The sequence below is a fragment of the Astyanax mexicanus genome, chromosome 6, assembly GCF_023375975.1.
Source record: "Astyanax mexicanus isolate ESR-SI-001 chromosome 6, AstMex3_surface, whole genome shotgun sequence".
NCBI classification, from domain to species: Eukaryota; Metazoa; Chordata; class Actinopteri; order Characiformes; family Acestrorhamphidae; genus Astyanax; species Astyanax mexicanus.
Genome location: NC_064413.1, coordinates 7,665,327 through 7,726,274, shown reverse-complemented (window position 1 = coordinate 7,726,274; position 60,948 = coordinate 7,665,327). Strand labels below are relative to the sequence as shown.

The 60,948-nt window shown below is 40.2% G+C and overlaps 1 protein-coding gene across 4 annotated transcripts; it reads left to right on the top strand.

Annotated features, from left to right (window-relative positions):
* Positions 1 to 5,745: 5,745 nt before the first annotated feature.
* On the top strand, positions 5,746 to 40,898 carry si:dkeyp-69b9.3 (myocardin). Of its 4 annotated transcripts, none has more exons than XM_049480399.1 (15): positions 5,746 to 6,070; positions 9,628 to 9,786; positions 23,301 to 23,357; positions 24,591 to 24,646; positions 25,784 to 25,850; positions 27,808 to 27,933; positions 28,393 to 28,586; positions 30,420 to 30,566; positions 30,821 to 31,125; positions 31,805 to 31,946; positions 34,117 to 34,557; positions 35,334 to 35,429; positions 35,734 to 35,877; positions 35,995 to 36,049; positions 36,756 to 40,898. In XM_049480399.1, exons 2-15 carry the CDS (start codon positions 9,732 to 9,734, stop codon positions 37,169 to 37,171), a joined length of 2,301 nt encoding a protein of 766 aa, XP_049336356.1. In that variant the 5' UTR covers positions 5,746 to 6,070; positions 9,628 to 9,731; the 3' UTR covers positions 37,172 to 40,898. The 4 variants fall into 4 exon arrangements, with proteins under 4 accessions (XP_049336356.1, XP_007256527.3, XP_049336355.1 ...); XM_007256465.3 differs by having other exon boundaries at positions 31,802 to 31,946; XM_049480398.1 differs by having other exon boundaries at positions 5,747 to 6,070; positions 30,423 to 30,566; positions 31,802 to 31,946.
* The last annotated feature ends 20,050 nt before the right edge of the window (positions 40,899 to 60,948 follow it).

Genomic DNA, 60,948 nt, shown 5'->3' with positions numbered 1-60,948 from the left:
GGTCCAGATTTTTTTTATTGGTGCAGCTCAGTGCGTAGAGCATAGCAATGCATTATGGATTACTTTAACTGCGAATAACGTGTTCTGCTCGGGTTCTGCTCGTGAGATTGATGCATTTCTCTCTGTGAAATGAAGCGTGTGATCATGTGACTGTGGTGTGTACATATTTACAGTGTTCTACAGTATTCTGCGGCACGCTACGGTATTCTGCGGTAGCTGCTGTAGGCCTGCGTGTGATGTAGAGGCTTTGTAGGCCTGCGTGCACGTGTTCTGACCTTGCTGTTCTTAACTCTCCTAGTCAGAACATATTAAATGAGTGGTTGTGTTTGATTAGTGACTCCCTGTCGATCAATAAAGGAACCTTAGAGTAGAAGAACAGGACCCGGTCCAGCTGCTCTGCCGTAATCTGCACGGCTGAATGCTGTGTGCTGAAATCTGTATGGCTGAATGCTGTGTGCCGAATGCTGTATGGCCGAATGCCGCAGCCTGCCTGAAGCGAGTGAGGGGAGGAGAGAGGGGGGTGTGAGAGTGAGGGAGTGAGGGAGGAGGGGGGGTGCAGGAGAAGGAGTGTAACAGGTGTTAATCAGAAAGGGATTCCCAAAAGGGAGGCATGCATGGGGGCGCTTGACGAGAGAGTGAGAGATTACATCATTTTTCCTTTCAATAGTGCTCGCCGCTGTCACGCTGGTGTGTGTTTGTGTGACTCAGTGCGAAGAATAGTGCTTACACACCTTACAGACCGCCCCCTAACCCCCCAACACACACACACACACACTCACACTCACACATGCATGCATTCATACACACACCTTAGGTACATATGGGCTGTCAATCTCCCCATGATCACACCCCCCGCCCCCGCCGAGCTCCTGTATCTGTATGAATATGAATAGTTAGTGCAGTAATCCAGAGCCATACATTGGGATGATAGTGAAATGAATACACTAAATACTATAGGGAATACTATAGCTCTTTTCTCATTAATTTAAAATGTTCTGCATTGTAGATTAATACTAAACTCATCCAAACAATGAAAAGAACAGAGTACATTTTTACCTGGATGACCCTTTATAACAACCTTAAGACCATCACGTATCAGCTACCAGCAAAAGCAAGTCATAAACTGCTCAAAATTACCTTAAATACACTTTTATTTCCTAGTGGAAAAAAATAGATTAAAGTATACTAAGCAATATTATGCTATAATGCACTAAACTTTTTTGTTGTACTTATTATACTTTAATTGTACATAAATAAAATAGTACAAAAGTCTTACTTAAATTGTGTTAAGTGTACTTAACTGTACTAAAAAGGAACTATTTTAAATATACAGTATTTAAGTAACATTTATAAATTTTACCACTTCATGTATGTAACCCCATATATATTAAATATGCTTACAGTAAAATTATAATACATTTAATGAGTATTACATCTGTATTACTATTATACATTGAGTATATTAGAAATGTACTAAGACTTGATGTTAAATATATTTACATTAGCGTACAAATATGCTTCTTGTTACTGTTTTTTTGTAAGTAGCACTACTTCTTATATACTTTGTTGGGTTTAAAATTAATTAAATTAAAATTAAAGTGTTACAAATGTACTTAATTTTTTTAAAAATTAGTAGTAGTAATTTAATTTACTTTCTAAAAAGTTACATGATGCATTGTATTTTAAGGGAACAACTGTAACAGTTGTTTTTAACACACTTTGCTAAAAATGTACAAAAGTATATCGAATTACATTAAACTAAAAGTTTACTTTATAGTTCACTATTTTTTTAAATACACTATATTGTACATATTTAAAAAAGTATGATCAAAGTTTACTTTCAAATATTTGATAAAAGCATAATATGTACTTTTAATATATTTTTAGTAAGTACTTAAATCTATATTTAAAGCATACTTAGACATTTCTCAATATGTTTTAACTACAATTAAGTATATATTTTTTTCACCAGGGTTTTCATTCTAGTTCAAAAACAACTGTAAATCTTAGCTTGTTAGCTAGCTTGTGCTTCCCCTATATTGTATTGTTTATGTTTTTTTTAAGCAACTTCAGAGAAAATCCTAGCAAATATCCCTAAAAAAAAAGAGTTTAGAACCCCAAAAGATCTCCACTCTGTGATAAAAGCGTGAGGAGAAACGTAAGTTAATAACACAGCTAAGAAGACTGTGCTAACAGCTGGTTAGCAGCAGAACAAACGCTAGAACAAACAGCTGCTTAAACAGCTGCCATGCTGACACTAGCTAGCTTATTAGCTAGTTAGCTAGCTAGTTAAACTATCAGCCTAGCAAATTTGAGTTTTATTGTTTTATTGTTGTTCATTTTTATAATTTTTGATTTATTTAAGATTTTGTTTATAAAGTTGAGCTGCTAAAGAGTGTCAGACAGCACACACAACTTTTAGATTTACAAACACTGAGGATTCACCAGTTTGTGCTAATTTTTTAACTAAAAAAGTGAGATTTCAACTAAAATGCTGTGATTATTGAAGCTATATACAGGAGCACATTTAGCCTGCTTATACAGGTCCTGGCATATATCCAAAAAATTGCAAAATATTAAAAAATATATATGTATAAAATTATAGTAGTATTTTGGGTACATGGTTAAAAATAGTGGCAAATCTAAAAAATAAGTTAAAATACATGTCTGAGAAATCTGCTCCATAAGAACTACAGGACAAAATCAAATTTTGTCAGTAATCCAATCAACACATTTACTTGCATTTGCTAAAATAAATTAAACCCAACCTATAATGACTTAGAACAACATTTGCGGAATTACATTTAATCCCAAAAAAACATTTTTTTTTTGTACTTCTGATGATTATTAGTTAAATCCAACCAAAGGTGATTTTACAACCTAAACATGTTACTCCATGTTACTTACCTGTACTGTTGTTAGAAAACAATATGTGTGAAATGTCTAAATGATTTACATATATGACAAAAAACTGATCAGTTATCACCTAATATTTAAAATAATATAACAGATTTGATTATTATTATTATTATTACTATTATTACTATTATTATTGTTGTTAATATTATGTATTGTATTCCACTGGATGGTGTCCTTTTATTAAAAGAATGTAACTTTATGTTTCATAGAGATTTTTGGCAGCAGTTAATATAAACATTAGATAACCCAAACCCTCCCAGTCTATTAGCAGAACAAGACATTACCTAAAATGTTTATATTGCAGTATATTGTCATTGTTGTGATTCATTACTCTCATCACTGACCTTGTGAAATCAGCACCCCCGCCAGGAAAAGCACCCCCTCTCTTGATAAAAGCGGAGATAATTGCTTTAGCTAACTTTAATAAGATACGAGCTCCCGAGAGGGGGTGCTTTTCATTGCGGGGGTGCAGATTTTGGCACACTTTCAAAATAGAAGTAAAATTTTTTTTTTTACATTTTAAAACAATTTCTGCTTTTTCCGTGGTATATTTTTTGGGGGTGACAAATCCACCTATTTGTGATATTCCCTCGGATCCTACGCCAATGACCTCGACCATCAAATCCAAACAAATCTAACCATTTTGACCGATTTGAGCTGGCCAGACCAGGGTTTTTCAGCATGAATGTGGACGTTTCTCCACGAAAGACGAGTCTGATGTTCCAAACTCAGCTGAAAGGCCACCTTCACATGTGCCAAGGCAGGGCCGAGCCCAGTTCTGCTCAGTGCGGTTCTGAATTCTGCAGACGCTCTGCTGAGGCTCCGACATCTGCTCCTCTCAGTCGAGAGCACTATATATACAATCTGCATAAAATAATTAGGTTTGAACTTCCTGTACCCACCCACCCCCTCTTAGCTATCCTCTCACTCACTCGCTCACTCTGTGTGTGTGTCTCTCTCTCTTTCACACACACACACACACTGACCTGCTGATACAGCAGCACACACCAATGTGTCTGTCAAAGTAGTTGAACAGGTGGTGCTGTAATGACCACCATCCACCCAACCCCCTTCTCACACTCTCACACACACACACACACTAGATTGATCTCTGTGTGCTGTAAATGCGAGCGAAATCAATTAGAAGCTCGTTTCATTTCTCTAGCACAGTATATGAAGGCTATTTAATGAACGCGCGGCGCATGCTAACGCTCTTCATCTCCGAAACAGAGCAACACACCGCGTCTTTGAAACCGAACACAGGCCCTGCTGGACCTCCGTGCTCTGCTTCATTCTGGAAGCATTGAGGTTGTGTATTGAGTGTACTGTAACTCCATATGCATGAGGCAAGCTGGTGCTACGGCGCACATGCTAACAAATTTGACGCTGCATAGCTAAAAACAGTACCAGCATCCTTTTTCATAGCTAACAGAGAATCGCACACTGCCACAAACCACAAAAGCATTTGTGTCATTTACTGAAGATTCACCACCCGATAAGTGTTTAAGCAGTGTGTGTGTGTGTGTGTGTGTGTGTGAGGATTCATAGATTTTGGGCCATCATACCCTGAAGGCTAATATTACTCGGCTATTATGCTATAATTAGCTGCTTAGCTCCAGTGCTAAAGAAACTAAAGAAGCAAACTTCACTACACATGTCTAAGTTTCTTGTTTCAATCAAATATAAAGGGAGGAAATGTGTGAATTTGATAGGGCTCATTCAAATGTGCAACACTATGGGCCCTATCTCATTTTACATCTTGTCCTAAATGCATCAGGATGCTCATTGCTATCTTATACTCTGCCAACAGTGTATTTTTATGCTTTGACCTACGCCTTTTAAATAGCAACATTGTTTGTGATTATATTTACAATGCACGTATTAGCGTGCACCACTGCCTGAAATGAACATACACATAGTGCACCCCATGTGCATATCATGTGAAACTCATATCTTATATAGATGTATTACCCACAGAGTGATCTATTTAAATTGCTTATTTATTTTATTGTTGATTATTATGGCTTACAGCCAATGAAAATCCAAAAAACAGTGTCTCAGAAAATTAGAATAACATAACATAAGACCGATTGGTACTTTTGGCACTGTGGGCAGTGTGCCAAGTCCTGCTGAAAAATGAAATTTGCATCTCCATAAAAGTTATCAGCAGAGGGAAGCATGAAGTGCTGTAATATTTTCCGTGAAAACAAAACTGCACTGACTTTAGACTTGATAATAAAACACAGTGGATCAACACCAGCAGATGACATGTCTCTCCAAACCATCCCTGATTGGTGGAAACTTCACACTAGAGCTGAAGCAGCTTGAACTGTGTGTCTCTCCACTCTTCCTCCAGACTCTGATCCCTTGATGTTTAAAGAAAAAGTAAAATTTACTGATGATCAGTGATGATTTGGAGAGACATGCCATCTGCTGGTGTTGGTCCACTGTGTTATATTTTTTTGCACAGCTTTTAAAGGGTGTGTGACACGCATACGTCACCATGGGTTTTTTGGGTTAACCCTTTTATCTGCACTGTATACTTCATACTTTAAAACTAGTATTAGTACAAGTATTAGCGATTAGTAATTAATACGCAATTGGGACGCACCCACCCATAGACACTATTCTTTGAACCTGATCTCAGCGGTGGAGTCAGCCAGAGTGATGGAAGCCTGTGAGACGTCAAGCCTTAGCATCAATCAGTCAACAGACATGTGTGTGTGTGTATGTGTGTGTGTGTGTGTGTGTGTGTGTGTGTGTGTGTCCTTCCTAAGGTTTCTCTGAAGGGGGCAGGGGGTGGGGGGTGGGTGGTTCGTCTGACAGCCCCACACAGTTGGCACAGCCTCCCTGAGAGTGGGGGGTAGAGAGAGAGGGAGAGAGGGAGGACAGGGCAGGACAGAGTTGGGAGAGAAGGAAGAGAGAAACTCTCAACTTCTCCTCTCCAAACACCCACGATCAGGAAAACTGTGAACAGACTGGAACAGAGAGGAACCTGAAGAGAGCCGGCCTGGCATGGGAGCCCCTAAACACAGCTGAATTCCTGCCCGGCTTCTCCTCGTCCTTCAGTTTCTCTCTCTCTCTCTCTCTCTCTCTGGCACTGCCTGACCACCCTCAGCTCCACCGGCCTGAGGGCACCCTGCCTGTTCCTGTGAGTACCCCTCCAAACCCTGTCATTCATATAAAATCACTGCAGTTCTTATACACATTTATAACTCAAACTAAACTTTTAACATGCTAAAACTTTGGTTTGTTTAGCATGTTTGGTTTCGTTTGAATTAAATAATGGAAAATTTATTTAGATGTGATAATTATCTAGGTATTAGTTTTAGTTGTAGACTGTATTTTCTTTTTAATAGAAAAATCTCCATTCAAAATGACGTGTAGTCCGAGACTAGAAGCGGCCCCTATATCTGTAACAGGCATTCTGGATAGAACTTCATACTGGATATTAATGTTATTAGAGCTTGATACTGGATACTTACGTTATTTGAAGTACATTCTAGATACTCTATGTTTTATATGTTTTAGAGCTTCATTCACACTGGATATTATTGTTATTAAAACTTCATACTGGATATTAATGTTATAAAAGCTTTATACTGGATATTAATGTTATAAAAGCTTTATACTGGATATTAATGTTATTAGAGCTTCATTCTGGATATTAATGTTATTAGAGTTTCATTCTGGATATTAATGTTATTAGAGCTTCATTCTGGATATTAATGTTATTAGAGTTTCATTCTGGATATTAATGTTATTAGAGCTTCATTCTGGATATTAATGTTATTAGAGCTTTATTCATACTGGATATTGATGTTATTAGAGCTTCATACTGGATATTAATGTTATTAGAGCTCCATTCTGGATATTAATGTTATTAGAGTTTCATTCTGGATATTAATGTTATTAAAACTTCATACTGGATATTAATGTTATAAAAGCTTTATACTGGATATTAATGTTATTAGAGCTTCATTCTGGATATTAATATGATTAGCGCTTCATTCTGGATATTAATGTTATTAGAGCTTCATACATTCTGGATATTAATGTTATTAGAGTTTCATTACAGATATTAATGTTATTAGAGCTTCATACTGGATATTAATGGTATTAGAGCTTCATTACAGATATTAATTTTATTAGAGCTTCATACTGGATACTAATGTTATTAGAGCTTAATTCATACTGGATATTAATGGTATTAGAGCTTAATTCATTCTGGATATTAATGTTATTATTAGAGATTCATTCTGGATATTAATGTTATTATTAGAGATTCATTCTGGATATTAAATGTTATTATTAGAGATTCATTCTGGATATTAATGTTATTATTAGAGATTCATTCTGGATATTAATGTTATTAGAGCTTCAGTCTGGATATTAATGTTAATAGAGCTTTATTCTGGATATAAATGTTATTAGAGCTTCATTTTGGATATTTATGATATAAGAGCTTCATACTGGATATTAATGTTATTAGACCTTTATTCCCACTGGATGTTAATGTTATGAAAACTTCATACTAGATATTAATGTTATTAGAGCTTCATTCTGGATATTAATGTTATTAAAACTTTATTGTAATGTTTTAGAGGATATTTGTGTGTGTATTTGTGTGAATAGAGGTGTGTGTTTATTCAGTTTGTAAGTATATATGTGAGTGTAAGGTGGGGGTAAAGGCAGGCTGGTGGTCTCTGAGGAGGGTGTTTTTTGTGATCTTCATTTAATGCAGTTTTGGAGTAGGTGTCTCCTGAGTGGAGCTGTTTTAATCAATATTGCAGGCAGACGTACAGTGAGGTAATTGAAAGCTGGGTCTTGGCTGAGGTTTGTAAATAAAGTTAATCATGCTGTCTTTCTCTGCGGCGCCGCTAGTAACTCCACAGGCCTCCGTCTCAACGCTTTCTCTCATCTACGGGTGAAATCTGCCCGTTTCATCCGCAGCCGCTCGGCCTGAAATCCCTCCATTAGGGTGCTGTAGAGGAGGGAATCTGTCCTGTTTAATGAAGCGCCTCTTTTTTAATGTGTCACTCTGCGTCTGTGTTAGCCGTGGCGGTTAGCATCAGCCTCTTTTTAAGGCTACTCTTCCTCTCGGTTTCTGTCAGCGGCGTAGTGATGAAACAATGGTTCGGCCCAAAAGTCTTATACTCAGTTTTACCCTTTTTAGTGTAAATGTAGTCGATCAGGGCTGGAACTATAAAAGTAGTGTAGCTTATAAAAGCCACAGAGGACAGAATCAGAAATTGGCCATCTAACAGCTAACTTGCTAGTTAACACTAGCATTACCTTTGTAGCGTGGTGTAAAATTTCAGTTTCAAGCTAATTTCAAGCAGATTTCAAGCAGATTTCAATCTCACTTGTTTTAATAAAAGCAGATATGCTATTAGTAAAATTAGCTTAGCTAGCTAACCCATATAATAATCAATTTCCTATTTGTAGGTATTATGGGTAATTTTTCTACTGCTCTACTGGAAGATGGATACATTTAGCCATCTTTTACTGTTTCCAAAAATTGGGTCACATGACTGAAACACTAGAAAATGCTAACTACATGCATATGCAGTGTTGCTTTTACCTCAGAAATCAGATATTGGAGTTGACACCGTTCCACATTCAAACATTAAACATTCAGATTATTTGAGATTACACAGAATCCAACCAAAATATGTCCCACTTTTAACCTTCCAGGTTATCATCGTTTGCATTGTCTCAAGTTAGTATTATTAGCAATAGCAGTTGATAATAACCGTGAAAATGTGTCCACAGATAGAAGTGGGACAGTACTGTGTGTCAGCTGACTTAATGAGAAACAAATAAATAGAAGTTATAATACTGTCTAGGCTTAATCCCTGTCTGGAAAATGGCTTCTTAAAGTTGTATGAATTGTGTGATAGTCTTAATTATATGGTTTCTGAAACCTCTGGAATGTAATCCAGAAGAATATAGATGGTCACAAGCCATCAAATAAAGTAATAAAGTTGAACTGCTTGAATTTCTGTGCTAGAAGTGACATAAGGTCACTCAAAAGCAATGTGTAAAACTGGTGGAGGAGAACATATCAAGACACATGAAAGCTGTGATTAGAAAGCAGGGTTTATTCCTCCAAATATTGATTTCTGAACTCTTAAAACATTAGTATTGTGGTTGTTTCTAAATGTATATAAACTTTGCATTATTTAAGGTCGTTATTTTGACCATTTCTCATTTTCTGCAAATAAGTGCAGAAAACATGACAATATTTTTATTTGGAATCTGGGAGAAATGATGTCTGTAGTTTATAGAATCAAACAACAATGTTCATTGTACTCAAAGATATACCTATCAATAGTAAAAGCAGAGAAACTGATCATTTAATTTTTTAGAAGCTGGTTTATACTGCTGTATTTAGTCATTTTTGAGTTATTAGGCTGAGAAGTTTTGATGTTTGTGTCATATGCAGCATAGGCTTACAGTACGAGTACTTAATAAATGGAGTATAGTACCGTTTTTAATGGCGTCTTGAGGTTTTTAATGACATTTCTTGTATTGATATACTGTATTGTAGGCTACTTGTCAAATATGGCACTCCTGCATCGTCCAATGTGTATTCGTTAAGAGGGTTTGCACTGTGTAAATCTGTGATATTTGTGTCTCTGTGTGTTAGAAGCAGGATTGCTGCAGCCCTGGTTTGACTCATGCCCATGCTTTTCTTTTCTCCAGGGCCATAAAGAAGCAGCAGAAGGAACCAGCAGCCCTCTTACCTGCTCTACAGCAGGACCAACCACCATCCTTCTCCTGGGCCCACTGTCGTCCGTCTGTCCGTCATGACCCTGCTGGCCTCCGAGAGGTCGCTGCTCATCCGCAGCAAATTTCGCTCAGGTAGGAGCAAAGGTCACTGTTCAGAGAATGCGTGTCTAGATCATAAACTATGGATTGGGTTATTTAGGACTAGTAGATGTGTCAACAAATACATGAAAACATCATTTAAATGTTGAAAGACACAGATCCCTCCTTCAAACAAAGTCTACTGGCTAATCCTGCAGTGTACAGTCAGAAATGACTGAAATGGCAGATCTTAAACTGATCAAGTGAGTGGGGCTCTGGTGGGGGTTGACAGATGAGTGGTGGTGCCAGGGTGGTTCTATGCAGGTTTTCTTATTGTGACGTTAATATGAGGAAGCATTTAAATGTCTCAAATAAGCATTAAGTGTTTGGTTGATTGCTTGTAATGAGAGCATGTTGATATTCATGTGCTTAGATTTGGACTCAGATCAGGTCTCTGGTTGGTGATGATACATTGTAAAAAATACTGGATTGCACCATAAGCTATAGCAAGCTAATTACCTCAACTAACATTGTTAAGTTTCTTAGGTTGTTCTCACTAAATAATCTGTGTTGACAAAATGTACAAATTGTAGTCGAACCCTAGTTGAGATCAACTAGCTAACTACTTTGCACATGCTCAGTTTGGCTCTTTAGTTGAACAGGGTCTTCTGAGCAATTCTGCAGGGGTTTCACCTGATGCTGGTCATGCATCCTTTCGTTTTGGGAAAATGTTCACCTTTCTCATTGGCTCCTGGCAACATCTATTTGCATACTGGCCTGGAAGGGTCCTCTCACCTCATACTTAACCATCAGATATGACAGATATGTAATAGTCATAAACGTTTTGGTTCCTGCTGCTAAATTAACTGGAAAAATAGTGTTGTACCCACTACTAGTCAGCAGAACTAACGATACAAATTTAATTTAACTTAAATTACACCAACAAACAAGTGAATTTTATAGTTTTTATTTTATTTTATTTTCCCAATGTTTTATTCATTTTTACATTGTAGATCCACACAGAAGTCCATCAGTTTAAATATAAATTCTCCTGTTTTGAGTACACTTGTTATGAAGCGATAGACAGGATGAGATGTTCAGATTTTATACATGTTAATATCCAGAATCACATTCACTTCCTCTCCAACTGGGACTGTGCCTCTCCACACTGTAGGCCAGGAAGAGTTTTGACACAGTCATTATTAACTTATTTTTAGCCCTTATTGTGTATTTGAGGGGATAAAGAAGATACAAACTCAGTGCAGATTAGGAAACTCATTAAATGCTGGAGAAGCATCACAACTGGTGCATCAGCAGATGGTCCAGACTTTATTTATCTTACATTTTGGCACTGGGATTTTCCCAAAATGGTTAGAAATCATTAAAATCATGTTATGTAGAGTTCTCCAGATTTCTGCACATTTATGCAAAGTGCCTTCAACTCTTCGGAGGTGGTGGCAATGTAAGCATAATGTTATGCTTGATTGGTGTATATATGTATGTATAGATACATTTATTGAGACAACTGCATATTCACTGTTTCTTCTAAAATCAAAGATATTAAAGAGAGTAATCCTGCATTTGTTGGAGCAACTGTCTCTACTGACTAGAGAAAGATATAGGCCCAATCCCATTTCACCTATTTGCTCTATCATATAGTTACGCTGATTCTTGTTAGGCTAGAGGGGTAGGTTAGGGGACGTTTTGGGGCTACATGACCCTTCAAACTGAGATTTTTCAGAGGCACACTCAAAACAGAGGGCTTTGAGAATTACTGGTATGATGGTGAAACTAGGGTGACCAAATGTCCGTATCTCCCGGGACATGTCCGTGTGACATAATCCCTGAGTTGCGTTAGCGAGAGCAGCCCTCTTCTTAAGGGGGGGTATGCAGCCTAGAGGGGGCGCCAAATCAAAGCGTCCGCTGTACTGTAGGTACTGTAGGTGTCTCAAAACTTTTTTTCATATAGTATATAGACCGATTAAGCATAACATTGTGACCATCTGCTTGTTGTCACACCCACTATCCATTTTTTAGCTTCACACTGATCATCAGTGTGTCTTATAATCTGCTGCACCTTATGTATGAATTTTACCAGTCAGGTTATAAGGAGTAAAGTATTAGCATTAGCCGCTACCACACTAGCTCTTTCACCATTCAGAAGTGAGTATTATCAGCCTGTAGCCTGCTGCTAATGCTGGTTAGCAATGCTGGAGCAGCATTAGCATTACCCACTAACCACACTAAGAGGTGAGTTTTTGCCATGTAGCCTGCATGTTTACCATGTTACCACGAACCGCTAGCTAATGTCGCCCTGTCAGGTGGCATTAGCCACTAATCGTGGCTCCTGTAAATAAACGGAAGTACCTTAAACGAAAAAAAAAAACAGTTTTCAGAAGAGAAATATGTGTAGATTAACATCCAAAGCTTGTTTTAAAAGAAAATGTTTTTTTAACAAATGGTTAAAAAGAGTGGATCATAAACAGCAGTGCTGCTGGAGTTTTTAAACACTGTGTTCACTCTATTAGACTCTATTAGACCTAACTGACCCACCCAGGTCCGTTTAAAGGCATTCGGGGCCCTCAAACAATCAAGCATAAAGCTAATTCCAACTACAGGTATATCAGGTTTGGTTTTATCAGGCTGAGGCTGCAGAAGTTCTGTTGTGTTTGGGGGGATTTGTGTAGATGTGCTGTGGGGTATTAGCATAACAATGAAAAAAAAAGTACCATTAGCCATTCTAGTGCTTAAGACAGTGAACAGCTGGTGTGCATGGATACTGCTGAACATGTTCCAGTCTGGTTATATGCTACTGTCAGCAACCAGGGGAAGGGCCTCCTTGAGGGGATTCTTATAACAGTGTAATTGTAGTTTCCTTCATTGACCGTCACAGACTTGAAGGGGGATTCACACAGGTTGTTGTTGTCTGGGTCAATTAATTGGTTTGTCTGCCATATTGCAGGGTTGTAGATAAAGTAAAATCAGAGACAGAAGCTCTAAATCTTTTGCTGCAAAGTTTGCGTTGGTCATCCTCTAGTCCAGCAGCAACACTGCAGTGTTTAAAAACTCCAGCAGCACTGCTGTATCTGATTTATTCACTGTAACAGCTCAACACACACTAACACCTTATACACCACCACCATGCTAATCGGTGCTAATCACTGCAGTGCTGAGAATAATAATGACCCGCCACCCAAATAATAATAATAACAGCTGCTCTGTGGTGGTCTCTCCTGTGGGATCCTGACAGGGTAAAAGGAGGATAATGATAAGGTATACAGAGAAACAGATACAGGACTACAGTCTGTAATTATTATAGAACTACAAAGCAAAGTGTCTTATATAGTCAGTGGAACTGAAAAGACGGAGAACGTGTGTAGAATCAAGGGGGTGATCAAAACATTATACTGGATTTGTGTAAAAAGGGAGGTTGTGGTGTTTCCTCAGTGAAGGACGAGTGGACAGGGGGTAGAGTGTTTGTTGATCTCCCCTGGAACTCCTTCAAAACCAGTGCCCTCTCTCTCTCTCTCTCTCTCTCTTTCTCTCTGTCTCTCTCTCTTTTCTCCCAGTTTTCTCCTAAACACCACACTGCCATCCTCCTCAAACAAACCTCCGACTGTGCAGCCGATGGCACCCCCGTCCATCATTTACTTATTAAACACAACGTCCCTGTGTTTGTGTGTGTGTGTGTCGCCTCTCAGAAACACACACACTGACCTCCGCATGTTCGGTCAGAGCCGATGCCGGAAGGCGCTGGTTTTGGAGAGAATTACAGAGGAATATTTGAGAGGCAGAATATTGAAATGCTTTTTTTTCCTCTTTTTTTTCCTTTTCATTTCATTTTTCTTTGCATGGTTAGAACAGTGCCATGCTTTAGAAGCCCCTCTGTTGAGGACCACTGTGGTGTTATATTATCTTAGTGACATTTTTTAAGGCAACATTTGAAGCTTTTATTTGAAGCTGTAGAATATGGAGTGAATTTTGTGCCCAAATTGTTACGCAAAAAAATAAAATCTGCAATCCAAATTTTAAGAAGCAAAGGACAAATTGTAATAATTTATTATTCTTTGCAGTTATGTAAAATTATTTCTGTTTGAATTATTTTTTTCTCTCTTATTTTTGTGTTTTTGTGAATTTTTTTTTTTTTTTCTGCTAAAGACTTTTGCTGCTGGAGTCTCTCGTTTGCTTCTGCTTCAATTTTTGGCTTCTGAATTTTGGCACAGTTTTCAAGGGTGGGCGGGGCTTAAATTAAGACGTTCCTCTTGAATCTCCATTGGTCAGCTAGTTCTGGTCTGACTGCTGGTGCCCTGAACCCTGGTCTGAGACTGACCACGCCCACCCCGCCAGGTTCCAGCGCACAACAGCAGCAGATACTTTTATGTGTAATGTTATATTTATTCTCTAAGCACATGTTTCACTCCATTAAAAAGCTCACGTGGGTTCAGGGAACCAGCAGTCAGTCCAGAACCAGCTGACCAATGAAGATTCGAGAGATCGCCTTCTTCTAAGCCCCGCCCACTCGTGAAAATTGTGCCAAAACTCAGAAGCAAAAAACTGAAGCAGAAGCAAATGAGAGATTCCAGAAGCAAAAGTCTTTGGCAGAAAAATGCAAAAAAAAAAAATCCCCAGGGAATTTACAAAAACACAAAAATTTAAACTGCAAAGAATAATAAAGTAACCAAGTATATTTAAAAATATGTATTTGTATGCTATATATTTTTCAGGTTGGTTTGGATTGCCTTTTTTTCGCTTAATAAATAAAATAATAATATAAAAAACTTCCTTTTTATATTTTCTCAGGTTATCTCCATCTGATATAAAAAAAAAAAATCTGCAAGGGGACAAATATATTTTACGCCACAGTATGTGAAACTAAATTTATGTTAAAATGAGTGATATATATGAGCCCCTGTAACGTTTTTTTTAGTACTTACTTTTTGCTGTGTAATAAAAGAGATGTTTACAAACAACGTTGTAAAAAAAAGCAGAGTCAGAGGTAGTCACTCAAACATGCATTTATGGGCCGTTTTTATTTGCCACAACATTTGCTCAAAGTCGCAGCGGCTACGGCTAAAGCGATTTTACTGCCTGAGACACTTAGCTATGACTAATGGGAGGATTTATTACACATAATAACAGTCCATTAAGCGGGAAGCGGGGCTTTGAAATATAACATGCTCCTCTGCTCCTCTGTCATTGTTGGTGCTGTGCTGTGTCGTTTGCCCCCTGACCCTGCAATGACCTTGGGTTCAATAAATCTTGAGCGCTCTAATGACACATCTCCCAGAGTCGATAGTGAGAGTGGCTCCTGGTTCAGTGCGTTCGGCATATAACGTACTGTGCACATGGCAAATTTTAAAGTTGCTGATAGTGAAAACATGGTCTTTTTGAGCATATTTTAACATCCGTACATTTGGGGCTCTATCTAGGATTTTTGTCAATTTTCTGCCTGATATTACACCAATAAAACTTGAGGATTTCTACATATGTAGACGTTACATAAAAGCTTTCATGTTTAATAAGGAACATTACTAAAATTGTAATAGAAAATATAAAAAAATATTTAAATAAATCTGCTAATGTTAAAATACAATGAATATAATCATACAATTTTCTCTTTCCTGAACTTCGTTTTTCAATACAAATCAAACAGTTTCTTCATGTTTGTCTAGTATTTCCGTCCGTTCGTGTTGATTCCTGATACTGATCTGGAATTATTAAGTGTACAGAGTAGAGAGAAAACAGGCAGCTTCTCCAAGTGTCCTGTAGGATACTTCAAAGCTCTCAAATTTTCAGAGTGTAAGTTTATTTCACTGCCAAAAAAAATTGTGTATTGCTATCTTGGCAATGGAAAACACAGGTGCATCACTGACTGAATACAGCCTAGACAGACATAAGCAGTCAGACGTTCTTTGCTATCTTGGCAGTGAATTGTCAACACAGACGCATCCCCAACATGTGTACACCCCAGCTTATTACACACACATGGACACACAGCAGTGCACAAACCCATAGCATGTGCCTTTTTGCAGCTATGCAAAGTTTACACCAACTATAAACAGAATTAACAAGTGTGAATGACCAGGCCAGTGTCCTCTGCTAAGAAGCGTCGGACATGTCCAAGTAGCTGCATCTCTGAAATATCAGTCCGCCAAAGTCAGAGCTTACCTAGCTTTTAGAGGACATGGGAAGTGACGCTCTGATTGATTTATTGCACTTTAGAGAATTAGCACTTTAGAGTACATGCCTTTTGTGCATTTCGAGACGCACAAGGTGTACTTTTCCTGTTGTTATGATAGCAAAGACTGAAGCACTGACACACCCTAAATCAAGCTGCACAGTGCAGTGTGAATGGTTTGTCTATATATCGTTCAATTAGGGCCCTTGATCACCATTTGAATTATCAATACTAAGAAATATTGAGAGTAATATATTAAAAAACCCATACAGCTAAAGAAATGTTATTAAATGTAATTTATTAAATATAATTAATGGACATACTTGTGTAAAATGAGAACATCAGCTACAGATGATTAGAACATGGTTAGAAAAGGATTTTGGAGGAGCCTGTCTTGTTTAAACCTACAGTGTGCAGCAAGTGCAGTGTGTGGTAACGACTGTTGTGACTGTTGTGTCTGGGTACTGGTTCCATGGTTGGTTCCATGGTTGGTTCCATGACACAATACTGTCCCATGACTTTTGGCATGTTAGTGTATTGTCTTCATTGTATCTTAATATTGTTAAAATGAAGATAAACCAGCGTTCCAACAGGTGTTTTATCCTTTTTATACCCATTTAAAGCATAGCTAGCTGTCAGACTCAACAAAAACTTACAGTACCAGTCAAAAGTTTGGACACCCCTTTCATATTTACAGTTTAATTTTTTTTTCCTACATTGTAAGTTAGTTCTGAAGTCATTCAGATTATAAAGGAACACATAAGGAACCATGTAGTAACTTAAAAGTGTTAAACAAACTAAAATACTCTGTGAAGCATTTAGGTGCTCTTATCTGGGAAGCTGTTAACTTGTGGTTTCTAAAGCTGGTAACTTTGATGAACGTATCCTGTACAACAGAGGAAACTCTTGCTCTTCTTTACTGGAGCAGTTCTAAAGTTTTTTTTAAATGTTTCAGTTTGACTGACCTTCATTTCTTAAAGTATTTTTATTCTTAACTTATTTAAGTAGTTCTTGCCATAATATGGATTAGAACATAACTCTGATGGACTTATCTTGTACAACCGAGTTAACTCTTACTCTTCCTTTCCTGGGGTGGTCCTGATGAGAGCCAGTTCTATCATAAAATTTTTGATGCTCATTTTTTTATGGCCTTTTTCGACTGCACTTAAAGTCATTTTTTACTTAGTTGAGTAGTTCCTGTCATAATATGGATTAGAACATTACTCAAATAGAGCTATTCACTGTATACCTGTAACTCTGCCTCTTCACTACTTTACAACTGATGCTCTCAAACACTTTATTAAGAGACAAGAATTTCAAGTAATTAACTCTTGATGAGTTCAGCACAGCTGTTAACTGAAAGCCTGAATTCCAGGTGACTCTATCTCATAAAGCTGACTAAGAAACTGTATATCCACTATCTTCCAAGAAGATGAGCTGTGTCTGTGGTTGAGGTTGAGCTAAATTTAAAACATCACCCAAACGTCTATAAGCCATAAGCCTGTTCTGACTGTTTTGGGGAGGGAAAATTTTTAAAATAAGGATTAAATGTTCGAAAATTAAAAAAAAAGTGTTCTAAATCTTTTCACCCAGCTGTAGAAAACAAGAGTAAACTTTTATGAGCTCCAGATTTAGCTCCAGCTTTAGACTAAGGGCACGCTGTCCCGCAGGCTGGGACACAACTCACAGCATGCAGACAGTCAGTATGGGACGCTATTTGTTCTGTCCAGTAGATGAAGCATAAGGAAATTGACCCAAGCTGAGAAAGAATATCCCTCTTGTGAAAAATCGCTTATACTTATATTAGGCTAGGAGCAGGAATGAGAAAAACACTTACATGAGGTTGTAGGGTGTGCATTTAATTAAAAGATGTAGCTTTTATGATGTTGAGTGTGCTAATAAACTGAAAATGATGCATGAAGAAAAAATTATTTTACTGTATAAAAGATTGGAACATGGTTGGAAAAGATTTTGGAGGAGCCTGTCTTGTTTAAACTTGTTTAAATAATAGAAAGCAAGCGCAGTGTTTGGTAATGATCGTAACCATTACATCCATATTCAATATAGGACAAACCACACATACACACACATTCCACAGGACAGTGAACAGTGAAGCTTCAGTGGAAAATGGCAAAAGTCATGTGACGCAATACTAGTTCCTGTTCCCTGTGACTTTTGGCATGGTAGTTCTTTTGCCTCTCTGCTGGTGTTGTACCAAATTCTGACTCTCAACCAGAATTTGGCCATTTCTAAAGTGATGTTCTGTTGATTGTTGGGATTGAAATCTTAATATAATAGTAAAAATGTATCTCAAAAGATTGGATTTGACAAATTTCCATCACTTCTAATATCTGTAGTAAAGTACTGCCAATAGAGTAGGACTTCTTATAGATGATAAACACAATTATATTGGCACCATGCCTAAAGCCCCCAGCACTGAGCTGTAGAGCAATGGAATTGAATTCTCTGGAATGATGGAGCGCCATCCAATACGTTTGGATGGGATGAGTTGTGGGGGCAGTTGGGGATGAGGTAGGTTGGTGATCTCATGCTCCCTGAACCCTGCAATCTTTTACAATCTGAGCCTCATGAATCCTGGCTTTCTCATCTTGGAGATGGAATTCAAGCTTTCAGTTAACAGCTGTGCTGAACTCATCAAGAGTTAATTATTTGAATTTCTTGCCTCTTAATGTGTTTGAGAGCATCAGTTGTAAAGTTGTGAAGAGGAAATAGAAATATATGATTAATGTTCTAATCCATATTATGGCAGGAACTACTCAACTAAGTAAAAATGACTTTAAGTGCAGTCGAAAATGCCATACAAATTATGATATAATTATAATTATGATAGAACTGGCTCTCATCAGGACCACCCCATGAAAGGAAGAGTAAGAGTTAGCTCTGTTGTACAGGATAAGTTCATCAGAGTTACCAGCCCTAGAAAATGCAAGTATTTTGGCTTGTTTAATATTTTTAAGTTACTTGATTTAAGTTAGTTGATTTCCTATATGTTATTACATAGTCTGGATGACCTTAGTGTTCATTTACAGTGTAAAAAAAATGAAAAATATAAATACATTGACTAGGAAGGTGTGTCCAAACTTTTGACTGTATTTATATATTTAGGAGAGTGACCTAAATATCTATTATTATCCAGTAGAAATATCAGTAGCATGAACATATGTGATTTGTAATGTGTGGATAAGAATACACCTTTAAAAATTGACTGCAGCTGCTGTTAAATCAATGTTTATTTTGGACAAACTCCTATAAAAAAAACGTTTTAACTGGTGAATATGAGTGTGTGGTGGCGTTTATGTACATTTAGCAAATATGATATTTCTGACATGACTTAAAGGCAGTGTAATCAGATGTGAATTAGCGTTTTTAGCAACTAGTGGAATTATTAGCTGAAAAAAAAATTAGTTGAAAAACTTTGTTGTTTTTATGCGTTTTCTTGTAGATATAGAACAGTATATGCAGTTATTGAAAGTTTCTGAATATTTTATGAGAGTTCTTGTTTGCCTTTTCCTGCTTGCTAGCTTTTTTTCTCTGAGTGCTAGCAGCAGGTGTTAGCTTAGCTTTTTGCTTTTCTTGCTTATTTCTTGCATTTTTATAATATAAAGGACCCAAGTCCTTTAAAGCTGGAAACAGCAGAGCCGGACTGTCTCACGCGGCGCTGTCGTGGGATTTACGCTTTGTGGTGAGTTTTTTCTCTCTTTCATGCTAATGCTAGCGGACTGGGCTAACGTTAACCCAGTTAAAGCTGCCCGTTTTTAGATTAAACGCAGAAGAAATGGGCAGGAAAAGCCTGTGGATCTCCACAGTGTGTTTATTCTCTCAGGTAAAGTGAAAAGAGGAAGAAATGACTTAGCAGTGGTGACAGGGAGACAGAACGAGAGAGCTAGAAGGAGAGAGAGAGAGAGAGAGAGAGAGAGAGAGAGAGGACAGCTGACGGGGGGATGGGAGATGACAGAAATAGACATAGTGAAAGATAAATAGTTACCCCCTCCCTTTCCTCACCTGCTGATCCAAGTAACTGTGTGTGTGTGTGTGTGTGTTTGTGTGTGTGCGTGTGTGTGTGTGTTTGTGTGTGTGCGTAATGTAAGAGAAAGAAGGACAAATAGAAGGTTGTCGGCTTTGTGTATTAAAGGAAATAAGCCTGTGAAGGCTACTCACCCAGGGCCTTTATGACACACACCCACAAACACTGAATTATAATAACAATGCAATATTTTGTAGAGTAAATGACATTGTGTTGACATGACGACTCTTAAAAGGAAGATTTTGGCAAGAAATCAAATAAATCTGACTGACGTCTGACCCTGAATCCAGTTGAACCGCCGAGACGTTTTGTATCTGGAATTATTTACTTATTTTCTTACTATTTATTTCAAATTTGATCAAATTCAGAAAGGCCAACTACCCAACCCACTTATTAGGGCTCCCCCTATCCCCCTAGTGATGCCTTCAACACTGTATTCAACATCCGATACATTCAAAGTCAGAGTCCACCTCTGTTTGAACTCTGTTTGAAAGCGCAGCAACTCAGCTTCAATACATCAGCTAACAGATGCCTGTGCTGACCAACATCACACTCATAGGAGTGATAAGGGGAGAGAGTGCCATCTACTGTGCCTACCCAAAAAGAGCATGACCAATTGTGCTCTCAGACTCCAGCTTTTCTTTATTAAGAAAAAGTGATGAGTAGAAGTTGTAGAAGTATTTTTTAAGCTCCACACGTCAGTGGAAGCACTAAAAAATTCAACTTTTGTTAAATGTATTTTAAAATGTAGTACATAGGTACTACAAATAAAAGCACAGTACTGTGTTATTAGTGTTAAAGCTCTTATCTGGCTTTAGTGATAATGTGGATTTGGAATGATTCCTAACATTTTTATTATTTGTAACATGTAAAAGTATTAAACTCGTTGAAAATATGTAGTGAAGTAAAAGTGAAAATAGCAGAAAAAATAGTACATCAGTAGATACAGAGTTTTAGTACTTAAGTACACTAGTGAAATAGTTCTACTTTGTTATTATACATCTCTGGCTGATGTCCTTAGTTCACTGGACCACCAGGAACCTTTGTGCTTCTTTATTTATCAATGGGTGATGCTAGGCTAACAAAGCTAGGCTAACATTGCTAAGAAACCAGAGTTTTGTCCACAGATTTTTATGTTGGCCCCTTGTCGGGCGGCACGGTGGCGCAGTGGGTAGCACTTCCGCCTCACAGCAAGACGGCCTGGGTTCGATTCCCGGCTGGGGCGACCCGGGTCTTTCTGTGTGGACGTTGCACGTTGCACGTTCTCCCCGTGTCTGCGTGGGTTTCCTCCGGGTTCTCCGGTTTCCTCCCACAGTCCAAAGACGGCACGTTCAGGCTAATTGGAACTTGATTGAAACTGCCCCTTAGGTGTGAGTGTGTGAGTGAATGTGTCTGTGTGTCTGTCTGTGTCTGTCTGCCTTGCAATGGCTTAGATCGTAGAACCTTGTGATTAGACAGTACCTTTCCTGCCGCGAAATAGCCAGCACCTTGCTTAACAATTGGAGAGTGTTCTATTCATGATGTTGTGCACCATTTTTCCCTAAACACACCTTTACTCAGTGCAGCTAAAAGGGTCTGTGTATCTTTATCAGTTCCTATGACTTTTTGAGATGCGGATTTCATTTTCCAGCAGGACTTGCTTACCAATTGGTCTTATATAATATTCACATTTTTTTAGACACAGATTTTTGGGTTTTTATTGGCCGTAAGTCATAATCATCAACAATAAAATATGTGATATAATGTGATATAATATATAGTTTCACATTTTAAACTGAATTATTATTAAAATAAAGTAATTTTCAGAGATATTGAATTTTTTTAAGATGGACTATAAGTATAAAAGCACTATAAAGTATGAATACAATTATAAAGAGTCATTCTAGTCTTCTCCTGCTTTGTGTGCTTCAGTTCAGACAGTGCTAAGCAGCTGCTTAGATGAGTTTCTAATTTCTAACTGATTGTTGGGACAAGGCTGAAGGAGTATTTATAAAAGTGTAAAATGTGTGTGTACTGTATGTGGATGTGTTGCACGCTTGTGCACCAGTGACATGCAATTTATGAGTGAGCAGAGGCCCTCTGAGTGTGCACTGCTGAGCTTATAGTCATAAAATCCTACACCTGCGTTCCTTCAGAACCACATTAGCCCTCAGACAACTGGAGGGTTTACCAGCCTTAAAGTGATAGTTCACTGAAACATCTAGCCTAATTTACCCTGTCCCAGACCATGTAGTTAATTTGCATAATCAGCTTAAGATAGAAACGGGGTTAATGTACAGTGGTATGAAAAAGTTTGAGCACCCCTGGTAAATTTTATGATTTTTCCTTATAAATCATTGGTTGTTCGGATCAGCAATGTCAGTTAAATATATCATATAGTAGACGAACACAGCAATATTTAAGACATAAAATGAAGTTTATAGGATTAACAGAAAGTGTGCAATAATTCTTTAAACTAAATTAGGCAGATGCATAAATTTAGGCACCCCAAAATGAAGCTGGCTTCTCCAAATGTGCTTTGGCTTTAGCATACCTTAAGTGACTCTGTTTGTGGCGTGTGCTCAGAAAAGGCTTCTTCTGCATTACTCTCTTATACAGCCTCTCCTTGTGTAAAATACGCTGAATAGCTAAACGATGCACAGTGACTCCATCTACAGCAAGATAATGTTGTAGGTCTTTGGAGTTCTGGAGGTCTGTAGGTTGACTATGACTGTTCTCACCACCCTTCTCCTCTGCTTATCTGAGATTTTTCTTGGTCTGCCACTTTAGGTCTTAACTAGAACTGTGTCTGTGGTTCTTCATTTCCTCACTATGTTCCTCACAGTGGGAACTGAGAGCTGACATCTCTGAGATAGCTTTTTGAATTCTTCCTCTAAACCAAGATGTTGAACAATCTTTGTTTTCAAATGTTTTGAGAGTTTTTGTTTGGAGGCTCCCATGTTGCCGCTCTTCAGAGAAGATGCAAACTTGCAATTGTCTCCGTAACCCTTTTTCATAATTGGATGTGTTTGTAGGTCAAGGGTCAGTGAGGTTACCAACCAAATTTTGTGTTCAAATCATTAGTATTAAAGGTGTTTAAATCAATAAAACGACATAGGGGCCCACATTTATGCACCTGCCTAATTTTGTTTAGAGAATTATTGCACACTTTCTGTAAATCCTATAAACTTCATTTCACTTTTCAAATGTCACTGTGTTCATCTGTTATATATCTGATACATTTAACTGAAATTGCTGATCCAAACAACCAATGATTTATGAAGGAAAATCATGAAAATGATCAGGGGTGCCCAAACTTTACTCTCATGACTGATTTTAACGGTCTAATTGTGATTTCTCCTCCAGTTCTGCAGTTGAGGATACAGAACCGCAGGCAGCAGAAGGAGCTGAATGCTGACTCTGGTGAGTGTGTGTGTAAACTGGGTGTGCCGGAGTGATTATCAGTGTTATAGTATCCTGAAAAATTATTTCATTTAAAATCCAGTATATTATTCAATAACTTTGTAAATATTATCTACCATAAATTATAAACTATACATTCTTCAGTTTGTACTATTAATAATTCTATAAAGTATTGAGTATCCATTAAGAATTTGTATTGGTCTATTATGAGGTATTATGTATCTATTACCAATAAATCAGCATCCAATGTGAAAGTACAGTATATACTATATGCATGTATTTACTATATGCTCCATATTATTATTTAAAATAATCATGTTAATTTTTTGGTATGTACTATGAATTACACAGTGCATCTGTTATAATGAGTTATGAGAATTTATTATAAATCCAGTGATCCACTATTTAAACAGTATCTACTTCATATTATTAACCATATTTATATTAACTAGAATACACTGTAAATAGTTTAGTATAAACTAGGAATTATTTGCATATACTATTAATTATTTGGAACCCACTATGAATTATTTGCATGTACTATGAATTAATAAGTATCTACTATGAATTATTCAGTGTCCACTAGGAACTATTTGAATATATTATGAATAATTTACTATTTACTATGAATAATTAAGTATCCACTATGAATTGTTAGTGTATACTATAAATGATTTAGTATCTAATATGAAATAATCTGAATCCACCATAATTTATTTTTATAAAGAATGAATTACTTAGTATCCACTATGATTTATTTGCATATATTATGAAATATTTAGTATCCACTATAAATAATTCAGTATCAACTATAAATTATTTGCATGCACTATGAATTATTTAGTATCCACTATGAATTATTTGCATATACTATGAATTGTTTGAATTGTATTGCATTACCAAAAATTATTTAGTATCTAATATTAATTATTTAGGATATGCCAAACATTATTCAGTATATTCTATATATTATCTATTATCTACTATGAATGAAGAAATCAGCATGTTTATTGATAAATTGATCATTAATCTGGTTTTGAGTTATTTGGATTGGTCACTTTTGCCACCTATAGATTATCTACAGTTCAGACTGTTTAAAAAGCTACTCCTAAATCTCCACTGTGTGATAGATTAAATATCTATAAAGCTTCTATATTTATATCTAATTTAGAATTTATGTAGATGATCATTTTATAAGTATGTTGTATTTATGTATGTTTTATGTGTCAGCAGGTGTGAAGCCCTCTTGCCCTGATAAAGTAGGGGAGAAGCAGGCCGGTGGTGTAGCGGTGAGTGATGTGAGACTGAGAGTGTGATAATCTGAGATAATTTGAGATATTTTTGAGTTTACTCTTTAAGTTAAACTACAGCTTGACTGGTGAAGAGCATGTCAAGACACATAAAAGTGATGTGATTAGAAATCTGGGTTACTCCAGATTGTAAGATATAGACCAACACAAAGTAGATTATTATTGTAAAGTGGAACGAAAATTATAATAGGTTTTAACATTTTTAATTAAATAAAAAATCTAAAATGTTTAACATGCAAAAGTAGAAGTCACTTCATTAGTTAATAGAGTTCAGCTGTGCGTAATTTAGTCTCAGTATAAATACAGCTGTTCTGTGAAGGCCTCAGTGGTTTGTTAGAGAACACTAGTGAACACACAGCATCATAAAGATGTCACAAGCCATGTAGTGGACAAAGCAAACATGTGGAAGAAGGTGCTATGGCCAGATGAAATCAAAGTTTATTAAATGCATAGAGCTATGTGTGGCAAGAAAGTAACACTGCTCATTATCCTATGAGAAATCTCCTCTGTGAAACATGGTGGTGGCAGCATCATGCTGTAGAGCTGCTTTTCTTCAGCAGGGACAGAGTTGGGAAGCTGGTCAGAGTTGATGAAAAGATGGATGATGGTAAATACAGGGCAATCCTGGAAGAAAACCTGTTGTATGCTGCAAAAGACTTGAGACTGGAAAAGAGATTTACCTTCCAGCAAGACAATGACCCTAAACATACAGCCAGAGCTACAGTGGAATGGTTTAGATCAAAGAATATTCATGTGTTAGAATGATCCAGTCAAAGCTATTCTATAAAGAAGAATGGGCAAAAATCTCAGCTGGTAGAGAGGTCACACTTTCAGTTTTTTATTTTTAAAAAATTGAAAAGCATGTATTATTTTCGTTCCTGTTTATAATTATGTGCTGCTTTGTGTGCTGTTGGTCTATCACCTAAAATCTCAATAAAATATATATATTTTTTTGTGGTTGTAAGGTAATCAATTTGACGTTTTCTTTACTACATCAGTGTACCAGTAAATCTGAACAGAACTGATGTTTATGAGCTATCTGACTGTTAGCATGTATTTTATGAGGATGTATGTTGGTGGTTTTGCTCTGACTGACCGGATTATTTACTGACGCAGCTCCAGACAGAGGACGGCACCAATCTGAAGTCGCCCCCTAGTGGTCTGGCTGCTGAAACTGCACAAGGTGATTGGGAGGAGGGTTGATCGAATGATATAATGATCTTAATAGAGTAGATTATTAGTTATTAAAGGTGTGAAAAGTATTGACATTCATTACTCAGGTACAATAGGTAGTATAGATACTAGAGTATAAAATACTTCTGTTAAAGTTGACGTATCAACTCAAGCTTTTTACTCAAGTAAAAGTGTAAATGTACTGGTTTAAAACTATAAAAAGTAAAAGTATAAAAGTAAAAGTTATGTCAGGGGAAAAAAATCCATTACAAACAAAAGCTTCCACAGGTTCCTAAAGTGCACTTTATTACTTGGTGCCTCTGGTTATTGGAAGATACAATAATAATAATATATAATAAGACATAATACCTTATACCTTACATAATATACTTGGCCATTTTGCATTTCACCTAAACGGCAAGCGAAAAAGGAGCAAAAAAGTTAATTTAGCGAGAAGACTCCTGTTCTTGCGTGTATATCTGTGCAGTGTGGTTACTGGCTGGATTACTGACCGGGCCAGTGGGGCCAGCACCCAGGGGCCATGCTTTTGGGCCCTAGCCATGTTTTTTGGCTTTAGCCATGCTTTTGGGCTCCTTTTGAAAATGGATGAGGCGTTGTGGCACTACGTTGACTGCTTGACCTCTGGCTATTAGAGGTTCTAGGAAAGAGGGGGGCATATTTTCAGAGGGCCCCGGTTATGAGAGCCCCTACCAGGGGGCCCTAGTAAAGAGAAAGTCATACCATTAGAGGGCCCTTGATCATGAGGACCCCTGCTATGGGTCCCTCGATTTCCATAGAAGTTGTTTACCATGGTTTCTCAACTTTCTAGGGACTCTTTGCCCAGGGGCCCAGACTATCCTTAATCTGTCCGTGTATAAATATGTGCTCAACAGGTTAGTTCACTTAAATATTGGTATATTTGATTGCTATATTTAATCTCTTAAACAACTCCAGAAAAAAAAAATATGTGCGTTGGGCGGGGGTAGGGCAGATTACGGCGGAATTGAGGTCAAACTTAGTGGCATAATTAATTGCGTTAAAAAATAATGCAGTACTGATTCCAAATTAATGACGCACGTTAATCCTTTAACATTGACACTTCTAGTAAAACATTAAATACCATTTTAAAAAATTCCATAATTTTTTTTTTTTTTTACATATTTTGCCAAAATAGCTGTTTGGGAGTTATCGCATGAAAGTGACATTGATGATACTCAGGTATGTAGGCGTGTGAAAGTGAAGCAAGCTGTCTAGGTTATCCCAGGATAAATTTTCCAAACGTGCTGTATGTCCCACCGTGTCGAACCATCAGCCCCTATGGTGACTCAAACAACAGCGAGACTGTGAGCAGCTGTGTGCTGAGACAGGATCGGTGGGGTTTATGTAAATGCAGGATTCACACAAACCCAATCAACACCCGTCACCTTCATCAGTGAGGAGACATAATGACGATCAGCATCACTGATAGGGGTGTGCAGTATCGCATCATACACAATACTGCATATCACCACATATCCTTGTAATTCTGGATTTTTTATTTTACTATTGAAGTGTAGCTCCAAATCTAAAAATGACAGATCTCTCCATTCTTTGTAGGCGTAAATACTTAAAAAATCAGAAGTGTATCAAGTAGCTACTTTCCCCCAATGTATATTATCAGAAGTAATAAAATATTTTCCAGTGTTTTTCAATTTAGCAAGAAAATTGCACCACAATAAATATCTAAATATTATTTTAGAGCCATACCGGCCACCCCAGCCACTGACCTTGACAAGGGTGACATAATGGGGTTCACATTGGACAAATCAGTGAAAAGAAAAATCCACATAGCAAACAAAAAAAAAAAGCCATAGCAAAGCATGCTAGGCAAAATTGTCAGCAAAAAATAAAAAATAAAAATAAAAAGAGGCCAAATTTAGCTCATTTACTTATTATTAACCTCATCCTCTCTCTCCGTTTTTCCACAGACAGAACTAGCGGAGCGGCACAGAGACAAAAGAAGGCCCGTTTATCTGAGGATGCTGCTGAGAAGATCCACAAAGGACCAGCGCGCCTGGAGGTTCTCCAGAAACACATACTGCCTCTGGACACCAGTGAGTGGAACCAACCAAGTTGCTAAATCTGACATTTTAAACATTTTCATTTCGCTGCAACTCATTTCAACTCATCGGGCGATCGCTGGTTCGAATCCCAGTCATGCAACTTGCCATCAGCTGCCGGAGCCCTGAGAGAGCCCAATTGGCCTTGCTCTCTCTGGGTGGGCAGATGGTACTCCTAGGGTGATGTAGATCACCACAAGGCATCTGTGAGCTGATGTATCGGAACCCAGTCGCTGCGCTTTCCTTCGAGTGTGCTATCATGCTACATCAGAAGCAGTAGTCTTGGGGATATACAGCTATGTAGCAGCTGAATAAGTGAGATAATTGACCTTGCTAAATTGGGAGAAAAATGGGAGACAATTCAAAAAAAAAAAAGAAAAATGGGTCCAGTTTATATCCAGTTTCCTGTATAGATTACCTAATTATTTTTGACTGGATCTGTTATTTTTTCAGCTCCTGTTTCCTTCACCCTGCCTTCAGATGTCTTCGAAGATGACGTCTCCTCATGTTCCTCTGCGTCTCCCGAGCAACTCGGGATCCACCAATCCCCTAGCTTCTCCTCCTCACCTGGACTTAGCAGTGACCAATCACTGAGTGATGTGTCACCTGTTTCCACGCCCATCAACCACAGTCCAAGCAGTGTTCAGGTATTTAGCCATTCATCTCGATCCCTATTTAACACAACACAAGCACGCTGACTTTAAACACACTTAGAAAAGAGGTCAGTGGGAAGATAATAAAGAGTATAAGGGTCATCCCATATGCATTATCTCCTAATACAGGGGTCGGCAATTATGTTTTGCCACGGGCGCGATATTTGGTGGGCCACAAAAAAAAACATTGTTTTGGAAAATGAAGTGTAATGGGATGGAGTGCTACAGACTAGTAGCTCTTCAGCCCAGAGGGTTGTTGAACCCAATTGCAGAACTGTTGATCTCAAAGCAGGTAAAACCAAGAAAAAATGAAAACATAAATAAAGAAGCACATCTCTCCTCACGTAGGATCAAAACCGTTGCGTCGGGGTCACGGTGCAATACACTACCGCTCCCCGGGCTAGTTAACAGGGACATGGCTAGGAAAAAAACCCTTATAAGGAGATGCTCTATTCTGTAGCGAATGATTGATTATCACAGATGTTTAAACAAAGACTATATTGCCAAAAGTATTTCATTATCTGCCTTTGCATATAAATGAATATATATATATATATATATATATATATATATATATATATATATATATTCATTTATATGCAAAGGCAGATAATGAAATACTTTTGGCAATATAGTCTTTGTTTAAACATCTGTGATAATATATTCATTTATATGTAAAGGCAGATAATGAAATACTTTTGGCAATATAGTCTTTGTTTAAACATCTGTGATAATCAATCATTCGCTACAGAATAGAGCATCTCCTTATTAAAACCCTACGAATTAAGAATGGGATGTCACTTAGCGTTTTTTATATATATATATATATATATATATATATATATATATATATATATATATATATATAAAACGCTAAGTGACATCCCATTCTTAATTCGTAGGGTTTTAATACTGCTACAGCTTCTTCAATATCAATACTAGCTTCATCTCTTCTGGCTTTTCACAAGGTTTAGGAGTGTGTTTATTGGATTGTTCCAGAAGTGAGGTCAGAAGAATTTGTGAGGTCAGACACTGATGTTGGATGAGAAGGCCTGGTTAGATTCCACACAAAACTCTTTCATCCATGTCTTTATGGACCTTGCTTTGTTCACTAGTGTGCAGTCATGTTGAAACAAGAACCCCTTGTCCCCAAACTGTTCCCACAAAGTTGGAGCATAAAAAATTGTCTGAGGCGCTAAAATCTCATTAAGAGTTCTTTTCACTGTAAGTAAGGGTCTGAGCCCAGTTCTAAAAAACTGAAAAACAACCCAACCACATAATCCCCCCTCTACCAAACTTTACACATGGCACAATACAGTCAGACAAGTACCGTTCTCCTGGTAAGCGCCAAACCCAGACTCGTCTATTGGATTGGCAACATGTGTCTACAGCTGTAGAGTCCAGTGGCGGCATGCTTTACACCACTGCATTCGAAGCTGTGCATTGTGCCTAGAGATTTGGATGGAAGGCTTGGATGGAGCTGCTCAGCCATGGAATGAAGCTCCATTGTGATTGACTCTGCGGAAAGTTAGTTAACTTTTGCGCACTATGCTCAGCATTCTCAGCATCCGCTGTCCTTGCTTTTTTTTTCGTGCTCACAACTGAACTATCTATCACGGTGGCATTCTAGCCTATGGTCATGGAAGTGATTGGAACACACATGAATTCACTGATTTGGATGGGAGATCAATGGTATTGGCAATATGGTTTACCTGATTTTAGATGCTTTTTGGAAAATTAATATACCATCTTCCACACTGGCATTAATAAAGAAAATTCAATCTCAGATTTAAACCTCTTTTTTTACCTGATATTCGTTCCTTTCAGCAGCAGTGCAGTCTCGCATTGTTCCCAGCAGCTGAGGGCATGAGTCAGCCAGTGACCATGACGGTGGCAGGGTCAAACTCCATAGCAATGACTGGGAGGCCCAAAGGGATGTATATGTCCTCCCAGACAACGCCACTGCTGCCAAAGGTAGGAACACGCATGAACAGCGGGGAAGGTTTCGGTCAAAAGGTCATAAAATGCCTGAATGCATGCACTGTTTTAAAGCATTAGAGTTCCTTTATTATTTGGAATAGAGACACTTGTGTAACTGATTTCATACAATTTCCTTAAATAAATTAAAACTGACAATCCAGTTATTTTACCTATGCACTGCTTTCCGTACTAAATCTGACTCATCTCTGCCTGATTTGACTAAATATGCTTAAATATGCTTCTCTCAGACAGCTCAACCCTTGACCCCGCCCAATCATTCCATCCTGGGTGGGTCTTTGTCCTCGCCCCGCCCACCACGCCCACGCAAAACGCGCGAATGCAAGCCTAAAATGAGGAAGCTGAAGTACCACCAGTACATTCCCCCAGACCAGAGGGGCGGGTCGGGAGGCGGATCTGGGAATAACTCTCAAAAGAACAGCACCGGCCAGGCTCAGCCCGTCGACCCTGCCTACTCCCGCCTCCTACAGCAGCAGCAGGTCTTCCTGCAGCTGCAGATTCTCAACCAGCAGCAGCAGCTCACTGTGGCAACCAGGTGAACAAGCGTATTACACTGCTGTACTGAAACCCTGAATTATGAACTGATACTCAAGAGCCTGTTAACCCTTAGAGTCTCTAGATCTATAGACGAGCCATCAACACATACTTGAAACACATACTCTGACTTTGTCAGATTGCTGTTTTAATGGTGCAACATCCTGGACGTGTCCAAAACAAAGGACTTAGCAAAGGAAACTAACCTGTGCGTTTTTATTTTTATTTTATGTAATATTTGGCAACTGGCAATAGACATCTGATTGTTGCCGTCTGTCTAGGTCGTATTCAGTCAGTTGTGCACCTGTGTTTTCCGCTGCCAAGATAGCGATACACTATAAATGTACTGTACCTAAACACACATTACTTTGAGACCACCATTAGCGTAAATATGTTTACAAGCTCTGATGCTATTAAAAAGACGCAGAGGGAAGGCATGAAAATAGACTGTTAGCGAGGAGTAAGATAGCAATGAGCATTGTGGCATGCTTTGTTCAGGGAGTCTCTTTGCTGTACTATTATATGTATTTTTAGAAATCTTATTCCCTTTTATTTATTACATATGATTGTCATTAAGATATTGTTTCGTAATATGTACTAATTATTTTAGATACATAGGATCATAACCATAGGAAACATAGGAAAATTACTGATATCCACATGTTTTATCCAATCAGCAGTGAGAACCAGTTAGTGAGCTTTACTGGTGCTGTGCCGCAAAGCTGCCCTCAGCCCATTCCCCCAGCAACAAACCCCTCCCTCTCAGAAACAAGTCCCAACCACAAGCCGGAACTACTTCCCCCAAACCTTGACGACCTTACGGTAAGAATCTTATTATGTTATCCTTTATAAACTGTACATCTTATATATATACATATATATATATATATATATGTATATATATATATACATACAGTGCCCTCCATAATTATTGGCACCCCTGGTTAAGATGTGTTCTTTAGCTTCTCATAAATTGAGTTTTGTTCAAAATAATATAGGACCACGATGGGAAAAAAAAGTAAAGTCCAACCTTTAACTCAAGTAAATTTTAAGGGGGAAATAAAATCCCTGACTAAGAAATAATTATTCTTCATAAAATCACCTGTTCCACAATTATTGGCACCCCTAACAATTCTTAGGAAATAAATTTAATAAAAGTATTTCTGTCACTTCTACAGTAGTTTACGAAGTTGATCAGAGGAACATTTAATTAGTAATTCACAACTTCCTGTTTCCCTGGGGTATAAATATGACGTGACACAGAGGCCATTTATCTTCAACATGGGAAAGACAAAGGAACATACCATTCAAGTGAGGCAGATGTGTGTTGACCTTCACAAGTCAGGCAATGGCTACAAGAAAATCGCTACTCGCCTACACCTGTCCATATCTACTGTCAGAGGAATTATTAAGAAGTTTAAAACAACTGGAACAGTGGTAAACAAGCCTGGACGAGGACGCAAGTTTATTTTGCCACCACGCACAGTGAGGAGGATAAAAAGTAAATAAAAAGTTCTCCAAAGCTCACTGTTACAGAATTGTTACAAATGGTAGCTTCTTGGGGTCACAAAGTCTCCAAAACAACCATCAGGCGCTATCTACATGCCAACAAGCTGTTTGGGAGGCATGCACGGAAGAAACCATTTCTCACTCACAATCATAAACGCAAACGTTTGGAGTTTGCTAAGCGGTACTGGGACTTCAACTGGGACCGTGTGCTTTGGTCAGATGAAACAAAGATAGAGCTTTTTGGCAACAAATGCTCTAAGTGGGTCTGGCGTAACACAAGAGCTGAGTATGCAGAAAAGCACCTCATGCCCACTGTGAAATACGGCGGGGGATCAGTGATGCTGTGGGCCTGTTTCTCTTCTAAAGGCCCTGGGAACCTTGTTAGGGTGCATGGCATCATGAATGCTCTAAAATACCAGGACATTTTAAAACAAAATCTGGTGGCTTCTGCCCGAAAGCTGAAGATGGGTCGTCACTGGGTCTTTCAGCAAGATAATGACCCTAAACATGTTGCCAAATCTACACAGAAATGGTTCACCGCACACAGAATCAAGCTCCTCCCATGGCCATCTCAGTCCCCAGACCTCAACCCCATTGAAAACCTGTGGGGTGAGCTGAAGAGGAGAGTGCAGAGGAGAGGACCCAGGTCGTTGGATGATTTAGAGAGAATGTGCAAAGAGGAATGGTCAAAGATCCCTCTTTCTGTATTCTCCCATCTTGTGAAACATTACAGGAGAAGATTAGGTGCTGTTTTGTTGGCAAAAGGGGGTTGTACAAAGTATTAACATCAGGGGTGCTAATAATTGTGGCACACATGATTTGATGTTAAATAATTATTTCTTAATGTGGGATTTTTTTCCTACTGAATACATTCACTTGAGTTAAAGGTTGTATTTTACTCTTTTTTTCCATCGTGGTCCTATATTATTTTGAACAAAACTCAATTTATGAGAAGCTAAAGAACACATCTTAACCAGGGGTGCCAATAATTATGGAGGGCACTGTATGTGAATTTGGCAGTTATCCTTTATATTACATCGGAATTTCATGATAAAATGAAATAATTTTTTTTTTTATTAAAAGTAGGGAAATTCTTCTCCACTTAGGTTCCCATTTTAGAAATATATGTTTTTTGCATGACATCTACAAGATATGTAGGACATTTTAGTAATTTTTTTAGGAGGGAGACCATTTTGCCTTGAAATCTCCCCCAGTAAACATCAGTTCAGACAGTTAGAAACAACTTAAGATTCTTTAGGAACTTAAGGAACAGGCCTGAACTGAACTGAAAGCTGAAAGAACCCCATTGTTACAGTCGGCAAGTCAGATGAGTTTTCAAGATGTTTAGCATGGTGGTGGGAGCATCATGCTCTGGAACTGGTTCTTTGAACAAAGTGAAAGAAATATTAAAAATGTCTTTATTAATAAATGATTAATTAATATTGTACTATAGTATAATACGGCATGTGTCTTTTTGTCCTAGGTGTCCGAACTCCGACAGCAGCTACGCAAACGAGGGCTCCCTGTCTCCGGCACCAAACCCGCCCTCTTGGAGAGACTTCGCCCTTTCCAAATGCCCCGCCCCCAGCTAACCCCTACCCCTCTTTGCCCAATGGAGGGCACCCTGGACCCCTCTCAGCCCTCCATTCTAAGTGTCGCTAATGTGGATATTTCCACCAGCCCCTCCCACATCTACATCCAACCTTCAGGACTGCTGGAGCAGGGCTTGGCCGGGGTCGCGTACCTGACCTCCCCTGCTTCTTCCGCGGGCTCCAGCCCAAGCCTGCAGGCCCCCTCACCTCCACTGCCCTCCGGCACCCTCTGGAGGTCAGAGCAGGCAGCGGAGGAGCTGAGTGTGGAGCTGGAGATGCGGGAGAGGATACGGACCAGACCCAGAGAGAAAATACTGGACGCAGTTCCACAGGTAACTGTTGTAGGCTGAATGGGTGGGGCTACACTAATTTAGGCTTATTGAATAGGACTACACTGCTGAAGGCTAAATGGGTGGGGCTAATCTGCTGTAGGCTGAATTAGTGGAGCTACACTGATGCAGGCTAAATGGGTGGGGCTAAACTGCTGTAGGCTGAATTAGTGGAGCTACACTGATGCAGGCTTAATGGGCGGGGCTTAAATGCTGTATGATAAATAGGTGGGGCTAAACTACTGTAGGATGAATGGGTGGGGCTAAACTGCTGAAAGCTTAATGGGTGGGGCTAAACTGCTGTATAATGAATGGAAGGGACTAAACTGCTGTAGGATGAATGGGTGGGACTAAACTGCTGTAGGATGAATGGGTGGGGCTAAACTGCTGTATAATGAACGGGGCTTAACTGCTGTAGGACGAATGGGTGGGGCTTAACTGCTGTAGGCTGAATGGGTGGGGCTAAACTACAGTAGGATGAATGGGTGGGGCTAAACTGCTGTAGGCTGAATGGGTGGGGCTAAACTGCTGAATGCTAAATGGGTGGGGCTAAACTGCTATAGGATGAATAGGTGGGGCTAAACTGCTGAATGCTAAATGGGTGGGGCTAAACTGTTGTAAGATAAATGGGTGGGGCTAAACTGCTAACCTATAAATGGGTGTGACTAATCTGCTATAGGCTTTATAGTTGAAACTGGTCAAAAACTCTTCTTTTAACCAGTTTAGTGTCATTTAATTACTTCCTCTCAGCTCATTATCACACTTCTCCACTGTTGCAGTCATGTGGAGGTTCCCTACATCCCTTCCTGCAACAGGACCCAGGATGCACCAGAGGGAAACCGGACACGGACTGCCAGGAAGTGCTCTTCACGCAGGTGGGAATACTGCTGTGGAAAACAGCGTCGCTGCCAGAAATGCAGCAAAAACACACTGTAGCAGAATATATCCCATAATAACAACCATAAACCATAAAGCCTCACACTCTCAGAGGAGCTGTATATCAGTATAATTACAGTAAAACCTAAGTATTCTTTTATTTGTTATAATATTATATATTTGATGCAGTTAAATGGTAACCTTTAGTAGTATTCATTTTTATGAGTATATATATAATATAAAGACATATAAACTTATATACTCACATACAGCTCTTCTCTCTCGCCCCCCTCATTGGATCAGCAGGTCTTCTCCTGTCAGCCGTGTGAGTCTATTGGCCAGGATTTTGAGCTCCCTGTCCAAATCACAGCAAGCCCATCGCAGGCATCACCCCCCGCGAGCCGCAGCCTGGAGGAGCTGCTGCAGGAGGCCATTCAGAAAGTACAGGTGTGTGGTTTTGGTGTGTGTAGAAGGACAGTAGATGTATTTGGTATGATGTGTTCGAGTGGTATTTGGAGTAAATGATACATTTTGTTGTAATGGTATTGTTCCCTGTCTTCTCAGATGGACCCAAGTGAGTCTATAGACGACATTCTGGAGGATCCTGTTAGCTGCCCTGGTGAGTCCCCAAACTGTGAAATAACATCATTACATAAAACAATACACTACATAAATCTATACTCTCTTATTAGTATTGTAGGCTGAATGTGTAGAGCTAATATATTGGGTGGTGCTAAGTAGCTGTAGACTGAATGTGGGGCTAAACTGCTGTAGGATTAATGGGTGGGGTTAAACTGCTATAGGCAGAAAGGGTAAAGCTAAATTGCTATATGCTGAATGGAAAGAGCTAAATTGCTGTAGACTGAATTTGAGGCTAAACTGCTGCAGGATGAATGGGTGGGGCTAAACTGGGCGGGGATGATAAATGGGTGGGGCTAGAACTGCTGTGAAATAACATGACATAAAACAATACACTAATAAACTAAACTGGAGCTAAAATGCTGTAGGATGAATGGGTGGAGCTAAACTGCTGTAGGATGAATGGGTGGAGCTAAACTGCTGTAGGCTAAATGAGTGGGGCTAAACTGCTGTAGGATGAATGGGTGGAGCTAAACTGCTGTAGGATGAATGGGTAAAGCTAAACTGCTATAGGCTAAATGGGTAAGGCTAAACTGCTGTAGGATGAATGGGAGGAGCTAAACTGCTGTAGGATGAATGAGCGGGGCTAAACTGCTGTAGGCTAAATGGATGAGGCCAAACTATTTAACATTTAACATTTAAGTTGCTATACAAAGTCTAAAGTCATTTCCGTCATTGCTCTCTAGTTTCAGACGACACCTCCATTATTTCAGACGTCCAGTCGTCCAGCGGCTCCGGCTCGTTCCACAGTCCCCCGCCTGACCACTTTCAGCTGATCCTACGCGCCGCTAAAGACGAGACCACCCTGTCAGCGTCTCCGCTCTGCTCCTCACTACTGCTGGAGCTCCCCCCTTCACCTGTCAGCTCCTCTAACCCTGCCCCTCCTCCGCCTCCACCCATCTGCACCACCCCACCCCTCAGCGTCTCCTCCAGAAAGAGGAGGTCCGAAGCTCCAGCGTTTGACCCCGCCGACTGGCTGGAGTCCCTGAGTTCCGGCCTGCAGCCCCTCACCCCGCCAGCCGCTCCGTTTCTGGAGAGCGACCTGGAGTCGGACCTGAACAGAGTGCTTGACCTCATGTGGAGCGGCGGCGAAGGTCGCTAGCCCACGCTAAAGCAACTCAAGAACATTCTCTGCCAAAATCTGTTTCAAAGACCCCCAGTGTCACAATTTTTTTAAATTCTCTTCTTTACACCACATTAACCATTTAATCATCCAGGAATTGTTAAGTGTTTGGTACGGGAGTTAGCTTCTTTAGTTTTGAGTTAGAGCTAACAAGCATAGGAAACCAAATAGCCAATTAGCATTGTGCTAACTGTCTAAATGACTAAATCACTAAGTTCCTCTTTTCAAATTCTCTCAAATTCCAATTTAGAAAACCCAAGGGATGTCTTTAAGAGTCTTGTAATGGCAGCTTAGTGGAAGTGGGTTGAGTATTGAACCCTTAATCCTGTGAGATTTATAGCTAATCTATAGCTCTAACAACTGAACCACTCATAAAATTGGTTTACCCTAACCTGCTAGCTCCTCTCATTAACTATGATTCCCCATCATTGGGGGATTCACATGATGCTAACAGGTACCAGCAATGGGAGGTTTCAAGCTAGCGCCACTATGTCTAACATACTGTAACATCACTGGGGCTCAACATGCTTGGAGGAGAACATTACTACTCATTCTGTTTTGCAGCTATATGGATGTCCATGCTGAAGTCTGGCCATCATACTGTCAAACCTGCAACCTCTTCGATGACTGAGCCAAAAGTTAGACAGTAGGCTGTACCACTTTCTACGAAAGCCGCCAGATATGTTTAAGCTATGCTAACATCAACATAGTTAAAAAGTATATTAGAGATGACGTAACATCTACATAACAAGTAATTTGAAGAGATCTTGTGATTTGATCATTCAGATCTGACCTTAGCACAATGCTTATGCTAACTGTTAGTTACATTCACCTCTTACTAAGAAGCTAGTGGCCCAATCAGCTAAAGGTTTGAACTAAGTTTGAATCTGATGTGTGTTTACCTACCAGACTAAATCCCAAATTCTGAAATTCTAAAAATCTGGGTCCTGAATTCCTGGATTTGAGCTTGAACGTGAGTCACGTTGGCTTCGTATGAATATTTCAAGCCCTGAACGAAAGGGCTGTGCCAGTGCACGTACACACGTGTGTATGTGTATGTGTATAATTGGAAGCTTGATGGGTAATTACCCACCCTTCAGATGGCAACTCCCTGGAGAGGTGACCCTCCACCCCACACCCCTCCGCTGCTTTCATTCTTCCATCCATCCATCCATCTATCCCTTCCTTCCACTCCCATCCATCTCTGTCTACTGAAGTGACCAAACTGACCCTCTGCTCTACGCAACGTCGGGAGAGAGAGAGAAAGAAAGAGAGAAAGAAAGAAGTGAGAGAGAGAGATGATTGACAGATTTAGCTTCTGTTCGCACAGGTTTGCAGCATGTGTGCACACATACTAGCATCAGCCACAGTCTTCTTCCTATGTAATATATATAAACGCGTTTTTATTACTTACTCCCGTGGACGCACGCAAGCACGCCTTCATCCCGGAGCCAGACGAACCGTCGGCTTCAGGGGAGGGCGAGCGTGAGCGCGGGCACCAGCGGGGGGCTTCACGTGAGCTGGGTGTGTGTGTGTGTGTATACGCTTTTCCCTGCATTACTGTTCGTTCGTTTTGCTTGTGTTTGTGTTCACACACCTTTACAGTCACTTTCTGTACCCAACACGTGTCCGCACTTGCACTTGTTTCAGGAACACCCTCAATCATTTTAAACCTGGCACCGAGCCAAAAAAGGCCTCGGTTTAGCGTTGGATCCTCCAGAGACGTGGCGTATGAATGGAAGTATCTTTACATTGCTTTTCATTACATCGCCAGGAGAAACACCTGCTTCCTCATCTTGGCCGCGAGCCTACAATTCCCAAAATGCCTCCCAGCTCCCAGACGAATCATTTCAGAGTGGTGTTTGTTGTGTGTTGGGGGGGTCAAATACCTTGTCATTTACCAAACAAACCAAACCCTACACAATTGCCAATTATTTGTTGGGTCCTTCTAGCTAGAACGGTGATCTGCTCCAGTTCCAGAGACCTACAGTTGAAGGTAGATAGATCTGTGGAACTAAAGGTACCCATTTGCCGCTTTTCCACTTAGGGCCAAACTGTTAATGGTTTCATGCCATTGCTGACCCCTTTGCCTTGTTATGGTTTCTGTTTCCATTTGTGATGTTACTTAATCAGGACCTGGAAGTTCCAGAAAAAAGCAAACTAGCTAGTCAAATGCTAAATGGTGAACTCATCTCACATCACTAATGTCCATTAAAAGGAATAAGCAATGACAGCAACAGGGCTCGTCCAACATTGGTAACGCTGTAATACCAATGCAGGCAACAGGGCTTGTCCAATGTTGCTATGGTGATGGCCTTCTCAGTCATTATTTCCTCCCACTGATCTTTTTCTTGGTTACAAATACAGTTAGCTAACTGTGCTGAGAACCATCAAAATTGTTACCATCTGTGCCCAGAACCTTCGGCTCTACAGTGGAAAAGTAAGTGACTATAGTCTGTCTCAAGTTACTCCAGTTCCAGGAACCTATTGGAGAGTTTCAGGTGGCCTTTGTCCCCCATTACACCTGGAAGGGCTAAAAAATAGCTGAACCTGTGCCTCAGGGTAGTAAGTAGAAAGGTCCACAGATCTTCCCAAGCTATTGTTAGGCAGTTTATCAATTGGAACATCTTACCTGTTGATGCTCAAGCTTCTCTACATCCAGAAGCTCTGTAGTCAGAAACTGACCATGGAGTTAGAGCTAATGGGTGATGATGTGGTGTGGTGTTTGTTGGTTTGGCAAACCAAATACTGTCCAAACCAAACTCTTCACGACCTAGAGATGTATTAGGATTGGTAGAAAGAAGCTGAATCTTTGCAGGGTAGCAGGTCTTCATCTCTTTAGAGATGCCTAGACTGAGCTAGAGCTAGACTTGTGAACAAAGAAGCTCAGAAACATCCGCCATATTTGAGAGCTTTTGTAGGACTGTAGCTCTGTTGAAAAACCCCCTTGAGAGCCAATCCGTGGTCAGAAACTGACCACTGATGAAGGGCTAGATTTAGAAAAGGAATTTGTAGGGCTGAACACAATGCATTTGCTCATTGAAAGGGAGGAAACAGCTTCTTTCTTTACAAAAAAACTAATGTAAAGTCTTTAGAGTATACTAAGACATGTATCTAAGGTATGGTTTACCATATCTCATTGATGGTCCTATTGTGATCTCTTTTTCCACTCAATTATTGAACTAATGAACAGATCAGTATACATGGTAGAAAAATGGTATTCTGGCCACTGACTGTATGCACTCCAATGCTCCATGAAGACACTTCAAAACTCACCCAACATCATCCACAGCAGCACCACCTCCACACGTTCTCAGCTGTTGGGACCCAACCCAATACCCATATAGGGTATTCCACCACCATTCACCTCCATTACATCTCCTCAGTCATGTAGAAACAGGACGGTGCGTTTGATAATCAGCACGCCGTTCAGGATCAGGGGGCGTAAAGGTGCTGGAGAATCACAGCACCCCTTTCGCTGGCAGACGGACACGTAAGCTTTAGGACTGAGGGAGGGGATTCAATTCCCCGTTTGCAATATTCTGTGAGCCAATGGGAAAGACCATGGCTTCACAAGCATCCAAAATCCATCGCTGTGTTTATTTATCAGTTTATTTATTGATTAAATTATCAACTCTGACAACTCACCGTGTAAAAACTGTAAACGTTGACAAAAGAAAATTAAAGTCTTAACTGATTTTTCCCATCTGCTGTCGTTTGTCTTCGGTTTCGCTGTTCTCAGTTAACAGAGCCATCGGCGGGAATGACTTATGCCTAGAACGGACCATCTGGAGCTTCTGCTGCGCTGAGGAATTAAAGAGCTCATATAAACAAAACTGACTTATGATTCTTGATTTGTTTTATCCATCTTATCTTGTTTTAAACCACAGCAAAGATTCAGACGTTCATTTCCATGCAGAATAAACAGTTTAATCTGAAATCATCAACAACAGTTCCATCTATTTCCATTCAGTACACAGAATTATACCCCTGCCTACAGCAGTTTAGCCCCACCCATTTAGCCTACAGCAGGTTAGCTCCTCCTATTTAGCAGTTAGCACCACCCTTTAAAGGTACAGCAGTTAAGCTCCAGCCATTTAGCCTACAACAGTTTAGCTTCATCCATTTAATAACTCTCATTCATCATAAAGCTGTTTACCTCTACCATTCATCCTACAGCAGTTTAGCTCCACCCATTTAACCTAGAGCATTTTAGCCAAAGTAACTTTTTAACAAACCACAAAATAGGCCAGCCAATCAAAAGAGAGTTTGTTTATATGTACATTTTTTAACATATTCATCTTAAAGGCACACACTTTAAGTGTAAAATAATTTAAAAAACGATAACATAGACATGAAGTTTGCCTGTTTTTAGTTCATAAACCAACACAAATATTATAAAGTTCATATATACAGTGTCAGTTAACTCTAATGAACTTATTCTGTGTAAAAGACTTAACTCTTGCTCTTCCTTTCCTGTGTCGGATCCGGGTCTGTGCAACTACACCTGAGGATACTTTTTAAAGTTCTTGAACTGTTTCGGATTGACTGACCTTATTTTCTTTGAGTATTTTTTTTCTTTACTTAATTGAGTAGTTCTTGTCCTAATATAGATTATATTATTACTCAAATAGGGATTTGTGATATATATATATATATATAATAACGTTCATGAGTTAAAAGAGTTAAATAATATAAAAAATTACAGTGTGGGTAAAAATGGTTAAAAAGAGTTAAAACATACAAAGATACAGTGTGTGTTAAAAAAAGGTTGAAATCTGATTGGTTAATTTTGTTTAGATGTTTAGTTCATTCATGTTAAATATATTAAAAAGGCTAAAAAGTCATGCCTTGCACAGGAAGAGAATAATTTATATAAAGTTATCTGAGTGAGACTTTTTGTTTTGTTTTTATTGTTATGAGAGTCATAAGGAATTTAGCTACTATGGAAAACATGGTATGTGTATACGTGGACAGTAGGGGGAGCTCTTGCCAGTCCTTTCAGTGGGGAAGTTATTTCTAAGAGGAACTTAAGGGGGCGCTCTCACGTCGAATCACAATCAAGTCTCCCTTTAACTCTCTCCCATTGTCAGGTAAATATATATATATATATATATATATATATATATATATATATATATATATATATATATATATATATATATAAAAGGTGGATTCACCCATGAACATATAAATGCTGTGGTTAGAGAAAATGTTGTTTGGTTTTTCTGGAAGTTTTGAGTGAGATAAATATACTAAAACACTACTGTGTTTAGCAGACTGAGCATGTGGTTAGCACTAGCTTATTGTTCTTGAGCCTGCTTAATTGTCGATAAAATAGCATGTGGTGCATGGTTAAGCAGGGATATGAGAATAAATATTGCTACAGGGATTGAATATTGGTCTATTCCTGTAACTATATGCGTAAATGTCTTTTGATATTTTATATATATTCTATCTCTCTGTAAATAATACTCTACACGGTGCAGGAAAGTTTAGTTAATGTTTTTCTGTAAGATAAAGCAATTGTTAATGCTGAAAGATAATTTTGCTTTTGGATTGTTTTGTACTTTATGGAAACATCCTTTGCAATACAGCACACAAGAAAGCATCACAATGGAGTCAAGCCATTTCAGGTGACTGTACCTTCATACAGTCATACCTTAAGGCAGGGGTGTCCAAACTTTTTTTGTTGGGGGCCAGAAGGAGAAATATATTTGAAGTCACGGGCCACAGACTCTGTAATAAAACAAATAATGAAATATACCACTTTAAATAATACTTTTTTCCTGATTATTTCATTTACACACCATTTTACTTTACTTACTATCTTTGACAGTGTTGTGTAAACTAAGATTTTTCAAATTGATGTTTCATTTCATGATGTCTCTTAATATTAAACTCCTAAATTACGGCAACTTTTACACTCATTTGCCCTTTTTCTGTGTTAAAACTGTGCACCCTCTCCGCTTTTAGACTCTTTGGTCATTTTTTTGCGCTAGAAATGCGCACTCTCTCTGCTTTTAGACTCTTTGGCCCGTTTTTCTGCGCTAGAAACGCAAACTCTTGCCACTTTTAGATTCTTCGGCCGTTTTTTTTGCGCTAGAAATGCGCACTCTCCGCTTTTAGACTCTTTGGTCGTATTCTGTGCTAGCAATGCGCACCCTCTCCGCTTTTAGACTCTTTGTCCCGTTTTTCTGTGGTAGAAATGCACACCCTCTCCGCTTTTAGACTCTTTGGCCCGTTTTCTGTGCTAGAAATGCGCACTCTCTCCTCTTTTAGACTCTTTGTCCCGTTTTTCTGTGGTAGAAATGCACACCCTCTCTGCTTTTAGACTCTTTGGCCCGTTTTTCTGCGCTAGAAATGCACACATTCTCCGTTTTTCTGCGCTAGAAACGCACAGCCTCTCCGCTTTTAGACTCTTTGGCCCGTTTTCTGTGCTAGAAATGCGCACTCTCTCCTCTTTTAGACTCTTTGGCCCGTTTTTCTGCGCTAGAAATGCACACCCTCTCTGCTTTTAGACTCTTTGGCCCGTTTTTCTGCGCTAGAAATGCGCACTCTCTCCGCTTTTAGAGTCTTTGGCCTGTTTTCTGCGCTAGAAATGCGCACCCTCTCCGCTTTTAGACTCTTTGGCCCGTTTTTCTGTGCTAGAAATGTGCACCCTCTCTGCTTTTAGACTCTTTGGCCCGTTTTCTGCGCTAGAAACACGCATCCTCTCCGCTTTTAAACTCTTTGGCCCGTTTCTGACACCTAGCGTTCAAACTTTGAATCTCACATTATATAAACCTGCTTAACAGCGGGCCAACTTTCATTCTATTTCTAATATACCTCGCGGGCCGCTCCAAAAAAGGAAACGGGCCGTAAATGGCCTGCGGGCCGTAGTTTGAACACCCCTGCTTTAAGGGATCTAAAATATAAAACATATTCTGTTTTTTTAACACTTTTCTTTTTACAAAATAATTCCATATGTTTTTTTTCATAGTTTGGATTACTTTAGTATTAATCTACAATGCAGAACATTTTAAAACAATGAAAAACACTGAATTTATGCTGTGTCTAAACTTTTGAGTGGTACTGTAGCTATTGGCTTAATGTTTATTTTATTTCTGGTGTATCTGAAATGTAAATCATCCGGTGGGGTTTCAGATGCCCACTGTGTCGCACTGAATCGAGTGCCATGCGCAAACGTGTGCCAAAAATAAAATGGGTACGGCTGGTGTGAAATGATCTAAGGTAGTCGAGGCGTTCTCTGAGCTTTCATCTCACATTCCTGCCCCTCAGGCTTTCAATAATGATTTCAGAGCACATAACGTTTCTCTAGAACACTGGAGTGTCAGCGGCCCGGCCCGCGCTTTTTATGCTCTGGATTTCACAATCTATCAGATTTTACACACTCGTTCACCGCGGACGAGGAGCTGCAGCCGCTTCGCCTCGCACCTGTGAAGTGTAATTACTCCGCTTGGCCTACTTCCTAGGCCAGCCGGAGTTCATGTGAAGCTGCTCATCTGAAGCCGAATGTTTCGGTAAAGCAGCGCTCCAACTTTTCTCCACCTCATCTCTTCCTGCTGCTCCTGCAGTGCGCTCGATTACCACCGGCCAACACTCCAACACGTCTCCCTCCACTTACACAACTACAGACAAGAAACCAGCTGCTGAATTACATCAGTTAGTGGTTGCTGCAGTTGATCTGCAGGTCTAGGTTCAGCAACAGTATGTGCTGAAAGAATGAGGTCAGCTGACTCTACCTGAATATACTGAATATAGACCAGGTTATTCCATCAATGGATGTTTCTTCCCTGATGACACGAGCATATTCCAAGATGATAATGTCAGGATTCATGGGGCTGGAATTGTGAAAGAGTTTCAGGTTCATGGAGCTTGAGATCATCATTTATCATTTTCACACATGTTCATTGAGAATCTTTAGGATGTGCTGGATGGAGAAGACTTTGTGCAGTGGTCAGACTCTACCATCATCAATGCTGCTGCAAGATCTTGATATAAAATGCAACACTAGATTGAAATAAATCTTGTGACATTGTAGAAGCTTATTGAAACAATGCCAACAACAACAGTGAATGTGTGCCCCAATTAGAGACTTTTTGTACAGTCAGTGTATGAGACTATTACATTATCATTCTCTTGTAAAAAAAAAAACTTGTACAGTGCCCTCCATAATTATTGGCACCCCTGGTTAATATGTGTTCTTTAGCTTCTCATAAATTGAGTTTTGTTCAAAATAATATAGGACCACGATGGAAAGAAAGAGTAAAATACAACCTTTAACTCAAGTGAATTTATTCAGTAGGAAAAAAATCCCACATTAAGAAATAATTATTTAACATCAAATCATGTGTGCCACAATTATTAGCACCCCTGATGTTAATACTTTGTACAACCCCCTTTTGCCAACAAAACAGCACCTAATCTTCTCCTGTAATGTTTCACAAGATGGGAGAATACAGAAAGAGGGATCTTTGACCATTCCTCTTTGCACATTCTCTCTAAATCATCCAACGACCTGGGTCCTCTCCTCTGCACTCTCCTCTTCAGCTCACCCCACAGGTTTTCAATGGGGTTGAGGTCTGGGGACTGAGATGGCCATGGGAGGAGCTTGATTCTGTGTGCGGTGAACCATTTCTGTGTAGATTTGGCCACATGTTTAGGGTCATTATCTTGCTGAAAGACCCAGTGACGACCCATCTTCAGCTTTCGGGCAGAAGCCACCAGATTTTGTTTTAAAATGTCCTGGTATTTTAGAGCATTCATGATGCCATGCACCCTAACAAGGTTCCCAGGGCCTTTAGAAGAGAAACAGGCCCACAGCATCACTGATCCCCCGCCGTATTTCACAGTGGGCATGAGGTGCTTTTCTGCATACTCAGCTCTTGTGTTACGCCAGACCCACTTAGAGCATTTGTTGCCAAAAAGCTCTATCTTTGTTTCATCTGACCAAAGCACACGGTCCCAGTTGAAGTCATAGTACCGCTTAGCAAACTCCAAACATTTGCGTTTATGATTGTGAGTGAGAAATGGTTTCTTCCGTGCATGCCTCCCAAACTCTGATCAACTTCGTAAACTACTGTAGAAGTGACAGAAATACTTTTATTAAATTTATTTTCTAAGAATTGTTAGGGGTGCCAATAATTGTGGAACAGGTGATTTTATGAAGAATAATTATTTCTTAGTCAGGGATTTTATTTCCCCCTTAAAATTTACTTGAGTTAAAGGTTGGACTTTACTTTTTTTTCCCATCGTGGTCCTATATTATTTTGAACAAAACTCAATTTATGAGAAGCTAAAGAACACATCTTAACCAGGGGTGCCAATAATTATGGAGGGCACTGTATCTCCTAAATAGCAAGTTCAGAGATGAGGCAAAATAAATCTTTCTATTGGAAATCAATAAAATAAGGTTTAATTTAGGTTTTTCAAGTTTTCTAAAAGAGTCTGAAGCTTTTTTATTGGTCCATTAATCACGAAATGTTATTGACAATTTATAGAAAACAGAATAAAAAAAAAGAATTAAACAGTCAAAAAAACAAAATCATCAAAATCTAGATACAAGAATTTACGAAAGCTTAGTTCTCATTACTTTAGATTTCCCTAAGGACACACCTTAAATTCAGTGATTTTTCATTATTTTAAAATGTTCTGCATTGTAGATTACTGTCAAAATGGTCTAAACTATAAAGAACAATGAAAAACATATGGAATTATTTAGTGATTAAAAACAATTGTTAAACAAACCAGAATATGTTTTATATTTTAGATTCTTCAGTAGCACCTTTTACTTAGATGACAACTGAACACATCTTGGCTGGATTTTCTCAGTCAGCTGTATGAGGTAGAGACATCTAGAATTCAGGCTTTCAGTTAACAGCTGTGCTGAACTTATCAAGAGTTCATAAAATGTGCACTTTTTAAGTTAATAAAGCCTCGTTTTAAATGTCAGGGCTCTCCTGATTCTAGCAAGGAGGTGTGGAGCTACTTTGAGCTGGATAGCGGTGAAAAAAGCAATTTATCGGGGCAAATTATGCCCCCTACCACCCAGTCTGAAGGGTGTCAGAGTGCACCTGACTCTTAAAGAGAATGGCAAGTGACACACTGATTGGTTTAATCCATGTTACACCCAAAACATATGCATGAGCAAATAAAAGAACATACTTTTCCCGACGTTACGATAGCAAAGACACACTGATATGTCCTAAATCAAGCTGCATGGTGCTCGGTTGATGACTCGCTTATGGATCACTAAAATAGGGCCCTTAAAGGAGAACTCCGGTGTAAAATGGACTTTTGGTGTAGTAAGACATTAAAAACCTCTGTTTATATCCCATAATGCTATGCATAACCCTTTGTCCTTATATGGAGACACTGCATGTACAATCTTTTGGCACAAGTTTCTACAGGCAGTTCAGAGAGATACATGGGCCAGATAAACAATCTCCTTCAATTTTACATTTGAAACTAGTTTATTCACTTACTATAGATAGATAAAAACATTTTTTTGGACTAATTGGGTTCTAATTGGGTTCTTCTTTAAATGTTAAAATAAACTATTGTGTCCTTATAAGGACAATGTTATTTGCAATAAGGACTTTCTGTACAAAGACAAAGTTTAGTTTTTAAACTGGTTTGGTTCTACTGATCCCACATAGAAATAATACATTAAAAATGCACACCAGACAAATGTTCGGGTCTCAGGAGGATATATATATATATATATATAAACAGAGGTTTTTTTATAAAGTTCTTGTGCACTTTTAAAGTTATAAATGCTTTTAAGTTAGGTGTGGAGCTGGTGTGGAGAATGTGTGGAGCTACTTTGAGCTGGATACCGGTGGAAAAAGCAATTTATCAGGGCAAATTATGCCCCGTGTCACCTAGTCTGAAGGGTATTTGGACAAACTGTTAAAATGTTTGGATCTTGGAACACTGTGGGAGAACGGAGGTGTGCAATTTATCAAAGGTAAGTACTTTTTTTTATCATGTTTTATTACACCACAAGTCCATTTTACACCGGAGTTCTCCTTTAAGCTTAACCTAATGTAGTATTTTACAACAGTAGTTCCAGTTACTTTAGCTTTCGTTAGGTTGCAGTTTAAAAAAAAAGAGGTTCCTTCCTGTTCTCTATAGAACCATGAAGCATCTGAATGCCGAATGGGTCCTTTTGTAGAGGTTCCACATACAGTATAACCCAGTGGTGTGCAGTGAGGCCCTTCTAACCCTTCAGAGAAGGAGTAACAATAAGTGCATGTAAATAATTACATACATTTTAATCAGGAAATATATATTATAGATATTGTAGGTGTAAGAATTTATTTTATAAATTAACTAAAATAAAAAAACAGCAACTAATTCAAAGCATTAGTCTGTGTTTTTCAGTTGCTGCAGGACTCTTATCTGACTGACAGCTGTTCTAACCAATCAAAGGTTTTTAAAATGGCTTCTGCCCCCTTGTGACTGCGGTGACCCTTATTCTGATTTTGAGAAGAGTGTAGTAATGAGTCTGTTAGCAAAGTCAAAGCAAGTCTAACCAATGAGATTCATGATTTTCACTATGGGGCGGGGCCATGGCTGTGTAACCGCTTCTCAGTGCTGTGTTGAAGGGGTTAAGCGTTGCTGAGTCCTAAACGGAGCTCATGCTGGATTAATTTAATAGTTAGATAACTATCATGGAATTGCAGCTGCAAATGAGACATATTGTGTCATATTATATTAAATAGCCTTTAAATATAAAAGGCTGAGTTTTTGTGTGTACCTAATGTTTTGGCTGCTCTGGCGTACTGTAGACATACAATGAGTGACCTTTGTTGAACGGCTGTAATTGTAGGCAAATTAAGCATTTATTGTTGGGTATATTGTATATTTTTGTTTGTAGCTGTATTTGTGGGCTGTTTATGTGTATTAAGGTAATATAACTAAGTCAGGACAGAGAATATGTAGTTATTGTAATATTCATCTATGTGTCGGTTGGCCGGCGGCGGGGTGGGGGGTATAGGGGGTGGTTGCAGAAGGCACGCCACTGGTATAACCCTTTAATAAATGGTTCTATACAACATTAAACATGTATTTCAGGCTTCGTGAGTTAAAGAACACTGTCTCAGTACTGTGTAGAACTGGTTTAGAGCCCGTGTCTTTCTCTTCTTTTCTGAGTTTATTTTCATAAAGAAGCTCCAGCATCTGATTGGATCAAGATAAAGTGTTCAGTAGGTCCCACAACACACTACAACAAACAACGTCCATATTCCTGAAATCCAAACGAAAACCTCTCTGATCCACAACGTCTGAAGCTGAGAGTCTAACGCTGGCAAATATTACCACCCTGCAGGATGACGGGATCTGATTTATGAACAGTTTAATCACATCACTGAATATTATAATCTAAATACATATCCCCCTAAAACTCAGAATCCAGGCAGAGTATACATCAACTCAGTTATTGGAAAAGATTGAGGCTTAATTACTGAAACTTAAAGACAAGAAAACAAGAACCACACTGAATAAAAACACACTTTCTGCTTAACAAACATCATCATTCCTATAATAAACTATTAAATCATTTATAAAAATAAATTTAGCTCCACCCATTTAGCCAAAAGCAGTTTAGCTCCACCCATTCAGCCTACAACACTTTAGCTCCACCCATTCAGCCTACAACACTTTAGCTCCATTCGTTCATCCAACAACACTTTAGCTCCACCCATTCAGCCTATAAAACTTTAGCTCCATTCGTTCATCCAACAACACTTTAGCTCCACCCATTCAGCCTATAAAACTTTAGCTCCATTCGTTCATCCAACAACACTTTAGCTCCACCCATTCAGCCTATAAAACTTTAGCTCCATTCGTTCATCCAACAACACTTTAGCTCCACCCATTCAGCCTATAAAACTTTAGCTCCATTCGTTCATCCAACAACACTTTAGCTCCACCCATTCAGCCTAAAACACTTTAGCTCCACCCATTCAGCCTATAAAACTTTAGCTCCATTCGTTCATCCAACAACACTTTAGTTCCACCCATTCAGCCTACAACACTTTAGCTCCACCCGTTCAGCCTACAACACTTTAGCTCCACCCATTCAGCCTATAAAACTTTAGCTCCATTCGTTCATCCAACAACACTTTAGTTCCACCCATTCAGCCTACAAAACTTTAGCTCCACCCATTCAGCCTACAACACTTCAGTTCCACCCATTCAGCCTACAACACTTTAGCTCCACCCATTCAGCCTACAACACTTTAGCTCCACCCATTCAGCCAACAACACTTTATCTCCAACCATTCAGCCAACAACACTTTAGCTCCACCCGTTCAGCCTAAAACACTAGCTCCACCCATTCAGCCAACAACACTTTAGCTCCACCCATTCAGCCAACAACACTTTATCTCCACCCATTCAGCCAACAACACTTTAGCTCCACCCGTTCAGCCTAAAACACTTTAGCTCCACCCATTCAGCCTACAACACTTTAGCTCCACCCATTCAGCCTATAAAACTTTAGCTCCATTCGTTCATCCAACAACACTTTAGCTCCACCCATTCAGCCAACAAAACTTTAGCTCCACCCGTTCAGCCTACAACACTTTAGCTCCACCCATTCAGCCAACAACACTTTATCTCCACCCATTCAGCCAACAACACTTTAGCTCCACCCGTTCAGCCTACAACGCTTTAGCTCCACCCATTCAGCCTATAAAACTTTAGCTCCACCCATTCAGCCTACAACACTTTAGCTCCACCCATTCAGCCAACAACACTTTAGCTCCACCCATTCAGCCTAAAACACTTTAGCTCCACCCATTCAGCCTACAACACTTTAGCTCCACCCATTCAGCCTATAAAACTTTAGCTCCATTCGTTCATCCAACAACACTTTAGTTCCACCCATTCAGCCTACAACACTTTAGCTCCACCCATTCAGCCTAAAACACTTTAGCTCCACCCATTCAGCCTATAAAACTTTAGCTCCATTCGTTCATCCAACAACACTTTAGTTCCACCCATTCAGCCTAAAACACTTTAGCTCCACCCGTTCAGCCTACAACACTTTAGCTCTACCCGTTCAGCCTACAACACTTTAGCTCCACCCATTCAGCCTACTATACTTTAGCTCCACCCATTCAGCCTAAAACACTTTAGCTCCACCCATTCAGCCTATAAAACTTTAGCTCCATTCGTTCATCCAACAACACTTTAGCTCCACCCATTCAGCCAACAACACTTTAGCTCCACCCATTCAGCCCACTACACTTTAGCTCCACCCGTTCAGCCTACAACACTTTAGCTCCACCCATTCAGCCCACTACACTTTAGCTCCACCCATTCAGCCCACTACACTTTAGCTCCACCCGTTCAGCCTACAACACTTTAGCTCCACCCGTTCAGCCTACAACACTTTAGCTCCACCCATTCAGCCTACAAAACTTTAACTCCATTCGTTCATCCAACAACAATTTAGTTCCACCCATTCAGCCAACAACACTTTAGCTCCACCCATTCAGCCAACAACACTTTAGCTTCACCCGTTTAGCCTAAAACACTTTAGCTCCACCCATTCAGCCTACAACACTTTAGCTCCACCCATTCAGCCTACTATACTTTAGCTCCACCCGTTCAGCCTACAAAACTTTAGCTCCACCCATTCAGCCTACAACACTTTAGTTCCACCCATTCAGCCTACAACACTTTAGCTCCACCCATTCAGCCAACAACACTTTAGCTCCACCCATTCAGCCTACAACATTTTAGCTCCACCCATTCAGCCAACAACACTTTAGCTCCACCCATTCAGCCTACTACACTTTAGCTCCACCCATTCAGCCTACAACACTTTAGCTTCACCCATTCAGCCTACTATACTTTAGCTCCCCCCGTTCAGCCTACAAAACTTTAGCTCCACCCGTTCAGCCTACAACACTTTAGCTCCATTTGTTCAGCCAACAACACTTTAGCTCTACCCGTTCAGCCAACAACACTTTAGCTCTACCCGTTCAGCCTACAAAATTTTACCTCCATTCGTTCAGCCAACAACACTTAAGCTCCACCCGTTCAGCCTACAAAACTTTAGCTCCACGCATTCAGCCTACAAAACTTTAGCTCCATTTGTTCAGCCAACAACACTTTAGCTCCACCCATTCAGCCAACAACACTTTAGCTCCACCCATTCAGCCCACTACACTTTAGCTCCACCCGTTCAGCCTACAACACTTTAGCTCCACCCATTCAGCCCACTACACTTTAGCTCCACCTGTTCAGCCTACAACACTTTAGCTCCACCCATTCAGCCCACTACACTTTAGCTCCACCCGTTCAGCCTACAACACTTTAGGTCCACCCATTCAGCCTATAAAACTTTAGCTCCATTCGTTCATCCAACAACAATTTAGTTCCACCCATTCAGCCAACAACACTTTAGCTCCACCCATTTAGCCTAAAACACTTTAGCTCCACCCATTCAGCCTACAACACTTTAGCTCCACCCATTCAGCCAACAAAACTTTAGCTCCACCCGTTCAGCCTACAACACTTTAGCTCCACCCATTCAGCCTACAAAACTTTAACTCCATTCGTTCATCCAACAACACTTTAGTTCCACCCATTCAGCCTACAACACTTTAGCTCCACCCATTCAGCCTACAACTCTTTAGCTCCACCCATTCAGCCTACAACTCTTTAGCTCCACTCATTCAGCCTACTACACATTAGCTCCACCCGTTCAGCCTACAACGCTTTGGCTCCACCCGTTGGGCCTACAACTCTTTAGCTCCACCCATTCAGCCTACAACACTTTAGCTCCACCCATTCAGCCAACAACACTTTAGCTCCACCCATTCAGCCTACTACACTTTAGCTCCACCCATTCAGCCTACAACACTTTAGCTTCAGCCATTTAGCCAACAGCAGTTTAGCTCCACCCATTACTTCACCCAATTTAACATTTCATCCTAGTCACAGACAGTTTAAGTCTAAGAGAAGCTGGTAACTTCTATTCACTGTATACTTTTTATTTTATAAAATAATTTTATAAAAAATATATATATTTTAATTTAAATAAAATAATACTTACAAAAGGTATGTATTCAACTAAAAGTTTTTACCCAACTCTTTACCCAATTTTACCCAACCCATTCATTAGGACTCCCCCTATCACTAGTGATGCCCAACCCCAGGAGGGTTAAGACTAGCACATGCCTCCTCTGATACATGTGAAGTCAGGCTCCGCCTCTTTTAGAACTTGCGGAGTAGCATCACAGTGCACTCGGAGGAAAGCGCAGCGACTCTGTTCTGATACATCAGCTCATCACCCTTTGGAGTGATGAAAGCGGTGAAAAAGAAACATCTACCCACCAAGAGAGAGCAAGGATAATTGTGCTCTCTCTCTCTCACGGGGTTCCAGTAGCTGATGGCAAGCTACATGAACAGGATTCGAACTAGCCATCTCCCGATCATATATTTTTTTTTATCTGGGATGGAAACATCCCAGATAAAGGAGTAATGCAGGATGGAGGGTTTAAGATGAATCTGGGTAAAGTGTGGAGGAGATGGAGGAATATGCTGGGATAAGGAATGAAAGGAGGAATGGAGGCGATCAGAGAACAGCAGATTTAACGCTCTCCATCCCATAATCAGAGTAATGAAAACCCCTCCCCCTTCACTCCATCATTTCACGCACATTAATCCCGCGAAGGTGATTCATATGGAAAAGCAGCCAGAGCACAATACAGCCATTAGGTACACGCCATACAACATCCAATCAGGCAAAACATTATGACCCTCCCTTGATAAAAAAAAAAAAAAATATATATATATATATATATATATATATATATATATATATATATATATATATATATATATATATATATATATATATATATATATATATAACAAGTAATGGTGTGTTGGTGATGGTGTGTTCAGGGTGATGAACTGTTTTATGGCCAAAAAGTTTGATTTTGGTTTTATCTGACCACAGCACCTTCTTCCACATGTTTGGTGTGTCTCCCAGGTGGCTTGTGGCAAACTTTAAACAAGACTTTTTATGGATATCTTTGAGAAATGGCTTTCCTCTTTCCACACTTCCGTAAAGGCCAGATTTGTTTAAAAGTTTAAGGGTGCTGAATACTTTTGCAAGGCACTGTAGGGAAACTTGTAGATCATATATTTTGATCAACTGCTTGGTCTCTTTGTTGCAGGCTGTAAGACCAAGCATAACTTTCTGAGTTCTGAGCTCTAAGCTCTTTGTGATGTGCTCTCAATACTGTTCACTCTCTAGCATCTACTTTTCTATGAAAAAAAGCCAATTACCCAACCCACTCATTAGGACTCCCCCTATCACTAGTGATGCCCCAACCCACCAGGAGGGTGAAGACCAGCACATGCCTCCTTCAATACATGTGAAGTCAGCCGCCACTTCTTTTCGAGCTGCTGCTGATGCAACTTTTTTGTTATTGGGTTTCCACGCAATTTTCTAGTAAATCAACTAATGCATTACCGGTGCCCCTTTGATTTAGAATGTTTGGCTATAAAAACAACTACTATATGCATATATTTAGTAAAATCAACTTGCAACTAATCATTGCAAAAAACATGTATGGCGTCACATCAATGTCAAAAGTCGAGGACGCAAAAAAACAGGTGAAAAAATTTACCAGTGTGTTTTAACATTTTGCGTGTGTAAATTAACTAAGCAAAAAAAGGGAATCTTGTGCGCACTGAAGAAAATGTTGCTCTCGAGCTTCATTTTTCTTCTTTCGGGTGCTTCTTTTCCTCGTGCGCTGTGTAAATTACCTGCAGCAGCAGTTTGTGCTCAAATGAGTTTTTTGCGCTCAAGTTTTGAAAAAGGTTGTTTTGACAGTTTGGGGGAGGGGCCAGGTCACCTCCCTCAGTGAACGCTATTGGCTGATATCTCCAGGGTTCGTGACGGATCGCCTACCTCCATGAGCCGGAGGAGGGCGGGGACAGAAGAATGGCAGGATAGATAGCTAGCCGGGTTTAGTGCTCGGAGCGACCCGCTCTGTCTGTCCGGGTTTAGTGCTCGGAGCGACCCGCTCTGTCTGCCCGGGTTTAGTGCCCGGAGCCACCCGCTCTGTCTGCCCGGGTTTAGTGCTCGGAGCGACCCGCTCTGTCTGCCCGGGTTTAGTGCTCGGAGCGACCCGCTCTGTCTGTCCGGGTTTAGTGCTCGGAGCGACCCGCTCTGTCTGCCCGGGTTTAGTGCCCGGAGCCACCCGCTCTGTCTGCCCGGGTTTAGTGCCTGGAGCCACCCGCTCTGTCTGCCCGGGTTTAGTGCTCGGAGCGACCCGCTCTGTCTGCCCGGGTTTAGTGCTCGGAGCGACCCGCTCTGTCTGCCCGGGTTTAGTGCCCGGAGCCACCCACTCTGTCTGCCAGGGTTTAGTGCTCGGAGCGACCCGTTCTGTCTGCCCGGGTTTAGTGCCCGGAGCGACCCGCTCTGTCTGTCCCGGTTTAGTGCCTGGAGCCACCCGCTCTGTCTGCCCGGGTTTAGTGCTCGGAGCGACCCGCTCTGTCTGCCCGGGTTTAGTGCCTGAAGCCACCCGCTCTGTCTGCCCGGGTTTAGTGCTCGGAGCGACCCGCTCTGTCTGCCCGGGTTTAGTGCCCGGAGCCACCCGCTCTGTCTGCCCGGGTTTAGTGATCGGAGCGACCCGCTCTGTCTGCCCGGGTTTAGTGCCTGAAGCCACCCGCTCTGTCTGCCAGGGTTTAGTGCTCAGAGCGACCCACTCTGTCTGCCCGGGTTTAGTGCTCGGAGCGACCCGCTCTGTCTGCCCGGGTTTAGTGCTCGGAGCGACCCGCTCTGTCTGCCCGGGTTTAGTGCCTGGAGCCACCCGCTCTGTCTGCCAGGGTTTAGTGCTCAGAGCGACCCGCTCTGTCTGCCCGGGTTTAGTGCTCGGAGCGACCCGCTCTGTCTGCCCGGGTTTAGTGCCCGGAGCCACCCGCTCTGTCTGCCCGGGTTTAGTGATCGGAGTGGCCCGCTCTGTCTGCCCGGGTTTAGTGGTCGAAGCGACCCGCTCTGTCTGCCTGGGTTTAGTGCTTGGAGCGACCCGCTCTGTCTGCCCGGGTTTTTTGCTCGGAGCCACCCGCTCTGTCTGCCCGGGTTTAGTGCTCGGAGCGACCCGCTCTGTCTGCCCGGGTTTAGTGCTCGAAGCGACCCGCTTTGTCAGCCCGGGTTTAGTGCCCGGAGCCACCCGCTCTGTCAGCCCGGGTTTAGTGCTCGAAGCGACCCGCTTTGTCAGCCCGGGTTTAGTGCCCGGAGCCACCCGCTCTGTCTGCCCGGGTTTAGTGCTCGAAGCGACCCGCTTTGTCAGCCCGGGTTTAGTGCCCGGAGCGAAAAAAAGTTTTTAAAACTAAAATCATTTGAGGCAATTAATTATCCAAATGATCTAAATATACTTAATTTATTAGGGTTTACAGTGTAGGTCAATTGGGTCATTAATGGACAACACAAATAACGGGACTGGCCTCACTGTTTCAGTACTTTTGGAGGGGCGTGTAAATTAATATACAGTAGATGAGCATCTCTATGCTATGATAAACATACCTGTGTATTTATGTGTGTGTGTATAAGCACGTGTGTTGTGTCCTGACCTCCCTGTGCAGTGGATTTATGGGGGGACGCTCTATATATATATAAGTGTATGTGTGTGTTTGTGTGTATGTGTGTGTGTGTGTGTGTGTTTGGAGGACGCCCTAACTCTTTGATCGCTGCTAGAAGGTCAGTTTTGTTCGATTTTCTGCAGCATCGTGTGCAACCTGCCTGCGCCAGTCCCCTGGGGTGTGTGCTTGTATGTATGTGTGTGTGTGTGTGTGTGTGTGCTGAAGGGGGGGGGGGGGTGGTTTAATTGCTTGGACTCCTGCTCAACCGAGCATGATCAGAGAGTTAGCCGAGCTGATCCTGTACCCCACACACACACACACACACAGCGGGTTGTGATGGTGTGTTACTGACATGAAAGACAAACCAGTTTAACCCTGTCAACTCCACACACACTGATTACTCACTCATTCAGCTTAAGACCAGTAACTACTGTGGCCTAATTGGTGTATCCAGGCTCCGCCCACTGGAGTCAGATATTGTTTGCTATTTGAAAATTGGCTAAATATATAAAAATTTACTTACGATGAAGTTGGTTAAAATTTATGCTTAAATTTGATTTCTACAATTAACATTTTATTTGCTATGGTTGAAGTTTTAGTCCATATTAGTCATTATGATGATTTTTTAGTTGCTATGATCAAAGTTTCAGTTGTTGTGATAAATCTGATTACATAAAATGTTTTAGTTGCTATGATTAAATTTTAAATGTAATTACATCCTAAATGCTTTATTTAAAAAGTAATTATTCTGATTAAAGGTATGATTTTATTTGATCACATGTTTAGTTGTGTTTAGTTATGATTAAAGATTAAGTGTGATGATTACAGAGAGAGAGAGGGACTGAGAGAGCGAGAAATGGAGAGAAAGAGTGAGAGAGAGAGATAGACAGGGAGTGAGTGAGAGAGAGGGAGTGAAAGAGTGAGATACAGAGAGTGGGAGTGAGAGAGCAAGAGATGAAGAGAGGGAGGCAGTGAGAAAAAGATACTAAGAGAGAGGGACAGAGAAAGAGGAAGTGAGAGCAAAAGATGGAGAGAGGGAGTAAGAGAGCGAGAGATGGAGAGAAGGAGAGAGGGAGTGAGAGAGTGAGAGATAGAGAGAGGGAGTAAGAGAGCAAGAGAAGGAGAGAGGGAGTGAGAGAGTGAGAGATGGAGAGAGGGAGGGAGTGAGAGAGCGAGAGATGGAGAGAAGGAGAGAGGGAGTGAGAGAGTGAGAGATAGAGAGAGGGAGTAAGAGAGCAAGAGAAGGAGAGAGGGAGTGAGAGAGTGAGAGATGGAGAGAGGGAGGGAGTGAGAGAGCGAGAGATGGAGAGAAGGAGAGAGGGAGTGAGAGAGTGAGAGATAGAGAGAGGGAGTAAGAGAGCAAGAGAAGGAGAGAGGGAGTGAGAGAGTGAGAGATGGAGAGAGGGAAGGAGTGAGAGAGCGAGAGATGGAGAGAGATGGAGAGAGGGAGTGAGAGAGCGAGCGATGTAGAAAGGTAGGGAGTGAAAGAGAGAAAGTGAGAGGAGTAAGAGAGCGAGAGATGGAGAGAGGGAGTGAGAGAGTGAGAGATAGAGAGAGGGAGTGAGAGAGCGAGAGAGACATAGGGAGTGCGTGAGAGAGAGATGGAGAGAGAGTGAGAGTGATGGAGAGAGAGAGTGAGAGGGCGAGAGATGGAGAGAGGGGGTGAGAGAGCGAGAGAGATAGACAGAGGGAGTGAGTGAGAGAGAGATGGAGAGAGGGAGTGAGAGAGAGATGGAGAGAGGGCGTGAGTAAGAGTGATGGAGAGAGGGAATGAAAGAGTGAGAAATGGAGCGAGGGAGGAAGTGAGAGAGAGAGAAAATGAGAGAGTGAGAGTTGGAGAGAGAGTGAGATGGAGAAAAGGAGTGAGAGAGCGAGAGATGGAGAGTGGCAGTGAGAGAGTGAGAGATGGAGAAAGGAAGTGAAAGAGTGAGAGATAGAGAGAGGAAGAGACAGAGAGCAAGTGAGAGAGCGAGAGATAAGAGAGAGAGAGAGAGAGAGAAAGAGAAAATGAGAGAGTGGAAGTTAGAGAGAGTGAGTGAGAGATGGAGAGAAGTGAGAGAGCAAGAGAGGGAGTGAGAGAGCGAGAGAAAGAAAGATCAGGATGGAGAGAGGGAGTGAGAGAGACAAAGAAAGAGAGGGAGTGTGAGAGAGAGAGATGGAGAGAGAGAGAGGAAGTGAGAAAGTGAGTGAGAGTGAGAGAGATCGTGAGATGAGAGAGAGAGAGCGAGGGACATAGGCCCCATCTTAAACCCCACCAACAGTCTATTTTCACACCTCCTTTCTGCATTGTTTAAATAGCAACAGTGCTTGAAATGAGTTGTGTTCAGGTACATTTCTGGTGTATTGCTATCTTGGCAGGTGAAAACACAGGTGCTCCACTGACTTGAAACTTCAACATAAAATATAGGTAAAATATATTTTTTTAAATAGGTAAGACAGCGAAATGGCGATCACCATTGTGATTGGTTTATTGCATGTTACGCTCAAAGCACACCCATGATTAATTAAGAGAATTAATACATGCTTTTTTTTTTACATGTTTCAGGACGCTCAAGGTGTACTTTTCCTGTGGTTACGATAGCAAAGACACCCTGACACACCCTAAATCAAAGTGTACGGTGCGCAGTTGACGGCTCGCATAAAGACAGGACATAAAATAAAGCATATAGAGAAAGAAAAAGAAAGAAAGACAGACAGAGAGAGAGAGAAAAAAGAGAGAAAGAGTAATTGTGAGGCTCCTCTGATCGAGTTCTGCTTTGTGCTGCCAACCTTTATTGATCACTGATGTTTCTTATCTCAGCCCATCATCATTTTTACAGTCCTGGCCATTCTCGGCCCATTAGGCACTGAAGACACACTCACCCTCACACAGGTCGAGTCTGGAGACCCCCGTGACGTCCCCTTCATCACCGCCTGATCCGCCGCTCCTCACTCTCAGATCTGACCCGGGAGGCAGAGGCTTCGAGGGGTTTTACTGCGGATTCCTCTGTAATGGCCAAAATAAGACGAACGCCTGAGAGAGAAATGTCTCGGAGCTTCAGACGGACACTGAACTGTCCAGAACAGCTTCACCCTGGTTAAGAGTGTTTCACATGACATCACTATATATCAGGGTGTGGCTAGCTAGCTAGTTAGCACTTGGTCGGTACGATCCTTTGTAGACAATTAACTTTGCATTTCCCAAATTAGCACCCATTCCTCCAGTAGAAAACGTATCCATTTCAATGTCCAGATTTTAAGTGGGGGGTGGCACGGTGGTGCAGTGGGTAGTGTGGTCTCCTCGTGGGGGAGGAGGGTGGGCGTGGGGGGATCAGTTCAGTTAAATTCTATTTTCAGTTTAGTTTAGTTTAATTCAAATCAGTTCAGTTCACTTTAATTCTGTTTTTAGTTTAGTTCAGTTCAATTCTATTTAGTTCAGTTCAGTTCAGGTTCAATTCCTTTCAGTTCAGTTCAGGTCAAATCAGTTCAATTCTATTTAGTTCAATTCATTTCAGTTTAGTTAAGGTCAGTTTAGTTCAGTTAAATTCAATTCAGTTTAGTTTAGTTTATATCAGTTCAGTTTTATTTAGTTCAGTTTAGTTCAGTTCAGTTCGATTCAAATCAGTTCAGTTCAATTCCATTGTCAGTTTAGTTTCGTTCAAATTAGTTCAATTCCATTCAGTTCAGTTCAAATCAGTTAAATTCAGTTCAAATCAGTTCAATTCTATTTAGTTCAGACCAGTTTAGTTAAATTACATTTAGTTCAGTTTAGTTCAAATCAGTTCAATTCTATTTAGTTCAGTTCAGTTTAGTTAAGGTCCATTTGGTTTAGTTTAGTTTAGTTCAAATCCATTCAGTTCAGATCAGTTCAGTGCCATTGAGTTTAGTTCAGTTCAATTCCATTCAGTTAAGGCTGCTTTCACACCTGAAAGTCCGGACCGTGGTCTAAACCGAGGTTCATGTGTTTGCTACATTGTATATATTTGGTCGGCTTAATTTTGTTTTCACATTGCAGTTTAGGAAGCGCACCAAAGACCTTTGTGTGATACTCCTACATCCTTTCATCATCACTTACGTATCAATGCGTTTTCCTTAACTTGAAGCTGATTGGTTTTAGAAGGACATGCGTCTGACGTTGGCGTGTTGACAATTCAGCAGGT

What these genes read in the sequence shown, in the direction of transcription:
- si:dkeyp-69b9.3 (XM_007256465.3), top strand. Translation starts at nt 9,732, where the DNA reads ATGACCCTGCTGGCCTCCGAGAGGTCGCTGCTCATCCGCAGCAAATTT. An exon ending in CAGCTCACTGTGGCAACCAG is followed by an intron (nt 31,126 to 31,801) that starts GTGAACAAGCGT and finishes TTATCCAATCAG; the next exon opens with CAGTGAGAACCAGTTAGTGA. An exon ending in GGATCCTGTTAGCTGCCCTG is followed by an intron (nt 36,050 to 36,755) that starts GTGAGTCCCCAA and finishes ATTGCTCTCTAG; the next exon opens with TTTCAGACGACACCTCCATT.